We start from the raw sequence: 72,089 nt of genomic DNA on the forward strand, positions 1-72,089 counted from the left end.
AAAAAATTAAGTATTGCCAAAACTTGGTTACATCAATTACAAGATATATTAAGTGTTTCCTTTTAACAAACTAAAGCTTTTATTTTTTTAATGCTACGATGTAATTATGCTCACATAAAATTAGGAAATTTATTTTTAAAATCTATATAATAATCTGGAGTCATTATAAGGAGTGAATCTAATTGTGGAACATGAATTTAAAGTTGAATGAAAAACATTGTCTTATTTCAACCCTATCAGTGGTTTTCTGCAATTATATGTCTGACCTTTTTTTAAATAGACTTAATTTTTTAGAACAGTTTTAGGTTCACAGTAAAATTGAGTGGAGCCTGGCCAGTGTGGCTCAGTGATGCCATGCACCAAGAGGTGCCCAATTTGATTCCCAGTCATGGCATATGCTTGGTGTGCAGGTTCCATCCCCAGTAGAGGGCATGGAGGAGGCAGTGACCTCATCAATGTTTTATCTCTCTCTCCCTCTCCCTTCCTCTCTCTCTAAAAATCAATAAAACATATTTTTACAAAATAAATTTAAAAATAAATAAAATTGAGTAGAAAGTACAGAGAATTCCTGTACATTCCTTGCCCCCACACATGCACAGCCTCCCCATTATCAGCAACCCCTGTCAGAGTGGTGCATTTGTTACAATCAATGAACCTACTCCAGTGGCACATCACAATCACCCAAAGTCCATAGTTTACATTAGGGCTCACTCTTAATGTTGTACAGTCTATGGGTTTTGACAAATGTACAGCAGATCCTCAATTAACATTTCGTTCGATGTTATTTCATTGTAACGTTAATAAGATGCCATAGAAACCTATCTGTTGTTTATACCAATTAGCCTATGGAAAAATTGGTTTCATTATACATCATCTTGTTTAAAGTTGCAGAACCTATCAAGACTTTAAGCAAGGACTTACTGTTTAATGATGTGTATCCATTACAATATAATACAGAATAACTTTATTATCCTAAAAATCCTCTGTGCTCTGCCTATTCATCCTTCCCTCCCCCAAACCCCTTGGCAACCAATGATCTTTTTATTATTTCCACTAGAGGCCCAGTGCACGAATTCGTGCACCAGTGAGGTCCCTCAGCCTGGCCTGCAGGATAAGGCCAAAACCAGCTCTCCGACATCCCCAGAGGGGTCCCGGATTGTGAGAGGGCGCAGGCCAGGCCGTGGGGCCCCACCGGTGCACAGTCGGGGCTGAGGAGGGACACAGGAGATTGGCCAGCCAGGGATGGACCTCAGGAGGGCTCCAGGCATGTCTGGCCCATCTCGATCAGTCCCAATTGGCCAGACCCCAGCAGCAAGCTAACCTACTGGTAGGAGTGTCTGCCCCCTCATGATCAGTACACATCACAGGGAGCAGTTGAGCGGCCTTAGCATATCATTAGCATATTACGCTTTGATTGGTTGAACGGCCGACCGGTTGAGCGGACACTTAGCATATTAGGCTTTTATTATATAGGATAGTTTTACCTTTCCCAGATGTCATATAGTTGGAATCATACAGTATGTAGCCTTTTCAGATTGGCTTCTTTCACTTAGCAATATGCATATAAGTTTCTTCCATATCTTTTCATGACTTAATAGCTGATTTCTTTTTAGTTCTGAGTAACATTTCGTTGGCTGGATGTATCACCATTTATGTATCCATTCTCCCACTGAAGGACATCTTGGTCGGTGTACCATTTTGCATTCCCACCATCAATGAATGAAAATTCCTGTTGGTCCACATCCTCACCAGTACTTGGTGTTGTCAGCATTCTGAATTTCTGGTTATCCTAGTAGCTATGTAGTGGTATCTTGTTTTAATTTGCAATTCCCTGATGGCATATGATGTGAGCATCTTTCCATATGTTTATTTGCCATCTGTATATCTTCACTGGTGAGGTGTCTGTTCAGGTCTTTGGCCCATTTTTTAATTAGGTTGCTTGTTTTTTTATTGTTGAGTTTCAAGAATTCTTTGTATGTTATAGATAATATCCTTTATCAGATAAGTCGTTTGCAAAGATTTTCTCTCAGTCTGTGGCTTGTCTTCTCATTCCCTTGGTGTTAGACTTCTTTTAGAGAAAACATTGAAGATCTGAGTTTGAGGCTCACCCATGTGCAATATGGGTGGGACCCCTCCTCTTTGTGCCACACGGCCCCCGAGTGGAGAGGAAGGGCCTGTGAAAGAGAGAACTAGACCTCACAGGGAAGAACAAACGGGAGAGGCCTGTGGCTGGCAGAGCCTGAGGGAACTTCCTCCCTCAGGGGAACATGTGGACATGGGTGAAGCATGAAGGGGAGAGTGAGGGCCCCTGAAGACATCACAGGGGAAAAGCTAAGTGTGAGGAAGGGGAGGTTAAAGGGTGGGAGAAATTGAGGAAATGCTTGGAGGCAACCTGGTCATGGAACTGGAGTCCGTGTGAGACCAGTGTCCCTGCGGCTGGGGTGACACTGCTGGGACGTCCTGAAGGGAACTTGCCTTTGCCAGGATGGGCAAACCCTGGAGTCTGAGGGCCCATGTGGAGGGAGCACAGCCCCAGTGTTGTCACTAGGGGTCCCACTTGAGCTACTACAAAAGCTTGTCAGGATTCCTCACACTAAGAGGGAGGGCACATGTCATCCCTGGCACTTTTAAGGGTCAGATCCTCATGCAGTAACCACATGCAAATATCAGGCTTTGCTATGTTCACCTATGCTGGGCACCCAGAAACAGCAAGACATCTAAAACCCACAATCCAAGTTCAAACGATTCCTAGGGCCTCCACATAGGGAAGTTGAATTCCAGGGAAAACTTGCAGTGAAATATTCCCTTACTTAACAAAATGAGCTGCTTTAAGGCTATGTCTGTGAAATGGTTGGTGTCTGATTTCCCTTTTCAAAACCCACATCACCAAAAATAATCAAAGAGGTAAACATGACACCAGGCTGGGGCCCAGCTGGTCTCTTCTGGCCTGAGTTGTTGCCAAGTACACACAAATTCATCAACTGTCAAAGCAGAAGTGCGGCCCTCGCCTCCTCCCCAGGAACAGAAGTTGCCACTGTGTCCCTGATCGTAAGATCTCAAACCAGAAGTCTTCGCCAAATTTTCTCAACACGCATCTAGCTAGAAATAAACCCAATCAGGAACCTAAAGTCTAACAGTTCTGGTTTGTGATGACCTTTTCGACTCATTCATTCCTGGAGGTCCTCACAGGATCCTAGACTTGGTTCTGTCTGTTCATTGGGTAGGAGGACAGAGGAGGAGAAGCTAGAAAAAGTGAAGGGCAGAAAGGAAGTCAGATAAATATCAAACAGCATCTGAGTCGCCAATCTGTCAATATCACTGGTAGGAAACTTGCAGATACTCATGTCCCCATGACAACTGGGAAGAGGGGCTCCTCTAGGACACCTGAATGCTGGTGATCACACGTGCTCCAAGAGCACTCAAGAACGCCTGCCCAGATTCCTTTTCTGGGCCTGTTGCTGTCCCTGGAATTCTGTCGTTAATGATTCTTATCTCCTGTTGTCCATATATAGAAAAACTGGAACCAGCCTACATGGATAAAAATAAAAGTCAACTTGAATAAGTTACAGTATAGTATACAGAGTATCCCAAAAATATGTATACGATAAAGTTTACGGTACAAAACCGGCAACAGTCGATTGACTGAGGGCACTCAGACACTGAATGAAATGATTCTTGATGTTTGTGATTCCATTGCTTCGCATTATCAGCAGTGCCTAGGCCAGAACAGTCATCAGTTTGAAAACAGTCACTGACCAAAAAAAAAATTACTCATTTCTGTAGATTCTTTTAAATGTTGAAAATGAACTGTATGTTAATAAACACTGGGTTTATAATCATTCCAAGGGTGTATATATTTTGGGGGACACCTTGTATAGCTATAAAAGAGAGGGGAGAAACTATTTATCAGTGGGTCTCCAAAAGACATTGTTCAAAGAGAAAAATCAAGATGCAGAACCCTGGTATAAGAAGGAGGGGAAGAAGAATATTATTCAGCCATTAACAAAAGGAAAGCCTGCCATTTGGCAACATGGATAGACCTTGAAAGAAATATGCTCAGTGAAATAAGTCACACAGAAAAAGACAAATACTGTGGGATCTCACTTATACTGTACGGAGAATCCAAAACAGACAAACAAACCAAGCTCACAGATACAGAGAACAGAGTGGGAAGTGGGAGTGGGTGAAGTGGGTGAAGGGGGTCAACAGATACAAACTACCAGTTATAAAATAAGTAAGTCATGGGGATGTGATGTACATGGTGACTATGGATCATCACAGCACCTATTGCACATGTGAATTGCTAAGAGAGTAGATCTTAAATGTTCTCATCACAAGAAAAGAAACTGTAAGTATGCGTGTTGTGGGTGTCGACTAGATTTATTGCGGTGATCACTTCACAATATATACAAGTGTCAAATCCTATGGTGTATACCTGATGCTAATATAATGTTATATGTCAATTACATCTCAGTAAAATAAAGGAAGGGAACTTATATACATATATGCTTGAATACGGGAAGGCTGTCTGCAGGAGAACTCACAGGAACCAGTAATACTGGCTGTCTCCACAGAGCGTAACTGAGGGGCAAGTGGGAGGAGGAGGCTCTCACTGTGTGTCCTTCTGTACTTCTTGAACCTTAAGCATAAATGTATGATCTTTTAAAATACATTTAGATTTTACAAGGAAGGAAATGAAGAAAGATCTATATGTAGAGCCATGAAGAGACATGGAGAGATTCATGAGTAAATAAAAATGAATTGCTAACAGGATGTCTAGGGTGAGTCAATCTTAAAAAAAGAATATTCACATTCACATATAGACTTGGAAATACATAGAAAATGACTTGAGGGATTCAGCAGAAAACAGGTGTTCCCTTGGGGAAGGGTGGATAAACAAAGAAGTCTTTTCATTGTATCCCCTTCTGTCCTGTTTGCTGTTACTGTTTTAATAATGATAATAATAATAGTGATCGTAATAATAATAATAATGGGATGGTTAAGGCAAAGGGATGTTACCTAGTCCTGGGCCAGCCCTGGCTCCTGCCATGCCAGCTGCGCCATTATGGGCAAAGTAACTCCACAATGGGAGGCCTGCGCCAACCTCCAGGGCTGCTGTAAAGCTCAAACCTGCAGATCAGGGTGGGCAACACCGGGTCTCCATCTGCAAGAGCCCCTCATTGAAATCCATGTGAAAGAGCCGCAGGAGGGAGCTCACGATGAGGGGACGATTTGGATTTGCTATCTTCACTGTAGTGGTGAAGACGTAAAATTGCATAGAACTAAACAGAGTGCACACGCACGCACATGCGCACACACATGCACACGCACACCATGGGTGCGGATAAAACAGGGGCATCAGAACAAGATTAGTGGGCGACATCAGAGTTCATATCCTGATTGTGATGTCGAACTGTAGTTTTACAAGATGTCACCGTTAGGGAAACTGGGTCAAGGGTTCAGAAGTTCTCTCATTGTTCTCTCTTATAACAAGGACTCCACAATCATCTCAAAAAGACTTCCATTTTTAAATGTGTATGAGCTGAGCCTTGATTAGAAGAGCTGTTGTGAGCATCGAGGACGCAGCAAAGATGGAATAAGGGTGGCAGGCCCCTGGGAGAGGAGAAGGAAGGCTTCAAGGACCCTCTGATTCACCCAGTGTCCTCTGAGCGGGTCACACGGGAACCATCGCAGTGCCTTCCCTGCGGCCGCAAAGAAGCTGGGAGGTGGGGTCCTGGAGGACGGAGGGCAGCAGGAAGCCATGTCTGCCCAGGAGTTCTTTCTCCGCCCCTGTGGAGTGTGGTGGAAATTTCGGGGTCTCCCATCAGGCTGTGCCTTCGGGCAAGTGGTGGCTCCAGCTCTCTGAACCTTGGCCTCCTCGCCTGTCTAAAGGAAATATGCTGGGGGGTTAAAAACACACAGGCCTGCATGTTTGACAGTGTTTGGCATGTGGTGGATGCTCGGGAAATGTGGTTTCCTCCCCCTCGGAGAACCAAATTCATGGAGCAGAGTTCTGTCGTTTTCCGAGGGGCATCCCTCCCACCTTTGCCTGCGGACAAAACCGTGCTCACCTGAGCGTCACCTGCACATGCCTTCGTAAGAGATGATTTCCTTTTTGAAAAATATATTTTTTGTTAATCCTCACCCAAGGATATTTTTTCCATTGAAATTCAGAGAGAGTGGAAGGGAGGGAGGGAGGGAGAGAAAGATCGATGTGAGAGAGACACATCGATTAGTTGCCTCCAATGAGGGCCAGAGATCAAACCTGCCACCCAGGTATGTGCCCTTGACTGGGAATCGAACCTGAGGCCCTTTGGCATGACGGCCAAAACTCTAACCATTGAGCAACACCAGCCAGGGCAAGAGATGATTTCTTCAAAAAGCAACTCTTTCACTCCTAAAGAACTCTTTCCAGCCTATTCAGCACAGGTACCAAGCACTGAGCTGGAAACAACAGCACCCTGACCTCGGCCACCTCCAGGCGATGTGACCATGGGCAAAGCACTGAACCCCTTTGTGCCTCAGTTTCCTCATCTGTAACTTAGGGTCAAGAACCCCAGGATGATTGTGAGGATTAAATTAAATGAGATAATATAGATGAAAAGGGCCTTGCAAACTGCGATTGTTTTTTGCTATTACTACTATCAATCTTCTATGTGTTTAAAGAACGCATCTTCTTCCCACTGTTGTCTGTAGACATGGGCCAATGCCCCTGTGGATGGACAGGAGTCGTCACAGGAACTTATAGAGCCAGGCACGGCTTCGAGTGCTTCATCCTCGCAGGGAGCATTTGCAGAAGTTCCTGCTGTTGTCCCCATTTCAGATGAGGAAAATGAGACACAGCGATTAAGCTGCTGAAATAGCTAAACCCCGCACAGCCCCAATCCGCTGGCGCTGAGGAGCAGCCACCCCTCAGGCAGCGCGTGTGCTCGCCAGTTTAGTGCATCCCCGCCACTCCTGATCGCCACTGACACTGAAGCCGAGATGCTGTCTTCATTTCTAAGGGCCTTTACACTGTTGCTCTTCTTATGGTGGAGACATAGTTCTTTGTACCATGTCTACCAAAAATTGAAAAATAGAAAGTACATCAAGGAGCCATGAGTTTTACTTTGTAGGAAGTGAAGAATACCTATAGGGAGTCAATCTGCAGGCACCAGTCCTGTCCACACATGTGCATTACAAGCTCAGAGCTGCCTAACAGGTTGTGAAGAATGTGCGCTGCTTGTCGCTAGGGGCCTGGTTCGCTCACAGTCCGTGTGAATGGCACCTCCGGTAGTCCACAGCCTGCACAGCCTCACACAGCCCTGTCCCCAGGAAGTTGGCCATTGCAGTCGCAGGTCTCAGGGCCCTCAGCCCCTGCCCTCAAGTCATGCAGTCAGGGTGCTCCATCTGTGTGTCCCACACTTGCCTTCTCTCTGTGGCGTGCCTCTGTCTTTCAAGGGAAAACCTCAAGGCAAGGCTGAGTGTGGGACTGTCACTCTCTGTCAGACCCTGGACTTCCTGAAAGTGCTTTAGATAAAACAATGAAGATGACCATCGGAGATAATGAGGCCTGGGTGTCAGCACTTCCCATAAGCCTCTGAGAAGGGACCTAAGATACCTCTGACCTGTGAAACCCCCACATTCAGCCTCCACAGATGGGAATTCCCTGTTTAAGATTGGGCCTCACACAATAGCTGCCAAGAACCAATAAAAAAACCTCTGGGAAAGACTTATTCCGCTTGCCCCGTTCATCTATTTCTGGAAATCTCGCCTTAGAAAGTCACAAAAAGAAAGAGAGAGGGAGGGAAAGAGAAAAGGAGGGAGGAGAGAAAAAGTAATATTCATAAAAATGTCCACCAGGCAAAATCACATCCAATTAATCATGGTGGATACTTCTGTGGTGAAAGATTGTTCATTTGCATTTTATTTTGAAAATTTTCTACAATGTTATGTAAGTTGGGTAATTCAGACTAAATCAATGCAACCTTAACATGTGATGTGTCTTAAAAACACCAGGCTGCTGACACCCCTTAAGCACGCAGCTGGTGGTCAAGAGCAAGACTCCGGAGCTGGTACCTGGTTTCCCAGGGTGGCTCCTCCGCGCCCCCACTGCGTGTCTCTGCAGACTGTGACTGAACAGGGCCCCTAGAGACAAGCAGCGCACATTCTTGACAACCTGGTAAGTATCCACCATGAATAATTGGGTGTATTTGGCTCAGTTTCCTTCTTTTTAAAATGGGCACTATGAGAGCACCTGGCTCCTAAGTTGCTATTAGCAATGCTAACAGTGGGTTGTGCCATGATTTCTGACTCAGCAGCTCATCCAAATCCCCATCATTCTCCATCTTCCAATCCCAAATGCATCCAAACTCAGCTCTTCTATGAAATGCCTCCAGCTCCAGATGACAGACGGAGGAGGAAAGATGGGGTGCCACCCTCCCTGCACTCCCCATGCCTCCCAGTGGACCCTTTGGCCTCTGTCCCACTCCCGAAGCCCCCTCATCCGCTTTAACTCATTTCCATTTTTAATGCTGACACATTTTAAAGTAAATCGCAGACTTCATGTCATCCCTCTTCTGCTTACTCCAGTAGATGACCTAAAGAAATAAGAACCTTTTTCTATACTCAAAATACATTATAATCACTAACAACATATTTTATTAATGCCATATAGTAATTGGCTCATAGATAAATTCAGAGACATTTTAAAATTCATAATTTTTCCCATCTTTTTTTTTTAACTTTGTCAGACATGATGGGCACTGGAGAGGGACAAAAATGCACAGACACTGTGTGGGTGAGGCTGGAGGCAGTGGCATGTCCTGCCCTCCTGGAAGGATAAACCAGGGGGCAGTGTGGCAGACGTGGGTCTTCTGATCCAGCAAACCCGATCCTGGGAATTAACTGGACGGTGGGTACATCGGAGGGTTCGGTGGGAACATCTGAAATGACCATCCCCGGCACAGTTCATTCAGTCGGGGGGAGGACATGCTCTGGAACCTGTAACAAGACCCAGGAAAGCTAAACGCAGTCCCTGACCCTCGGCTGGGTCTGTGTCTGGAGGGACATCACTGGGTTAATGAGCAGAATAGGATTACAGACAGGTTAGAGAAAAGTACTGTGCTGACACTACTAACTGTGCTGTGTTTAGATATTTAAAAATAATCTTTATTCTTAGGAAATGTATACTGAAGTCTTTGAAGAACCATGATGCATGCAACTTATTCTCAAATGGTTCAAAAATGTATCTTATATTTGCACAATATACTAATACTGTGTGCTTACATATACTTACAGGGGCGGGGAGGAGAGGGGAGAAGAGAAGAAAGGAGAGCAAAGAGAAAATGACCAGTAAAATGTAAATAATAGATGAATTGGGGGTAGATGATATACAGGTGATTTTTATAGGTACTATTTTTATTCTTAATGTTTTATAAGTTTACATTTATCCCAGAATAAAAACTTCAAAAATAAAAGAATGAGGCAGATAAATATAACCAATACTCACCATCCCCACAAAGACGGTAAGAAGCCCTTCTTTTTGGGCGTCTTTGCGGGCAGTGTGGCAGCACCCTGCTATGTTCATGGAAGAACACAGTTGCCTGGATCTGAGCCCACTGATGCACAGACCAGCTAGGGAAGCCCTCAGAAGGAGTGGGGGCGGAACAGCCATCCTCATTAAAAGAACAAGAAAAGAAGAAAAGGGTGTGGGGACTCAGTTAGTTAGTCCCTCGGACTTGCCATAAGGACAGAAGTCCTGGGTTTGCTGGGACCACCCCAATATCAAATACTCCCTCCATCACCCTTACTAGGGCCCCCAGGAGGGACAGGGCTGCCCAGGACATGGGCCTGCTTCCTCATCGGCAGGGCTGGCACCGGGCTTGGCTCAGGGCCTTTACAGCAACCCCCGAGGTGCTCTGGCCCAGCCTGGCCAATGTCACTGGGAGCATCTGGCTGAGCAGACAGCCCAGAATCTTGGACCCTCGTGAGAAGCAAATACTGTGCCAGCCAAGCCCAGGCCTCTCCATCAAGTCTCCGCACCCCACGCCGGGGCTGAGGCTGCCTTGCCCCTGGTCGAGGGAAGCCTACAGAGGAGGTGGGATTGGCCCTTTCCATCCCTGCCCTGCTCGGGTCCACTGAGAAGGCTGCTCCCTGGAAAAGGGGCCAAGACCTTTCAGAGGATTTTAGGAAGCATCAAACAGAGTGGGGACCTCTTGCCCTGCCAGTTTTCACCCCTCCCATCAGTTGGGGCCAGAATAACAAAGAAGCTTCCTCTCATGTGCCTACTCTGGTTGGTTGCTAGTGTTGCCCAGGAACCGTGATGACAGGATTCTGAGATACTGTCCAAGCTGGAAGGAGAGAGTGTATTGATGATCCCTTGGCCATGTCTGCATGATGTGGAATGAGACTCGCAGTGTACAGACCATATATTTGCCACCCAGAGTTATAAGCATGACCTCAAGAAGAGAGAGATGGGGAGAGGTCATTAGCAGAATCACCACTATTACTACCACTACTACTGCTACTCCTCTGATTACAGCTAGAGTTACTGAGCACCTACCATTGGCCAGGCATGTATAGATGCGTCTCATGACAGTCCTAAAGGTGTTGGAGTCTTACTGATCTCTGAATGTCTGTTGAACTGAGGGGTGGGAGCATAACCCCGTTTTACAGTTGAGGCAACTGAGGCTCACAAAGTGCTTGCCAAGGTTCCACTGCTCGTAGGTGGTAGAGTCAGAGGTGCACCCCTAAACCTGGGTGCTTTCCATCCCCCACTCTGCCTCTCTCCCATTCACCCTTCCTATCCCAGGGCCCACCCCTGGCTGCCTTTCCTGAACCCCCCCCCCCACCCTAAATCCCTCATAGACATCGTGTCCACTGCCTACAAAGTCATGGGTGCCACTGGGAGGCACAACAAGGTGGCCAGGGACTCACTGCCCCCACATTCAGTGGACAGGGGCCTCCCTGTATCCGTTACTTGTCCCCAACCCAGGTTCTTCCCACCACACAGCAGTGATAGATAGTTTGTGAAATACCCCGAGCTTGCGGTTGACCAGAATTCTGAAATAATTCCATTGAGACCGGAATTCATGCAATGGTCTGTATCCTGATGTGGTAAAGAAGGCAGCCCGCAGGGGTGGGGGGGGAGTGGTGGTGGTGGTAAGAGGATGTGAAGGCCCAAGAATGGTGAGGCAGCCTCCAGGCCCTGCAGAGCAAGGGCTCCTGCTGCCACCCCTCCCCTGGCCCACGGGCTCCGGAAGGCCCATCTGACAGGAGCGGAACCCTGATAAGCACCACCTGACCAGGAGCCCCGGGCAGAGAGATTAATGCACAAATTGTCAACAACCTCCCAACGCTGCACCCCCACAAGGGGAGCAGGGGCATAAGGAGGCACATTTGGGAAAGGAAGGACAGTGAGGCCTCAACCAGGGATAGGCAAGAGAACGGACGGCCTGCCCCAACCCCTCAGCCTCAGCCTTGCCCCCAAACCCACAGGGCCTGGGGCTGGGAAACCTGAGAGGGAAGAGGCTGACGTGTGAGGCTGAGGGATCATCATGGCGGCCGGGTTTATCGCTGAGCAGGCCCTTGATGTGCAGGGGGATGGAGGAGAGCCTTTGGAGGCCCTCTCAGCCTGGAAGCATCCCACAGCTGGATTGACTCCTGAGTTTCCTGGGGCCTCAGGCCATGGGGACTCCACCAGACCTGGCCGGCCTCCATGACCAATGAGCTGGAAGGGGACTGGGCTTCTCCTTGGCTGGCATCCCCCTCCCAGCACTGCAAAGCATCCCCCTACTACAGCTGGGCAGGGACCCCAGGCCCAGATGTGGCAGGAAGAGGGCAGGCCCAGGTGGCTTTGGAGTCGCCATGTTCAGGGGCCTCCCTCACACCAGTTTCCTCACCTGGAAACCAGAAACCTGAGGGCAATCCAGTGGGATTTCTATAGAGCAAAATGCACTCAGTGGAAGGGCTGCCCTGTACTCCGAGGTTATGAGATTCCCTTTTTAGGGAAAAAGTAAAAAATAAAACCTTTTCTCTGAAGAAATGATGGTACTAACAATCAGACATGGTGTACTGAAGACCCCCTGGTATATTCCGTTTGCTACATGGGTAATTGGGCTTCCATCTTTAAATCTTTAAGTCCATTTGTTTCAGTTGTATTTCCAGTTTTGTTTGGAAAGCTCTGAGCCACAGGTCCCATGTGCCCCAGGCCCCACCTCCCCCAATCAACCCCTGCCCCTGCCCTTCCCTGCAGCAAGCAACCTGGGCCATTTACGTCCTCAGTGCCATGTGGAGCCAGCCTCACCCCCACACATTGTCCACCTGCCCCTGGCTCATGTGTTCCAAGCCAGGGCACCTCAGTCCAAGTCCCATCTATCACCCTCAAACAGCTGCCCCGTGTGTCTGCACCCATTGGCCGGGGCCACTGGCACCCACAGCAGGAGCAGGCACTGCCCCGGGTCGCACCATCTCTGTGCAGCCGAGGTTTCCACCCACAGAACAGTGAGAATCTAGAGTGTAAGCCCAGTGCCATCCTGGGTGGCACAGTCCTAGGAGTCTGCAGGTGACACCTGGTTCTTTCTCAATCATTCCTCCACCCCCACTCGGCACTCAGCTGGTACAGACCACCCCCCACGTCCCCCCACCCCCGTCCCTGATGACTTCCCTACAAGCCCGTCTTCCTCAGTCAGTGGCCAGATGGGGCCACACATGCAGGGCCCGAGGTCCTGTTGGGGGCCTACTCCCGCACACGGACCAGAGCAGCAGAGGCAGTGGGAGCACAGAGCGCTGTCTGAACTGGGCAGAGCACAGGCCCCAAGCGGCCCGATCATCTGAATTTTTTCAAGAGGTGAAGAAAATTCAAAATTTTAGGGAATCTCTCCTGACTTTTAAATGTTGAACATGAATTCAACTTTTCATAACGATAATAACATTCTGCAGGAAGAGAAAATCCATCTGCTGGCCAGCTGGTGCAACCTGCAGTCAGCAGCCAGGCCTCACTGGGTGTAGCGAAGGTGCAAAACCAGCTGGGCAATGTCTTCTGAGCGTCTTTTCTGGGGCCCGCCCAGGGCTGGTGTGGGGCACCCACCTAAGTCAGATCAGTCAGACCAGGCCTCGGGGGGCTAGGCTTGGAGCGGTGCAGAGACAGGTCATGGCAGCACAACAAAGCAGTGTGATCTCCCGTACAGGCGTGGAGGGTTTCCCGGGCTTTCACAGACATTGCTAACAAGTTTTCCTCTGGGAGAGGGAGGTTGGTAACTGGGGGGTGGAAGAAAGGGGAAGGGACTTCTACTCTTCTCTTTATACTCTTCTGATCTGCTTGAATATTTATCATTAGCATGTATTACTTTTACTGTGTTTACAACACATGACACGAATGTAAACCAATGCAGTGACACTGTTATGACATTGTAACTTGAATGCCCAGAAAGCCCAACAAAGTAGTAACTGTCTGCATCTAGGAGAGGGGAGGAGAGTGGCAGTAAGCCTTCTCAGGGGTAAGGCTGAGGGCTGGGTTTTAGAGAATGAGTAGGATTTTTTCTAGGCAGACACGAAGGGAAGCTTCCTCGCAAACCAAGGAAATCAGTGGCTATTGGGGTCACTGGGGAAGGTTTCACGAAGTTTATGGAGGGACATACTTCAACTGGACTTAGAAGGATACAGAGGATTTGACTAGGAAAGGGGGTTAAGGTAGCAGGCACAGCACAAGTGTGGGGTAAATGAGCCTGGCACAAGTCCAGGACCATGGAATCTAGCTGGGATTCCTCAGGGTGGCTCCAGAGCAGGGGCTGCAGCCTGAGAATGTCCCTGGTCCCCACAGGACCTGAGTCAGAGCTACCTCTCAGAGGCCCAGGAGGCCCTCGGTCTATCCTGGCAAGACAAACAACCACTTCAGGCAGCCTGCAGGTTCTGAGCCATGTGGCATGTCGTGCCCCTGACTGGGAGCTGATCGATCGACCACTATATTCAAATACTGCTGGGACCTTTACTCACCCCGGTGGGAGCTTTAGCTGTCTTTCTCTAAACTCCAGTTTCCTTGGGCACCTCCACCTGCGAGATAATTGTGAGGAACCAATGGTATGAGGATGTCAAGTTACACCACGGGGCCTGGCTGGGACCAGGAACACCATAATAATTGCTGACATGGACCTGGTACCCACTTGCTTAAGTGCTCTACCACCAGCACTTTGTTTGGTCTTCACCCCACGTGGCAGTTCCAGTGATAAGCCTTTGTAACAGATAAGGAAACTGAGGCAAGCATGGCTACACACAGCCAGTGAGTGTGGGAGCCGGAATCCCAACCCCAGCTGGCTGGCTCCAGCACCCATACTGTCACCTACCATGCCCTTCATGCAGACACCACACTTCTTCATCCTTTCAGAGTAAAATTTGGCCGCCACCATCAACAGAGATTCTCCATGCCAGAGCGCCAGCCATTGACTGGCAAAAGTGACCACAGCCAGCAGGGAATGCCCAGCCTCTGTGCTCTGGGCACTGCCCAGCCAACCCTTGGAGAAAGGAGTGGATTTCCTGGGCAGGGGTCGCCCTCTGGTGGTGATGGGCACGGAGTCACCACTGACCTCAGGTCTTTGGAACGAGATAGCAAGGTGAGGTGGGCCCAGCTCATACCTGGACCTCTCTCAGCACTCTGGGGCCAGGGCCCAGATGCCCCACATTGTGAAGGGGAAACCAAGGCCCTGAAAACGGAGGAGGAACTTTGTCAGGGCCATAGAACGTGTCCATGGAAGAACTGGAAGGAGCCAGACTCGATGCCCAGTGGCTGGCCTGTGGGATGCGGGGGGACAACAGCATTTATTGAGTGCCTGCATTGTGTTCTACATGCAGGGTCTTCCATGACCCCTACTAAATAAAAAATTATTCATGGTACTTGTTAAAGACCGTAAGAATGCTTTATTCAAGGGGGACCATTACAACAGGGTCCCTTTTTTTAGAGAGAGAGGAAGGCAGAGGGAGAGAAACAGCGATGTGAGAGTGAAATATCAATCTGCTGCCTCCTGCATGATGCCTACCGGAGATCAGGCCCACAACCCAGGTGTGCGCCCTGACCAGAAATCAAACCCGCAACCTTTTGGTGCACAGACTGATGCCCAACCAACTGAGCCACACTGGCCAGTGCCAATAGGGTCTTATTGTGGGGAAGAGTGATGGAGCTCACCCTGAATACAAGAAAGAGGGAATTTATAACCACAGAGCAGGGTGGGGCCTGTGGATGGAAAATGACTAAGAGGAAATATCAGGGATAAGGGGGGATTCTGCTGAATCAACCTAACAGGATTCCTGTTGAAGGTTAGCCAGGTGATCAGCCATCACTTGGTAGAATTCAGTGGTTCTCAACCTTCCTAATGCCGCGACCCTTTAATACAGTTCCTCATGTTGTGGTGACCCCCAACCATAAAATTATTTTCGTTGCTACTTCATAACTGTAATTTTGCTACTGTTATGAATCATAATATAAATATCTGATATGCAGGATGTATTTTCATTGTTGGTGACCCACAGGTTGAGAACTGCTGTGTAGATGGTGGTGGGTAAGGAACCTGATCAGATATAATGTGTGAGAGATTCTGGCTAAATTGAGTTACCAGGATTCTTGCTGAAAGTGGACAATGTAGCGATGCATACAGAAGCCCAAAAGTCAGGGCCTAGTTGAGAAGAGAGTTCAGAGGAGCCAAGTAGAGTCTGTCAAGGAGAGTCTTTGCCCCCCTCTCTGTGACCATCCCGTTCTATGGATGAGGCCCAGGGGCTCAGACACCCTGCTGATTCCAGAGCCATTCCAAAGACCGGCCTCCCAAAGAGCCACCTCTTAACTGCCTTGTGTTCCACTTGGTCCAGTGGAGTGTGGCTTAAAGCAACACTCAGTTTTCCCTCTAAAATGGGACCTGAATTAGATATGTGTTTTGCCAGTTCCACCTTCACATTCTGTGCCATATGCTTCCATAACAACAGACCCTTACCTAGTGTTGACCGGCCCCTGTCACCTCATTTGAGCCTCACACCAACAACGACTCTCTCAGTTAGAAATTAATATTACCCCCATTTTATGGATGGGAATATTGAGGCACAGGGCAGTTGAGTACCTTGGCCATGGTCACACAGCTAGAAAGTAGCAAAGCTAGCCATCCATTGCAGGAAGCTTGCCCAGAGCCAGGGAGGCTGAACTCTCTGCTCTACACCTCCTCCCTTATCAGGTCAGTCTCATGGTCTAACTTAGTTTTAAATGAAACTTTCTCGCTATCATAAGTGGAAAACCAGTTCACTTGCCTGAGTAAAAGGTAACACACACAAAGAATGTAAATCGAGTAACGGGATTCCATTCCCCACAAAGAGTCAAGTGATTGGAGAGCCTGGAGTTCAGGGGAAGCTCTGTTTTTGCAAAGAGATTATGTGTTTAGAGGACTGCTAGACCAGAGTGACCCCACCCTGCACTTTCTCTCAAGAGACCCTCTCTGAGTCAGGAGGCCCTGCACCTCCCTGATCTCCTTTCCAACAGTGGGCAGAGCTGCTCTCTGGGGACACCGATACCTCAGAGCAGGTTGGAGCTTGGTCGAGGGCTCCCAATGTGGACCAGGCTGAGTGCTGCCCCCGGCGCTGTGAGGGCTACGCCACATAACTGTTGTTCTGCAGGTCCTTGCTAGCAGATCTTGCCCCAGACTTGCCTGATGGTTGTATGGCCCCAAAAGAGTCATTTCTCCACTCCAGCTCCCAGTCCTCACTATAAATGAGGACTTCCCAGATATGCTTTAGGGACTAAACAGATACTGGAGGCAAAGTGCACAAAACAGGGTGGACACCATGCGAAGGGACAAATTGGTGATCATCCTGGCAGGGTCTCTGTGGCACGCTAGTCCCCTCACCCCAGCTCCACGGCCAGTCATCCCTGAAGCCTCCTTGGGGATAGAGGGGAGACGGGACCTGAGGGCATGCATTACTGGGGAGTGGATGGTGAAACATGAGGGAAGATGGCGCCTGGTGTCCACCACTGGGGAGTGGGTGCTTGAAAGGCAGAGGACACACAGTGAGATACTCCGGGGTAGAAGTTTATCTGGAGACACTCACGGTGACATGGATGGGCCCCCAAGTGAGCCAAGCGAGACCAGGAAGAACCAGAGTGTGCTGAGAGCAAAGTGGACACACAGGCGTGGAAACACGCCACATGCATTATCAGCATACCACCCTACACAGTGGGCTGTTGAGGATAGGGGTGGGGGTCAGGACGAATGAAGGTACAGCAGGGATAGAGGCAGTATGTACCAATCCACAGAAAAAGACAAAAGTAGAAGATATTCATAGAATGCCCAGCACAGGGTCTAATCTATTACAGATTTAATAACCTGGGCCTCCACTTCTAGCAGTGGACCCTGGGTAAGGTCATCTCTCTGGGTACCCGTATCTGTGTCTGTCAGATGTAGGAAGGACTATTATCTGTGCCCAGCCCACAGGAGGCAACGGTGGGTCCTAAGTTATAGGTGGGCAGTGCCCCTAAATCACAGGATGGCCACACTGGCAATTAATTCAAAAGCCCTTACAGGGCCCTGAAATCCTACACACACACACACAACTAAATCACAGCTGCTATGTATTAAGCACATATACTCTGTGCCAGGATGTTTACTTACATATTTTTTATCCTCATAACACAGGTATCATTTGGCCCATTGTTTGAGTTGGAAAACGGTAAAAAGAACGTAAGTGACTCGCAGAACCAAAACTCAATTCCAGGTAAATCGCATGCCACCCTCATCCAACTGTCCCAGGCTGCTTCCTACCACCACCACCAACACACACACACACACACACACACCACAGCCCAAACTAAAACCCCCCTGGAGCTGTCTCTGCCCCTCCTGTGCCCTGGGTGTGCATAGATACCTCAGCCCAAACTGACCCTCTCTAGCCCAAATTCAAAGGGGTGTCCTCCTCAGGGCTCAATCTTCATCTCTGACAGTCACCCCCTGCCCCATGCTGCTGGAGTCCCTCACCTGAGTCCACTCATCACAGCGCCCATCTCGCATCTGGTCTCCTCCCTGGTTCCCTCCTGGCTCCGAGTGGCACCCCACCCCAGTGGGCTGGCCTCACAATGCAGAAAAACCTGAGCTCTCTAGAAGAGCTCTGGGTACCAGTGGGCAAGAGGGTTGGTCATTTTCATCCAATACTTCCTCACTACATGCACAGACCCACCTTCCCCACTCCAGGCCTTCTGCTGGGCAGCAAATCCAGGTCCTGCCCCTGGGTTCCCGGCCTGGTGGAGGGAAGCGCCAGGCCCCAGGAGGGATGGATCAGAGTGACAGGAGCCGGGGCTGACTCAGAAGAGAAGCCCCATGAGCAAGGCAGGGCACAGGAGCAGGGAGTGGGAAAGCTGTGTGATGAGATAGTGGTGTGAGAGCACCATGTGGAGGGTCTGAGGGTGCACAGAGGTGTTTCTGCAGTGAAGGTGCCCCTGGAGCATGCTGCATGCCCTGCATGCTCCTGGAGGAGAGACTGGGTGAGGAAAGGTGCCCCAGAATGCCAGGCCTACCTGCTGTGCAAGCTCCCTCAGCTGCCAAGTGGGATGATAGTATCTGCTCAAAGAGCGGCTGTTAGCAGTCAGATGCGTAGGTGACCAGAGCGGTGACTGGCACCGAGTAAGTGCTGAGTGTAGGCTGTTATTATGACAGTGTCTGTGGGCTTCCAAGGTCCATGAGGGTGGGAACTTTGTCCACTCCCATATCCCCAGGGCCAAGGGCCAAGGGCAGCACCCAGCACACAGTGGGCACTCAGTGAACATCTGACGTATGTGGGTCAACACAGCAGTGGGTGTAAGAAAGAACCATGGGTGTGGGAGGAGCACGTACACCCAGACCCTGAAATGGCTGCTCGCCTGTGGCTGTGCGCCTGTGGCTGTGCCTTCGCTGTCCTGCATGAGGACACACAGGAAACAGAGACAGAGACCATCCTCCTCTGCTACTTCAGGTCATGCCAGGGCAGGAAGCTCCCGCTGCATATCACGGTGCCGCCAGCGCTCACTGACAGGGCAACAAGAAACCAAGATGGGTCCCACCTCGTAGAGACCAGGCTCAGCTCTCCCATTGAGAGCCCAGCCAGCACTAGGGGAAAGCCAGAATTTAGCAAAAAAAAACAAAAACAAACAAAACAAAAAAACAGAAAAAATCCCTGTGCCTCCTCCCTCTTCAACTGAGGCTGCTCCTGGGCTCTCCCCACATGACTGGCCCCAGCACCCAACGTATCAGTACTAGGAGGACCCTCAGATATCTCATTGTGCAGGAAGACTTTAGGCCTGGAGAGGGAAGGGACTTGCCCATGGTCGCCCAGGGGCTGGCTGCAGAGTTGACCCTCAACCCAATGTATTGAGACCATCTGCCACTAGAAACGTGAGTGATGGACACCTATAAAGGCACTTTGTAAACAGCTACACATTTCCAACAAAAGGATTATGCTGATCATTCTTATAGCTGTTGAGGGACGAGATTCCATTTCTTGAGCCAGCACTGTTGGAAGACTTTACTTGCATCCGTTATTTCAGGCCTCAGATCATATTGTCCCCAATTCCAGGCGAGCAGTGTGAGGCTCAGAGTACAGAAACAAGCCCCAAGTCTCGTGGCACACCCAATCAGAAGCCTGGCATGGGTATGACCACACCTTGATGCAAAGGCAATGGGGGTGTGGGGGGACGACAACAGGGACTGGGGAAGACAGTGAGTGCCAGGGCCAGGCCTGGGGAGGGGAAGCTGGGGCCACCCTGGAGAGAAGGTGTGCCATGAAACCTGACTTGCAGCCACCAGGGCCTGAATGGGGCAGGGCAGGGGAGAGACCAGAAGGGAAAGAGCAGCATTCACTCACCTCTATAGCCAAAACTCTGCTGTGCTGTCCACCTTCCAAGCTGTCTCTTCCCAGGGATGTCTCCCCAGCCCTTCAGACTAAGTCCATTGATGACATCGCCCTATTTTATTTCCTTCATAGTATTCAGCACTCCCTGCAGGAATTTATTTTCTAGTTTCTTGCCTTTCTAAAAGTCACACAAGACTTTGTCCCACTAACTGTAACCCTGGTGCCTTTAGGCACAGTGCCTGAGACATAGTAAAGATATTTCTTAAATGAATCACAGGCACTGATGCGCTGCCTCCTTAACTCTGCTGAGTGAGCTCCCACTCTAGGGAGGCGAGCAGTCCACTGTACTTCAAAGAGCAGTGCCAAATAGTGTAAGGTAGGAACCCCCCAGAGGACAGGGAAGGCCACCCAGGAGGCAAAGCTTGTGGAGTTCTCTGCCAGTTTCCTGCAGGTACTGGTGGGAGGCAGGCTCAATCGCTCAGAGACCACCCTGGAAATCTCTCCCTTCAGCCGTCAATCACCTCACGGGACTCTCTCAATTGGCCCCTCCTCACCTAGATCTGTAACCTCTTACCTCCCTATGACCTCCTCACTTCCCAAGAGAATTTGAATTGGCTCCTATCTTTCTCATCGAATCTTTTTGGATTCCATCTCCTGAATGAAAGGCAAAAAAGGGGGCCAGAATCGAGACTCTTCCCTCCCCATCATCACCCACTGGCAAATCCCATAGACACAGTGAATATTCCTAATTCTGTCTGGTTTTCCTGATACCTATTTTGTGCATTTCTGTGTTCCCTGCATTTAGTTCAGGGCCTGCTATGGTAAATATGGAACCAACCACTGGATGGAAACTGAGAATTTAAAGGGCTTGGTTGGGGGCACCATGGAGGCATGGCCACAGTAGGGGAGAGGCTGCACTCCATTCTGGTTCTTGGCTAGCCCAGTCTGGAGATTCCATCTCCCCTCCCTGTCATTTCCCAAGCCTGTGCAGACAGGTAACCGACCAGTCCCCAGATCCCAGGCCAGAACCCCAGAATCCAGCCCAACTTCAAAATGGCGCCAGGCCTGGTCCGAGGCAGCAAGCCTGTGCCGAGGCCATGGGCCCTGGGGTTCGTCGGGGGGCGTTTCCTGTCTGAGCCTGCCGCCCCCAACTGCTGGCAGCACGGTTTCCGCAGGGCTGCGGCCGGGGCCTGCACTATCAGCTCGGCACCAGATGCCCGGTCAGGATACTTGTGGTGAAACTGTGAGGGTGCATTCAGCCCTTTGGGGTTTTCTCCCGTGTCAGCCTCCAAGACAAATGGAGGAGGAAAAGTGACACCCAGCCCTCCTTCTTCAGCTGTGTTTTCCCCGTTCTAAGCCAGGGCAGGGCTGCAGGCAGCTGCTCCAGGCCAGGGACCTGCTGCACGACCACCTATGGCTGTAGGGGCACTTGAAAGCTGAGGCCATGATGGATGCTGGGGTCAGGCCACTGGGATCAGGCAACTTGGTCAAGGCTGGACAGATGGGTCTGGCCTGGGGGTATGAACATTGTTCTGGAACCCTGGGGGGAGCGGGGCGTCCTCTCCAGGCACACACCGTTTGAGGGCCACAGATAGGATAGACTGGGTCTGAGACCAAATAAGAGGTGAAAGGTATCTAAGACACCTCACTTGGCCTGGGGTGGGGGGTAAGCCTTGGTCAAGGCTTTATACACAGGGCCTCACTTCACCCCTAACCCTAGGAGTTACTGAGGCCATGTTTGCCACAGGGAAATCAAGGGTTAGGGAGGTGCAGGATTACCCGTGGCCAAAGATGCTACACCCAGAGCTAAGGATGAGAGGAGGCTGGGGGGGGGAGTTGGGTGCAGGATGCTTCACTGTAGCCCCCAGCCCAGGGCGCTGGGTGAGTCATGGGCTCTGTGCCATCCAGCTAGCCCACAGCCAGCATAGGGAATCCGGGAGCCCAAGTCCCCATCGCTAGACATCTGTGCTGCAGCCCAGCTCCCGCGCTGACCCCAGACCCAGTTCTAGTCTAGGTGGGGTTGGCAGTTCCCAGACCTGCGCCCGTAGGTGGTGCCACAGCCAGAGCACCTAGCCTGCCTTTAACACGGGTGCAGCATCGTGCATGCGCTGCTTTTCTAGCCCAGCGGCCATCTGCGCCTGCACACTTGGCCTCACTTCAGTGACGTGTCCACGGGGTTGAGACACACGAGGGCACAGTGCAGCTCCCTGCCTAGTCCTGCAAGTGGGCCACCAGCATGAACCCTCGCCAACTTTTCCTTCTTTTCCAGGCTGGTGAAGTAACTGACCAAATGGGCTGAGGTGGTACCTGGCCAGGGTGACCAGGGCCCCAGCCCTAAAGCACATAGCTGCACTGGGTTTCCTTAGAGAAGCAGAGGCGGCGCTGCAGGGCTGCTGGGCCAGTCAGTTGGGCAATTCTGGAGGGACAGGGAGAAGCCTGGCTTGGTCCTACCTAGGGGCACCAGAAACTAGGTGTGAGTGGGCCAGGCCCACGAGGAGAACGCCGTGTAAACACTGGTCAAGTGCAGCCTCCAGTTTCCAGCCCTTGAAGACAGGATACCCCAAGGACTCGGGCTCAGGCCAGAAACTGATTGGAGAAATGGAGATAAAATGAGAGGAAATGGAAACAATTGCTAATTCTTAACAAGCAGTTGCAATATGCCACTTTATACTTATTACCTCATGTGATCCTTAAAGCCATCCTACCAAGTGGCTAATATAGCACTGCTTCACTTTACAAATGAGGGAACTGATGCCCAAAGCCTTGCCTAAGGTCACAGTGGAAGGCAGTGTTCGGATTTCCACGCAGACCCTGACTGCAGGGCCCCACTACTGAAGGAGTGTCCTCTCCCAGACTGTCCCCGTCCTTCCAATGTCCTTTTGACCGCATACCTCACATTGTCCACAATCATTTTCTCTCCTCTATATTCCGCCTCCGATTTTCCACTGAATCCTTCCCACTAGCATTTAATACGAATCTCTTCCATCTTAAAATTTTCAGCTGCACATTCTTCTAATAGCTACCCTGGTCTCATTCCTATCACAACTAGATGTGAAATGCAGTCAGTATTCAAAAGGAGCCCTAGCTGTTTCGGCTCAGTGGATAGAGTGTTGACCTGTGGATTGAAGGATCCCGGGTTCGATTCCGGTCAAGGGCACATGCCCCGGTTGCGGGCTCGATCCCCAGTAGGGGGTGTGCAGGAGGCAGCTGATCAATGATTCTCTCTCATCATTGATGTCTCTCTCTCTCTCTCCCTCTCCCTTCCTCTCTGAAATCAATAAAATATATTTTAAAAAATAAAATAAAAAAGGAGCCTCACCTCAGGCCAATCCCAATCCTACCATTCAACCAAGTTCTAAATCACCAAAGAATGACTTCAATGACCCATTCTAAAACCAACAGACCTCTCCCATTCTTCCTTTTGCTTGGCAACTCGCAGAGCACTCATTGATTGCTCTTCCTTGAAACATCTTTCCACTTGGCTTCCATGACACCACATGGTCCAAGCCTTTCTCTTTCCTCACCAGCCACTTTCTCAACTTGTGTGCAGTGGTGTGCTCCAAGAGGCCACTGTACTTTAAAGTCCTCATGTTCAGTTCTTCTTACTCAGAACCCTTCCTAGGCACCCTCACCCACCCCAACCGCCATCTCACCATTTCCACAGCCATCTTCACGCTGAACGACCCCCACATTTATCATTTCCATGCCATTCTGAGCTGCAGGACTAAATATCCAACTGCCCATAGACATTCCCATTTGGATGTCCTAAGCACACCCACCTTACCATGTCTGAAACAACTCATCTTCCTCAAACCTGGCCTTACAGATCTTCCCATATTAAATGAATGGCACAATCATCCCTCAACCCACCACACCAATATGTAAGCTATTCATTCATTCAGTAAGCCACCTACTATGTGTAATACACTGATCTGAACATCTAGCTGGTAATGTAAGAGTAAGCATACCAGACAAAACCCCTGCACTATCAGAGCTAGACCATTAATCACACATTCTAACTGTGCAGTATGATGTGGAGACAGAACAAGAGGGTACAATAGAATTTGATTGAGTCTGAGAGGTCCTAGAAGGCTCCCATGAGACAGAAGCTTTAAACTGTTACCTGAAGGATGCATAGGAATTAACTAGGTGAAGACGAGGTGTATATACCAGAGAAGAGTGGGAGAAAGCATGGCACTCCTTTAGCACTGCTCATTGCCCACCTACCAGTAAATCTCTCAAATCCATCCACATTGGCACATCACCACCCTTGCCCAAGCCATCACCTTTTGCCTAGATTACTAGAGGCTCTCAGGTTTTCTCCCACATCCTTCAGCCTTCAGTTCATTCTCAGCCCGAAATATAAATCTAAGCACGTTCTCACACACTGGTCTGTCTTCCCTTCATTTGAGGATAAAGCCAAAAGCTTTAACAAACTTATACAGCCTTACCTTGTTCTATACTTTTCCTCTGCAGCCCTTGGTTGTACCCTGTCCACCTGACTCTCTGCATCCAACTTCATGCCAAGCCCCAGGCTGCCCCAGGGCTTTTGCAATGGTATGCTCTCTACCTGGAACACCCTCTGCCGCACCATCCCCTGCCATCTATGTAACTCCTCCAGAGCTCAACTCAAAAGTCACTTCCCTCCCTGGCCGGTTTGGCTCAGTGGATAGAGCGTCGGCCTGTAGACCGAAGGGTCCAGGTTCAATTCTGATCAAGGCATGTACCTCGGTCGTAGGCTCCTCCCCAGCCCGGGCCCTGGTCAGGCGTGTGCAGGAGGCAACCACTCGATGTGTTTCTCTCGCATCGATATTTCCATCTTTCCCTCTCTCTTCCACTCTAAAAATCAATGGAGAAATATCCTCCGGTGAGGATTAAAAAAAAAGTCACTTCCTTCAATGAAACTTTCCCCAGCTCCCTTGCAGATTAAGTGTCCAGTATATAACATCAGAGGACCCTGTCCCCTTTCCTCACAAGGTTTTGTCAGTTTGTAATTATGAACTTGTATTTGACCATTTTACTATCTGTCCTCCATAAGAATCATTCTGCTTTGTTCATCATCATTTCTTTAGTGCCCAGTAGAGCATGTGATGAAGAATAGGTAATCAAAAACTGCAAGAACAGAGCCCTCACTTCCTCCACTCTGTTCTTATGAAGGCCACTTCACCTTTGTGGCCTCAGTGTTCTAATATATAACCAACAAGTGGCCCGGTGCACAGATTCATGCACATTGAAAAAAAATTGATTAAAAGATTCATGCAGTAATTACGTTACTGCAAAAAATTACATGTCAGTGGATAGAGCGTCGGCCTGTGGACTGAAGGGTCCCGGGTTCGATTCCGGTCAAGGGCATGTACCTTGGTTGCGGGCACATCCCCAGTGGGGAGTGTGCAGGAGGCAGCTGATCGATGTTTCTCTCTCATCGATGTTTCTGACTCTTTGTCCCTCTCCCTTCCTCTCTGTAAAAAATCAATAAAATATATATATTTTTTAAAAATTACATGTCGCCGAAACCGGTTTGGCTCAGTGGATAGAGCGTCGGCCTGCGGACTCAAGGGTCCCGGGTTCGATTCTGGTCAAGGGCATGTACCTGGGTTGCGGGCACATCCCCAGTAGGGGATGTGCAGGAGGCAGCTGATCGATGTTTCTCTCGCATCGATGTTTCTAACTCTCTATCTCTCTCCCTTCCTCTCTGTAAAAAATCAATAAAATATATTTAAAAAAAAATTACATGTCAAAATAGTATATATAGTATCTATAATAATAAAAGCGTAATATGCTAATTAGACCAGACATCCTTCCTTCTGGACAAAGCCGCAGCGGGTGGGGGCCACAGCAGAAGTGGCTGCCGTGGCAGTGGGGGCCAAGGCCCTTGCACAAATTTCGTGCATCAGGCCTCTAGTAGTATTATAAAATTAAAACATGCATGCGATTGGTGCCAGCGAGAGCTTTATATGTACCGCGCATGCACAAGTCAACGTTTATTTTTAAATTGCACGTCATATGTACCAGTCGGTCGGTCAGACGTACATACGGTCGGTCACTTTGCCTTTTATATATATAGATACTTACACTTGTATGCACACTTGCTCTAAGGAGTAAGTCCATTATTTAATCAATAAAAAGCACTTGATAAAAGCATTATACTCAAGAAGTAAGTTGTGAGATTGTCAACAGGACAAAACAAATGTTTCACAGTCCCTGTTTTATTTTCTTTTGTTAGCACATGTTTTAAAAATATGCATACACTTGCAAAATACTCAAACATCAGGAATTAGAAGGGCATAAAACAAGGAGCTTACAGGCTTAAAATAATATCCTAGGCTTCAGAATAAAACAAAACCAATCAAATATTGAAAATTTATTTGTTCAAAAACAAAGGTATTTTATTTTTAATGGAATTTAAGTTTTTGATGTGTGTGTGTGTGTGTGTGTGTGGTTTCAGTTGTTTGTTTTTAAATTTTTTTAAAGGAACAGTTTAGGGGAAAAAACTAAGCTTCTTGTTTTGTCTAAGGCAGGGCCTGGCTTCTCTTCCTTGAAGGCCTTTTATAAAATACAGACGCCAGCATTCACTGGCCTCAACATTCATCCCCCCACCCACACACACACACCTGCCGTAAGTGCAGCACCCTGGGCCCACCCAGTAGACAATTGGCAGGGCCTACAGAGCATCCAGGATGTGGTCAATCTTGGTGACCAGCTCCTGTCGCTTTCCTGAGATGAGCTTTTCATTCTCGATATACGTGTCTTTCTTGAGCTTGCCAGCCACCAGCCGCTCAGCTTCCACTGCCGACTTCAGCACCAGCTCCTTGACCTGTGCATCCAGTTTCTGCATTTCGCTCACCTGGCCAAGGCAAGAGCAGGGCAAGGCTTGAGAGTGGTCCTCTCACCCTCAATCAGCAAGGCTCACCACCTCCCATGCCAACAGCTTCCAGAACTCCCAGGCCACAGGGGCTGGCTGTGAAGGGAGACAGGCTTGGCTTCAAATGCCAGCCTCACCCCCCCGCAAACCCTGTTCCTTCAGGCTCTAACCCTTGTGAATAAAACCCTTCACCATCCCTGGGTCTTAGCTGTAGAAGAGGATTGCAAGAAATGAATGGGAAAATATGTAAAATCACTTAAACACGGTGGTGCCAGGCACACAGTAGGTACTCAAGGAACATTCATTCTCTTCCCTTTGATTATCAAAATTAGGTGCAGAAATTCACATAGGCAAAGGACCACTGGCTGGGGTGTAATTTTAGGTCTGAATGACTCCCATGTGATCACCAACTCGATGTCAGACTGAGGACTTTTATACCCACATTCACTCAACATTCAACAAATATTTAGTGAGTCATAGTGCTAGGCATGATTCTAGGTTCTGGAAAAAGCACTAAAGACAGATAAGGCATCTGCCCCACAAGAAGCTGACAGATTATAAATACTTAAGCACATGAATAAACATTTTCAGAAAATGGTAGCTGCTATAAAGAAAACAGCACAGGATAAGGAGAATGCTGGGGCGTGGCACATGGAGAGTGTGGTCCGGAACGCTAAAGGACACCTCCAGGGGGAGGGGAGGTTCCCCTCCTCATTTATAGGCCACAGGAACTCATACAGCACGTCCCAGGCAGGATTCTCAGCCCTTTACATCAAGCATGTTACACTTATTTCACATTCACAACCACTATGGGTAATACTAATAGCATTCCAGTTTACAGGTGAGGCACCTGAGGTACAGAGTGAGATAACATGCCTAGGTTTACAAAGTCTGAATCAGAGCCTGGACTTAACCCCTCTTCTAAGTCTGGTTCTTCTCACGTGGTTCAGACTGGCTTCCAAGGAGGAAGCAGCTGCTGTCAGTACCAGCTGTGAGGACAGACAGGCTATATAATCTAGGAGAGCTTTCTCCACACCCAGCTCAGATCCAAGACACCCAAACTTCCTGTTCCACCACAAGGATTGACACAATGCCACTGGGTGCAGTATCACACCACAAGCCAGCAGTGAGCAAGAGCTGCCTGGTGGCTGACCCAGACAGAGCAGCCATATGATGCTCTAGTCTAGATAGTGGGGTACAGCCCTCGAAGATGGGATATGGCAAGCAACAAGCCAAGCGACTCAGTGCTGACAGACACCTACCTTATCACACAGGTCAGAGCCCTCTGTCTTCAGCCTGGACTGCAGCAGTGCAATCTCACTGGTCAAGGCTTTGTGTTCCGTCTCCAGGCTCTTCTTGCCACTGTTGAGGGTGGACACATCCCGGGACTGCTTATACCTATTGACAGTCTCGTCGAAGTGACGGTAGAGACCTAGTCTCTTATTGACCAGGGTCAAGACCTGCTCTGTGATGCAAGCCACCTTCATCCTGGCTTCCGCAGCCGGATCCTGGAGGAGAGACAGTATAAGACGAAACCAGGCCTGAACCCGCTCCAACCTTCACCTCCAAACATCACCCACTACCAGCTGTGCAAACAAAAAAAGCCATCTTCTTGGAAAGTCAGAGAATCAAACTTGTACTAACACTGAATCTGGGCCAGTTCAGCAACGGGAAAGACTGGGGACATGAAGATGAAACAGATGTTCACTTCAAAGTCCAGCAGGGCAAACAGATGTACTAATGCCAGAGTGCACCATGAAAGACATAAGGTGCTGAGGAAAGATAAATCTCAGCTCAGGTAAGGGCAAGATTCCAGGATGTCCATTATGTCTCTCCTTAAATACTTCAAGGGAGCACTAGCCAGTTTGGCTCAGTGGATAGAGTGTCAGCCCGTGGACTGAAGGGTCCCAGGTTAGATTCTGGCCCAGGACACACGTACCTCGGTTGCAGGCTCAATCCCTGGCCCTCTGGTCAGGTGCGTACAGGAAGCAACCAATCAATGTGTCTCCCTCACATCGATGTTTCTCTCTCTGTCTCTCCCCCTCCCACTCTCTCCAAAAATCAATGGAGCCCTAGCCAGTTTGGCTCTGTGGATAAAGCGTCCACCTGTGGACTGAAGGGTCCCAGGTTTGATTCTGGTCAAGGGCACATGCCCTGGTTGCAAGCATGATCCCCAGTAGGGGGTGTGCAGGAGGCAGCCAATCAATGATTCTCTCTCATCATTGATGTTTCTCTCTCTCTCTCCCCCCGCTTCCTCTCTGAAATCAATAAAAATATATTCAAAAAAAGAGTTAATATCACCAACACTAGGAACTCCTGATGTGACACACTGCAAATGCAGCATCACTTTATAGTGTTCTTGCCAAAAATGCGTAATCTGAATTTAATCAGGAAGAAACATAAGATAAATGTAAACTAAGGACAGTCTACAAACTTCAAAAGGTCTCTAAACTTCAAATATGTCAAGGCCATTAAAGACAAAGAAAGGCTGAGGAACTGCGCCAGATTAAAAGAGACTAGGGGTGCCCTGGCTGGTTTGGCTCAGTGGATAGAGCGTTGGCCTGCGGACTGAAGGGTCCCAGGTTCGATTCCGGTCAAGGGCATGTACCTTGGTTGCAGGCACATCCCCAGTAGGGGGTGTGCAGGAGGTGGCTGATCGATGTTTCTAACTCTCTACCCCTCTCCCTTCCTCTCTATAAAAAATCAATAAAATATATATTTTTTTAAAAAGAGACTAGGGAGCTATGATAACTAAATGAGCTGCATGATCCTGAATTGGATTCTGGAATATGAAAAATAATTGTTATAAAAGTTATCACTGGGATAGTCAGCAGCATTTGGACATGAACTGAATTACATTTCCTGAATTTGATCATTGCATCGTGGTTATGTAAGAGAATACCCTTGTTCTCAGGTTGCATACACGCTTAAGTATTCAACGGTAAAGGAGCACAAATGTCTGCAAACTTCTCAAATGGTTCAGGAAAAATAATGATGTATAGAGGTCAAATGTTAGCTATGTCTAGGTAATGAGTATACCAGTACAAGAGTTATTTTTATCTTTCTTGTAATATTTCTATAAATGTAAAAAAATTTTTTAATCAATAAAACAAAAGCAATTTTTATAGCTTAAAAGATAGGGCTATTTCATAATAAAACCTAGACTCAACCCTTCTGCATGACAAAGTTTGTTAGCAGCTATCCCAACTGCACCACCTTGAGCCTTGGGCAGCCTTACTGGTTTATGGAACCAGCTGGATCAACTTTTTTGCTTACATTTATACTACTGCTACCCACAGGTCCCTGTGAGCCCTCTCTGCTGTCCCACAAACTAGGAACCTCTGGCTGAATGCCCTTCCTACCTTTTTTGCACCTCACCTACTCAGGGTAGCCTTTCGGGCCCTTAAAAGTACACACTGTGTCTGCTGGCCTGATCCCACAGTACTCACTCACCATTAGCAACCTGTGCGTGCTCCATGATCACAGCAACAAAAACAAGGTTATCTTTACAGAAAGGATTAGCAGAAGCCACAGGCAGCAGAGAATCTACTGTGACGACCAATGCTCAGTAAAGCTAGTGAAACACATTATCAAGGAAAGCTAGTGAAACACATTATCAAGGGTGCAATATGACAAACTGACAAGAAGAAAGACACAAGGGTACCTTTGTGATAGACTGTGAAGAACAAGATGTAGAAAGCAGCCACTACCAGCAGGGGCTCCTGCAGCATGAGCACCTTGTTGAATGTGTAGTGCACCTGGGGGGAGAACCAAGAAGATGGGCTGTGTCAGGCCTACATGGACTCAGAAACCTGGGAGCCAAAAGGGGCTTCACCAAGCCAACAATCATCCAGGTTGCCCCACCCCACCTGCCCAGCCCTACCCCCAGAGGATGCTATGTTCAAACCACTCCAGCCCAAGGAGGGAAAGATAGGCAAGACCTGGCCCCCAGCACCCATTCTCTGTGAACGGAGGCGTAGGAGACAGAACCATGGAGTCACGTACCACAATGTCCTGAATGTGCTGTTCTACCAGATTTTTTTTGTAGGCAACAATCACAGGGCGGCCAAATGTGTCCAGGTAGGTGTAGTGCAGCTCATCTGGGGCACGGCTGATTTCATAGGGACTGTCAACTTGGATGTTCCTGGAGGCAGATGGGAATATAATATAGCCTCAGACAAACTGCACTGACCAACTAGGTTTATTTGGGGTTGGAAAATTCCAAGGCTCAATCCAGGGAGCCTTTCAGGGTCACTAAGTTCACACTCCACTCTGCTCCTCTACCAGCACCAGGAACACCTGACCACCTGAGGCAGCTGACCCACTGCCAGAAAGTCCTGAGTATGAGACAATTCTTCTGCTGAGGCAACAACTGTCTATCACCCTGCAACCTGCACTCATAAGGGCTCACCACTACTGGCCCACCCCTTGGAATCACAGAGATCACAGAACTGTGTGCATTCTACCCAACAAGAGCCTCTCAGGGACTTGAAGAGGCTCCTGAAGAGTTACTCCAAATGGTCTGTCTCTTCACAGACTGGAAATTTGTTACAGGGCATAGTTGGACATGTCCTGCTTTTGCCTACACACACTCATTCTCCCTTCTCCTAGTCAACAGCACTCTCGTTTTACTTGGAGGAACTACCCATTCCCCAACTGAATGTCTTCCACAGGAAGAACAATCAAGGTGCCTCTCCTTCTGGTGATCAGAGGAGACAAATAACCCAAGGAGGCCAAGTAGATGTTTCCCTTTAAAATGAATCAAGAGTAAAATGACAAAAAGCCTACAAAAAGGTATTTGTCGCTCACGCCAAGGGCAGGCGCCCCTGTGTGTGTCCATCAGTTTTAGCCAACTGGAGTCCTGGAGATACTCTGGCTCTGGCTTCCTCAGCCTCGTTCCTCAGCCTATGCTGTCATTTTAGGATATCCCTTATTCTTCCAAGTCCATTCCTTTCTGCTTAAATTGACCAAAGACAGCTCCTACAGCTTGTAACCATGGAATGCTAATACACCATCTGAGATCCTCTCCTCTCCCTCCTGTGCCCACCTTTCTGAACCTGGTCTATGGAACCCATTACCCTTCTTCATTCTTTTTTTTTCTTTTTAATATATCTTTATTGATTTCAGAGAGGAAGGGAGAAGGAGAGAAATATCAATGAGAAAGAATCATCAATCGGCTGCATCCTGCACGCCCCCTACTGGGGATCGAGCCTGCAACCCAGGCATGTGCCCTTGAGAATCGAACTTAGGACCCTTCAGTCTGCAGACTGATGCTCTATCCACTGAGCCAAACAAGCCAGGGCTCTTCTTCATTCTATTAACACAGCACAAGGGCTGCCTGACTGTCCTGACTTTGAATTATTTCCTATTGCAGATCATCCCATCAGATTCAGGCCATCACTGTGGCCTGCTAAGGTGACTTTGGAGACTGCTCCTGTCACACAGGAGGAATATTTCATAAATAAATCTTGTTCCCTCATCTGAATCTAATTTTTCCACTTAAACTCCAGTCAAAAGGTCCCTACAGGCTTCTGTCAAAGATATATACTGACAACCGGCCAGCGTGGCTCAGTGGTTGAGCATCGGCCTATGAACCAGGTCACAGTTCGATTCCGGTCAGGGCACATGCCTGGGTTGTGGACTCAATCCCCAGTGTGGGACATGCGGGAGGCAGCCAATCAATGATCCTTGATGTTTCTATCTCTCATCCTTGATGTTTCTATCTCTCTCTCCCTCTCCCTTCCTCTTTGAAATCAATAAAAACATATATATATTTTTTTAAAACTATATACTGAGCACTTACTCTGTGCCTCCTCCACACAGATTTGCTTCGAGTAACCAAGGGCACCACCACAGAAATGGGAACAGAGGAAAGGAACAGTCACACTCACCTGGCTCCTTCGGGCAAGATGATCTTCACAGTCAGAGAATCTATCACTTGCTCATCAAACACGTGGTCCACAAACCTCATTTTCAATGCATACTGGTCACCTGAAGGATCAAGCAAACACATGCAATGATGTGAAAAACTGAGAAAATAGGACAGGAGAAAAGGGGAGTACACTCGCATCTTACACAGAGGAGTAAAGATGCTATCTGAAGTTACTGCACTAGGAGAGTCTGGAAGACAGAGGTGGTGGTAGCAGCATAGATTTTGGGTTTTCCCCAATTTCCACATAAAGACAGAGCAACTAGATAACAAAGTAAAAAACCCATGGACCATATTCACAACAAAACTAGGTAACATGGCATCTCCACAAACCCCAAAATACAAGGGGGTGTAGTCCACAAAACACTAACAGCCACACGACCTACACATTATTAGGGCCTGTAAATGATAAAGCAGAAGGAAGCAACAGGGCAACTGATAGACCTGAGGAAAGAAGAGCCCCTGACAGACAATAGTGTTCACTGGAGAGTATGGCAGGCCAGCTGGAGAAGAGCAACTAAAACTCAAGAGTCCTACACCCTGCACAGTGGTAAGTAAAATGGGCCGCAGAAGATCTGTAAGTCTAGAGCAGTCTAGTCCCTGAGCACTTTGAAAAGCCCACCAGAGCTCCCCTGCCAGGACAGTACCCTACACGGATCAAAAACTGCTGGAATAGAACCAAAATCAAGCATAATGGGGACAACAGAGCTACAGGAAAACAAAGCCAGAGAAAGCTCAGAAAGCAAGCCACCATATTTTTTAATATTACACTAAACAACAGAGAATTGGGTAGTTATAATTATTCCTCCTAAAAGTTCACATTAAAAATGAGCAACAGAAAAGTATCAGACTCCCCCTTTTGTATTGTTATATTTTAAAAACTTATCAACTATAATTAAAAATAATTTTTTAAGTTACAAAAAAAAATCCCTAGAGAAAATGAAAGCATAAGACATGCCCACAAAATCAATCAAATTTGTTCCTACTATTTCAAACAAGCTAAAGGTATTATGAAAATGACACAAGTTATGAAAAAAATATATATAAATAAGACTTATAGAAATTCAGAAAAGTTCCAGAACTCAGGAAAAAATTTAGAAATAAAAGAAAAAAATCATGCCCTAACCAGTTTGGCTCAGCAGATAGAGCATCGGCCTGCGGACTCAAGGGTTCCAGGTTCGATTCCGGTCAAGGGCATGTACCTTGGTTGCGGGCACATCTCCAGTGGGGAGTGTGCAGGAGGCAGCTGATCGATGTTTCTCTCTCATCGATGTTTCTAACTCTCTATCCCTCTCCCTTCCTCTCTGTGAAAAATCAAAAAAATATATTTAAAAAATAAAATAAAAATAAAATGTCTATTAAAAAAAAAAGAAAAAAATCATTTTATAAATGAAGGCTAACCTAGAAGAAATGTGAATGAATAAACAGATAATGCCTTATGATAAAAAGTAAAAAGAAGTTTTATTTTTTTATTTTTTAATGTATTTTTATTGATTTCAGAGAGGAAGGGGGAGAGAGAGAAACATCAATGAGAAAGAATCATTGATTGGCTGCCTCCTGCACGCCCCCTACTGGGGATGAGCCCACAACCTAGGTATGTGTCCTTGACCAGAATCGAACCCAGGACCCTTCAGTCTGCAGGCCGACGCTCTATCCACTGAGCCAAACCAGCTTAGGCAAGAAAAGTTTTAAATGAAGAAAAGATTCAAGAGAAAATGCCAAATACTGAAGACTGGCAAAGATTCAACCCCCACTGAGCCACGCCGGCCTGGCATAATATCTCAGCCTTTTTAAGAATGATAAGAAAATATTCTTTCTCCCCATCTAGAAGGACTGGCAATTGTGAAATAATAATAATAATAATAATAATAATAATAATAATAATAATAACTGCAAGAAATTAAAGAAAAAGATGGTCTCTCGGTTCTCCACTCCCTTACTAAGACTGACCCAAATTATAGAGGTACTCATAGCTTGGGAGGTTGTAACCAACGATGTAATGGGTCTTCCACCCTCCAAAAAGAGGGAAACGAGGCCGGATTTCCATCTCTACAGAGTCGTCTAAAACAAGGAGGTGGCTGGTGGAAACATTGCCAATCTCATCCCGGTAATAAACATCCTGGGCAGCAGCGGGAAGAATGGTCTGCAAGAGAATGAACATACATTTTTCAGAGGAATTAATCCTAAATAGAGAAAATACTTTCTGCACCAAAATCTTCATCCCAGTACTACTCAATTAAAATAGTCCCAAACTGTAAACAATCTAGAGCAGTGATGGCGAACCTATGACACACGTGTTAGAGGTGACACGCGAACTCATTTTTTTGGTTGATTTTTCTTTGTTAAATGGCATTTAAATATATAAAATAAATATCAAAAATATAAGTCTTTGTTTTACTATAGTTGCAAATATCAAAAAATTTCTATATGTGACACGGCACCAGAGTTAAGTTAGGGTTTTTCAAAATGCTGACACGCCGAGCTCAAAAGGTTCGCCATCACTGATCTAGAGGCTAACTTTTCCCCCAAGGCTTCAAAATGTCTCGATATCAAATCTACTTCTAAAAAGGTCAATAGTCAAATTCTTCTATAAGTAGATAATAGAGAATCATAATTACCTAGACAGAACAAAGGTAAAAACAATCTGAAAGTTATTTTACAGAGGGAAACTAAAGATGGAAGACATTACATCAAATAACTAGGAGACAGGCAAGGTTATAGAAGGGTTTTCTCCACATTATATTCTTTATTGTAGCTTCCAAATCTGGAAGCATATTTTGATAATCAGGGGGAGAAAATGTAATATATTTTTCATACAGTGAACCCTTCTGTAATATATAAGTACATGAAAATGCTTATAAGATTTCATTTGTAAGGCAAAAAAGATAAAACTATATATAAAATATGATCAATTGCTTTTTTTATTTATAAGACAAAAAGATAAAACTATATATAAAGTATGATCAATTGCTTTTCTCAAAACAGTGTAAAAAAATATTAAAATGTCAGCAATTTTAATTATGAAGGGTAGTATTGTTTTTCCTTTTTCTATTTAAATCTTCTTTAAAAAAACATGACCTAGTTATATAAATGAGGGCATTTTTTATATGCATATGTGACTAGTAAAATTTTTCTTGTATATGTATATACATTTTTTCTTATATACATATACATATACACATTTTTTTAATTGATTTCAGAGATGAAGGGAGAGGGAGAAAGAGATAGAAACATCAATGATGAGAGAGAATCACTGATTGGCTGCCTCCTGCATGACCCTACTGGGGGTCGAGCCCGCAACCCAGGCATGTGCCCTTGACAGGAATCGAACCCAGGACCCTTCAGTCCATGGGCTGATGCTCTATCCACTGAGTCAAACAGGCTAGGGCAATGAGGGCATTTTTTAAAGATTCTTCCTCTTGATTCTAACCCTGTCACCCAACCACTTAAACCTCAATTAATCTTAAACAACTGCCCATATTTAGCTACTTTCAAAAAGTAAATGAAAGGACAAATATGATAAAGTCATAGTTTCTACCAACGTCCAAGCTTAAAACTCCATACCTTAAAAGAACGGATGGAGGATATACCACTATCGGGTTGCCTCTGGTAATCATAGCGTGAAAAAGGTCCCTTAAGCACAGCCCCTGTGTGCTTCAAGTCCACATTTTCTTCCACAGCAATATTACCCCAGTGAGAGACCTCGATGACTCGGGTCATGCTGGTGATAGTAAGAAAAGGGCTGTTGTTCTCATAATGTACTTTAAAAGTATCCTGTAGAAGAAGGAAACAAGTAGTTCAAAGTTCATATCAAACTGATTAGAAACTACATATAAGCAACAGAATGATTAAATTATAATGTATCTACTGTAACATTTTTAAAAATTTACTATGAATTTTTAATACTATATGGAAATATTCATGATGTTACTAATTAGAAAAATAGGATATACAAAATTCTTTTAAGTTCCAACACAAATATCACTTGTTTAAAAAAAAAAACTTCTACACTCTACTTATAGCAACTACGTGAGAAAAAAGATTCAAAAATGCAATACATAAGAACGCATATAGGAAGCAGAATTAAAGATTATTTGTACTTTTTCCTTATAGTTTTAATTTTTTCCATTTTTCAATTACAGCTGACACTCAATACTACATTAGTTTCAGGTGTACAGTACAGTGGTTAGACATTTACATAACATATGAAGTGACCCCATGATAAATCTACACCATAGTTATTATTGACTAGATTCCCTATGCTGCACTTTATATCCCAGTGACTATTTTGTAACTGCCAATTTATACTTCTGAATCCCTTCCCCTTTTCACCTGGCAACCATTAGTTTGTTCTCTGCATCGGAGTTTGTTTTTCTGTTTGTTCATTCATTTTTTTAGATTCCACGTAAGTCAAATCATATGGTATCTGTTTTTCTGACTTATTCCACTCAGCATAATACCCTCTCAGTCCATCCATGCTGTAACACATGGTCAGGATTCATTGTTTCAAAAGCCAACTACCACTCCACTGCATGTACCGCATTCTCTTTATTCACCTGTCAATAGTCGGACACTGGTTAATTCCGTATTTTGGCTATTGTAAATAATGCTGCAATGCACACAGGATGCAAACATCTTTTCAAATTAGTGTTTTGGATTTCTTTGGATATATACCCAGAAGTGGGATTGCTGGGCCAGATGATAGCTCTGTCTTTAATTTTTTGAGGAACATCCACACTGTTTTCTATACTGGCTACACCAATTTGCAATTAGGCCAAAAAGCATGAGGGTTTTCTTTCTTCATATCTTGACAACTTAGTTTGTTGATTTATTAATGATAGCCATTCTGACAGGCATAAGGTGATACCTCATTGTGGTTTTAATTTACATTTCTCTGATGAGTAGTGATGTTGAGCATACTTTCATGTCTACTGGCCAACTGTATCTTACTTGGAGAAATGTCTCTTCACAGGTCCTCTGACCATTTGTTACAGATTGTTTTTCAGAGGGTTAAGTTGTATGAGTTCCCTATATATTTTAGATATTAACCCCTTATCAAATGTATCATTGGCAAGTATCTTCTCCCATTCAGAAGGTTGTCTTTTCATTTTGATAGTTTCCTTTGCTGTGAAAAAACATTTTAGTTTGATCTAGTCCCATTTGTTTGTTTCTTCATTTGTCTCCCTTGCCCAAGGAGACATATATAAAAAAAAACCAGTACTAAGAGCAATGTCAGAGTTTACTGCCTGTTTTCTTCTATGAGTTTCATAATTGAGTCTTACCTTTAAATCTTTAACCCATTTTGAGTTTATCCTTGTATAAGTGGTCTAGTGTGGTTTCCATTTTTGCATGTATCTGTCCAGTTTTCTCAACACCATTTATTAACCAGTTAACTGCCACGCGTCCAAAACAGAAACCAATAAAGGCCCGCCGCTGTGTCTACAGACACTTATGGCGTACAAAGGGTTAAAGAGACTCTTTACCCCATTGTACTTTTTGCCTCCTTTGTCAGATTAATTGATCATTGATCATATAGGCTTGGATTTATTTCTGGGCTTTCTATTTTGTTCCATTGATCTAGGCATCTGGTTTTATGCCAGTAGGATGATGTTGATTACTAAAGCCTTGTAGTATAGTTTGATATCAGGTAGTGTGGTATCTCCAACTTTGTTTTTTCTCAAGATTATTTCGGCTATTAGGGATCTTTTGTGGTTCATATAAATTTTAGAATTCTTTGTTCTAGTTCTGTGAAAAATACTATTGGTATTTTGATAGGGATTGGACTAAACCTATACATTGCTTTAGGTAGTATGAACATTTTAACCATGTTAAAACAGTTCAACCATGTTTATGCTTCCATTTACTTTTCTCTTCTTCGATTTCTTTCTTTGATGTCTTATAATCTTTTAAGTCCAGGACTTCCAATACTGTTGTATATAGGTGGGGAAAGCAGACATCCATGTCTTATTCCTGATCTTAAGGAAAATGCTTTTAGCTTTTCATCGTTGAGTATGATGTAAGATGTGGGTTTGTCACATATGGCCTTCATTATGTTGACGTATGTTCCCTTTATTCACACTTTGCTGAAAGTTTTTATCATAAATGGATGCCATATTTTGTAAAAATGCTGTTTTGTGTAATACTGATGTGATATGGTTTTCATCATTCATTCTGTTTATGTGGTGTATAATGTTAATTGATTTGTGGATATTGAACCAATCTTGTATCCCAGAAATAAATCCCATTTGATCATGGGCACGATTTTTTATTATACTGCCGAATTGAGTTTGTTAATATTTTGTTTAAGACATTTGCATCTAAGCTCATCAGGGATATTGGCCTATAATTTCTTGTTTTTCTGTAGTCTTTATCTGGTTTTAGAATCAGGGTGATGCTGACCTCATAAAATGAGCTTTGAAGTCTTCCCTCCTCTTGAATTTCTGAAAACAGTTTAAGAACGATACATGATAATTCTTCGAATGTTTGGAAAAATTCACCCGTGAAGCCATGTGAAGCCATCCAGCATAGGACTTTTGTTGGGAGTTTTGTTTGTTGGGAGTTTCTTGATTACTGATTCAATTTTGTTAGTAGTTATCAGTCTATTCAGATTTCCGTTTCTAACTGATTCATTCTTTTGGAAGATTGTATGTTTCTAGGAATGTATCCATTTCTTCCAGGTTATCCAACTTGTTGGCAAACAATTGTTCATAGTGTTTTCTTATAATTCTTTATACTTCTCTTTAATTTCTGATTTTATCTGGGTCCTCTCTCTTTTCTTCTTGATGAGTCTAATTAAAGATTTAGCATTTTAGCCCCGCCAGTGTGGCTCAGCGGTTGAGCATCAACCCAGGAACCAAGAGGTAGCCAGTTTGATTCCCAGTCAGGGCACATGCCTGGGTTGTGGGATCAATCCCCAGTAGGGAGCCTGCAGGAGGCAGCCAATCAATGATCCTCTCTCATCACTGATGTTTCTATCTCTCACCCTCTCTCTTCCTCTCTGAAATCAATTAAAATATATATATATTAAAAAAGAAAATGTAAGAATTTTAATTTTCAAAAAAGTAAACCTATAAAAATTCTTAAAAAGTTAAAAACAGCCGAAACCGGTTTGGCTGAGTATATGTTAAATGACATTTAAAAGAGGGTCCCGGGTTCGATTCCGGTCAAGGGCATGTACCTGGGTTGCGGGCACATCCCCAGTGGGAGATGTGCAGGAGGCAGCTGATCGATGTTTCTCTCCCATCGATGTTTCTAACTATCTATCTCTCTCCCTTCCTCTCTGTAAAAAATCAATAAAATATATTAAAAAAAAAAAAGTTAAAAACAACCCAAAATAAACAGCCCTAACTATATGTTAAATGACTTTTAAAAGAGAAAACAGAAAGAAAACATAGGGTGAAATGATATGATTCCTAAGATTTGCTTTAAATTATTACAGCCAAAAAAAAAAAAGGACAGCTGAAGTGTGCTGATATCTTGATAACCACTGAATCTAAGTGATATCTAAGTGATGGGTCTATTGGGAGTTGTTATACTATTCTCTATACTTTTACATATGTTTGAAATTTTTCATAACAAAATCTTTTTTAAGACTTAATTGCTCCTTCTACTTTTAAGGCCCAACCCAAGGCTCAGCAATGGAGCCAGCTTTACTACCCACAGCAGCTACTCCAGCCACACTAGACAACACACCACATATTTTCCCATTCCTTTCCTTTTCTCTTTTTTTCAATCCTCATCAGAGGATATGTTAAGAGAGAGGAAGGGGGAAGCGGGGGAGAGAGAGAGCAACATCGATCAGCTGCCTCCTGTATCCACCCTGACCAGGGGTTGAACCCACAACCTAGGTATGTGCCCTGACTGGGAATTGAATCCACAACCTTTTGGTGTATGTGACGACGCTCCAACCGACTGAGTCACCCAGCCAGGGTTCCTATCTGTATTCTTATCCTCAGGCCTCTGTCCTTTTTTTCTTTTTAGGATATATTTTTATTGATTTCAGAGAGAACGGGAGAGGGAGAGATAGAAACATCAATGATGAGAGAATCATTGACTGGCTGCCTCCTGCATGCCCCCTACTGGGGATTGATCCTGCTACCCAAGCATGTGCCCTTGACCGATATCAAACCTGGGACCCTTCAGTCTGCAGGCTGACACTCTAACCACTGAGCCAAACCAGCTAGGGCAGGCCTTTGAACTTCTTATTGCCTCTGCCTAGAATGCCTTGTTTCCTTCTCCCCCAACTCCCACTCCAACTCTCCAAATGCTATCTGCTTTAAAAAGTCTTCCTAGGACATACTTTCAATAATAAAGGTTTTTTTAAATAAAAACTAAATAAATAAACAAACAAACAAACAAATAAATGTCTTCCTGAACTCACAGCCTCTATCTGTACTCCCAAGAGAACAATGACCCCATGGGTCATTCCACAGCAGATTAAAAAACTGATCTTGGCCGAACCGGTTTGGCTCAATGGATAGAGCGTCGGCCTGCGGACTGAAGGGTCCCAGGTTCGATTCCGGTCAAGGGCAGGTACCTTGGTTGCGGGCACATCCCCACTGGGCGGCATGCAGGAGGCAGCTGATCGATCTCTCTCATCGATGTTTCTAACTCTCTCTCTCTCTCCCTTCTTCTCTGTAAAAATTCAATAAAATATATTTTTTTTAAAAAACTGATCTTGGATTTCCACCTACCCTACACCACCCAACCCTATCAACTAACTAGCTGTCACTCTAGAAGACGTTCTCTGAAGTAGACAGGCATGGGCAATATTCCACATGAGCCTACCTGACTATAGGCAGGGACATCTCTGAAAGGTCCATAGTCCAGGAGGTCCTCAGATCGTGTGGGGTTTCCCAACTTGGTGTAGCTCTCCACATTTCGAGAGGCAAGCTTCACACGCATAGTTTGTGTCTTTGTGGGATAGGGAGAATAGAAATAATGGTTTCCCTCAAACACCACAAACTGTTTCTCTGATTGAGTGATCTGGGTTGGATATGGCTGAAGCACATGGGTATAGACTGTTTCCAAAATGACTGAAATCTTCATCCCAGGATCGAGAGCAACTGGTAGCTTGACCATGAAGAATCTACCACTGCAGGAAAAATGAGGCAAGAGAAGTAAGGAAATTAAAAACGGCTAGGAACTCAAAGTCACAGCAAAATTTTGTACCCAAGATAAAAGCACGAAATAATCCAGACGGAGAAAGATAAATATCACATGATCTCACTCATATGTGGGATATAATGATCAACATAATTTGATGAACAAGAATAGATCCAGCCCTAACCAGCTTGGCTCAGTGGATAGAGCGTCGGCCTGCACACTGAAAGGTCCCAGGTTCGATTCTGGTCAAGGGCATGTACCTTGGTTGCAGGCACATCCCCAGAGGGGGTATGCAGGAGGCAGCTGATCAATGTTTCTCTCTCATCGACGTTTCTAACTCTCTATCCCTCTCCCCTCTTCTCTGTAAAAAATCAATAAAATATCTTAAAAAAAAAAAAAAAAGAATAGATCCAGAGACAAATGGTAGGGGAGGAGGTGGTTAGAGAGCAATCAAAGGACTTGTATGCATGCATTTAGCATAACCAATGGACACAGACTCTGGGGTGGTGTGGGCTTGCCTGGGGTGGGAATGGCTGGGGGGGGGGGGGATCAATTGGGGAAAAAGGAGACATATGTAGAACTTTAGACAATAAAAAAAGAGAGAGAAAAAATAAAACAAAAAAAAGATAAAAGCAGTTATATTTAAGAGATCACCTTTAACCTATTAATTAAAACCTTTTAAGATAAATATCTGGATGTTCATCTCAAGATTGTTTATAATAGTAAAAGAGTATAAAACAACATAAATGTCCAACAATAGGATAACAGTTTAAAAAATTCTAGTACAGAGCCACACAATGCGATATTGGCAGCCACTAAAGAAGATACTTAGATCTATCTATATTAAACATTTCCATGTACAATGTAAGTAACAAATTAATTTACAAAAGAAACAGTGTGATTCCTTTTAAAAACATACATATATACAAATGTATGTGAAGAAAGTATCTCAATGAATGTTCCACACAATGTTTAATGGTAACCGTCTCAGGATAGGAGAATAAGCTTCATTTTGTTGTTGTTTTTCCAATTTATTTCATAATGAGCTATACTCTCATAACCAGAATGAAATAAAGCTGTTAGCATTTTAAAGAAAAAGAGATGGCCTGGAAACTACTAAAATTCATATAGAGAATTAACTCAAAAAATGAATCTGAGTTTATTATGCCAGGAGACCAATTCCTTACAGACCCAGAAACCATTTGTGGAAAACTGAAGGCTTTTTAACATGCTTCCATGGTATTTAGAGTCCTTAAAGGTCTTCACCAGGCACATCTTTATACTTCATAACACTACTCTGAAGTACCTACTCAAAATATAATAAGTCCTATACCTTCTCCAGAAACAGTCTTAACCAATTCTTGGTTTCAAGTCCCAATTATGCTTCTCGTCCCATTCTCTATCCTGAGATCTAAACTCAAATTTTCAAATGTTCATTACTAGACAACTCCACTGACTACCCTACATGCAATTCAACATATCCAATATCTAATATCATTCATGATCCCAATTTCCTCTCTCTATTAATATTGCTACCATCTAACCAACCCTAAGCTAGAAACCTCAGGCATTTTCTGATGCCTCACACTACCCTATCCAAATTACAGAATATTGGATTTATCCTGCCTTAGAAGGTCTCCCAAATCCATCCCCTCCTGGCTTTCCATTGCCTCCTCCTCAATTCAAACCATTATCTCTTGCCTAGATTATTAATCTCCTAATCTCTATCTCCCTGCCAGCCCATCAACACAATTTGATGGTGTCACTCCCACCTTAATTTTCATGTTAAATACTCCCAACATAATTGAATCTTGCTTTGATAATTCAGAGCCATTCAGTGCTCTAGGGTCATTATTTCGGACATCAAATCTTACTGAAGCCCGGCTGGTGTGGCTCAACAATTGAGCGTTGACTCAGGAAGGGAGAGGTCTCTGGTTTGATTCTCAGTTCAATTCCCAGTCAGTACACATGCCCAGGTTGTGGGCTCGATCCCCAGTGGGGGCCATACAGGAGGCCAATCGATGACTTCCTCTCTCATCAACGTTTCTATCTCTCTAGCCCTCTCCCTTCCTCTCTCTAAAAATCAATAAAAAATATTTTTTTAAAAATCTTATTGAAATGTGCGAACACCAGCTAGTGAAGGTTTCTGATTGATAAAAGGCTGGCCAGGCAACAAAGACCTGAGTATACTGGTGTCTAAGAAGGAGACAGGTTTTTTTTCATATAGCTTTTCTTCTGCAGGACCTAATAGAAGAACATTCTGTGACGAATCTGGTTTTGTTGGGTAAAATAAGGCAGTTACTCATTTGTTGAAACATATTTACTGAAAACCCAGTAAGTGTCAGTTTCTGTGGCAGGAAGCAGTAATAAAGACAAATCCGTGTAATGCATGCACTCAGAATTGGGAATAAATAAAATAGTATGCTGTTAAAGTTTTTAAATATTCCCAACTGACTAAAAAGTCCACAACCCTAAAAATAGTATACAAAGCACTCCTTAAACTGACCTCAGCCCTCCTTACACATTCCTCTGAACTCCAGCCACTCTAAAGGCCCAGTTAACTAAACACAGCATGAAATGTCAAACCTCTGTTATCTTTACCATGTCTCTGCCTGGAATGCTCCTCCTCATTGGTTAGTTCGCTTAGTGATTAAGTCAAAATTTACTGAGCACTTACTTACTATGTACCAGGTTCTGTTCCAAGTATATTTTATGAATTAATTTAGTGAATCTTAACCATGATCATATAACGTAGACATTATTACTTTACTAAGAGAAGTATTCTTCAGTTTTCCAAGGATACAAAGCCAGTAAGTAGTAACAGGATTTGAACCCTGGGAGTAAGGCTGCATAAGACCACACTCATAACTACTAGGCCATCCTGCCTCTCCAAGAGATGTGCTGCAGGCCATGAATCGCAGCCAGTAAGCACAGACAGCGTCCTTAAACAGCCACACAGAGAGAGGAGTCTCTGAAATATTAACAAGGGAGAAGGGATTTATTAGCAACTTATTTAAGGCTAACTCAGATCTGGCATCCACAGGGGTGGTGAAGATGCCCAATTCATGCATTCTGAGACACAATAGAAAAATCAAGGTAATCAACATGTATTATAATTTGGCTCCTTGGATAATGTTTTTGTAGATCAAATCAAAGCAACTCAAGGATTACATGTAATAAAAGGAAACTATGAAGATCACACAGAAAACAGGAAATATTATGTGGGAGAAAAAAAAGATTAAAAAGTAGGATCACATAAAACTAAATAATAAAATATAAAAAGTATTTTTTTTAAAGTAGGATCACACAGTGATTAAAACTATGTAAAATATATCTGCATGTTGAAATGGACCAGAACAAAAATATCTAAGTTGTCATGCCAGGGTTATGGGACTTGTTTAATGTTGCTGTTAAGCTTTATATAGAACTAGGGACCCGGTGCACGAATTCCTGCACCTTGAAAGGAACTGTGGGCCATGAGGCTGCAGTAGGCACAGGGGTGCGCCTCAGCCCATCCTCTGTGCCACCGCCCGGCCCCTCCTGCCACGGCCCCCAGTCTGCCAGCAGCCCTGCTCCCACTGCTCCCACATGCTGACGGCGCCATGCTTGCACCTGCTGAAGGCACGGAGCGATTGGGGCCGGCGCCAGCAGCAGGTGTGAGCACCAGGCAGGACCTCAGCGTGCGGGAGCAAAGAATTTTCAGTAACCACCAGAGGCTCGCCCCAATGACAGCAACCAGTGCCCCACCTTGTTCTGGTGCCCCTGCTCACCTGCTCCACCATCCCGCCTCAGCCAATGCCTGCCATGTTCTGCGCATGCCCCCTGGTGGTCAGTGCACATCATAACGACCAGTTACATATTAGTCTTTTATTATATAGGATAATAAATTTAAATACGATCCCATTTATACCCATATGTAAAATCATGTATGTACAGACATATGCATTAAAAACAGTTATTGTTAGAACAAATTATTAAAAAATTCAAAATAAATGAGAAAAAGTTTTTTTTAATTCTGTCATTTTTTAAAATATATTTTATTGATTTCAGAGAGGAAGGGAGAGGGAGAGAGAGATACAAACATCAATGATGAGAGTCATTGATCGGCTGCTTCCTGCACACTCCCTACTGGGGATCTGTAATAGCAAAGTAACCAGAGTCGGGAAGACAGACCACCAAGCACTTGGAAGATGCAGAAATTCACCTTTATTCCAAAAGCAGCACTGCTGGCGCAGGGAAATCAGTTTCCGAAAGCTGAGCACCTCTATCCTGCTGAACCCAGTCTTATATAGCTCCAGATTCTGTTTCTTGCTTCCAGGTCTTTGTGTGGGTCTTTCTAAAAGCTATTTTGCTGAAAAATAGGTTATAACAGACCTCTAACTGACACCAGCAGCTAACACTGGGAACCTGGCTTCGGTTCAAAGCCTCTGCAAACTAACTGTTCCAGGATGAGGGTCTGCACGGTGCAGAAAGCGAGGACTAGGCTCATCTATAATAATAAAAGAGTAATATGCTAATTAGACCAGACAACCTTCCGGATGAAGTCAGGGCTGCAAGGGAATTCCGGGTCCCGTGTGCCTACCGGCAGCCGGAGGTGGTCCTGGGTGCCAGAGAGAAGCCGCTGCCAGCAGCCAGGGGAAGGCCTACTCTTGCACGAATTTCGTGCACCGGGCCTCTAGTTATAGATAAGCAAGCATCCTGTTACTGCTAGGATAGGGTTAAACTGCCCTTACAGATCAAGCACGCAATCTGGGCATACGCCCTTGACCGGAACTGAACCCGAAACCCTTCAGTCCGCAGGCTGACACTCTATCCACTAAGCCAAACTGGCTAGGGCTCTGTCAAATATTTTTAACTAGAGGCCTGGTGCATGGATTCGTGCACCAGTGGGGTCCTTCAGCCTGGCCTGCACCCTCTCGCAACCCGGGACTCCTCCGGGGATGTCGGACTGTCAAACTGGCAGTCCGACATCCCCCGAGGGGTCCAGTAGTGCGTGAAGCAGCAGGCAGCCAGGGAGGAGCCCAAGTCCAGGCCGGGCACCGCGCCACTCCCGCTTATCCCAGCCCCACTGTGCCTGCCACCGCTTGGTAGTATTGCCACAGAGGCAGGAGAGGCTCGCACTGTTGCAGCTGCACTCACCAGCCATGAGCCCAGTGTCAGGTGCCCACTGGTTAGCTGAGCAGTGCTCCTGCTGTGGGAGCGCACTGACCACCAGGGGCAGCTCCTGAATTGAGCATCTGCCCCCTGGTGGTCAGTGCATGTCACAGACACAAGTCAACCAGTCACTTAGGCTTTTATATATATACTAGAGGCCCGGTGCACAGATTCGTGCACTGGTGGGGTCCCTTGGCCTGGCCTGCGGGGATCGGGCCAAAACCGGCTATCCAACATCCCCCAGGGGTCCTGGATTGTGAGAGGGCACAGGCCAGGCCGAGGGACCCCACCAGTGCACGATCGGGGCTGGGGAGGGACCGCGGAAGGGGTCCAGGCATGTCCAGCTCATCTCGCCCAGTCCCGATAGGCTGGACCCCAGCAAGCTAACCTACCGGTCAAAGCAACTGCCCCCTGGTGGTCAGTGCGCATCACAGCTACTGGTCGAACAGTCCAACAGCCAAATGGTCACTTAGGCTTTTATATAGATAGATAGAAGATAGTCATTTAAGATCCCAAGATTTTTTTCTTGCCCTGGCAGACTGGCCCAGTTAAAGAGTAGTCCCGTACACCAAAAGGTTATGGGTTCAATTCCCAGTTAGGGCACATACCTGGGTTTAGGGTTTGGACACTAGTCAGGGCATGTACAGGAGGCAACCAATGGATGTTTCTTTCTCTCTCTCTAAAATCAATGAGAAAAAAACACCATATCCTGCCCTAACTGGTTTGGCTCAGTGGATAGAGCAGGGGTCCTCAAACTACAGCCCGCGGGCCACATGCGGCCCGCCGAAAACATTTATCCGGCCCGCCAGGTGTTTTTGCCGCCGCTGTGTGCATAGAAATTTGTTCATAGTTTTTTTTTAAACTATAGTCCGGCCCTCCAACGGTCTGAGGGACAGTGAACTGGCCCCCTGTTGAAAAAGTTTGAGGACCCCTGGGATAGAGCATCGGCCTGCGGACTGAAGGGTCTCAGGTTCGATTCCGGTCAGGGGCATGTACCTTGGTTGTGGGCACATTCCCAGCGGGGAGTGTGTAGGAGGCAGCTGATTGATGTTTCTCTCTCACCGATGTTTCTGACACTCTGTCCCTCTCCCTTCCTCTCTGTAAAAAATCAATAAAATACATTTAAAAAATAAACAAACATATCCTCATTCTGGCCAGTGTGTCTCAGTTGGCTGAAGTGTCGTCCTGTGCAATGCAGGGTCACAGGTTCAATTCCTGGTCAGGACACATACCCAGGTTTGAGGGTTCTCCAGTCGGAGCACATACCTCCCAATCTATGTCTCTCACATCAATGTTTCTCTCTTTCTCCCTCTCTCTAAAAATCAATAAAAATTGCCCTAGCCAGTTTGCTCAGTAGATAGAGCGTTGGCCTGCGGACTGAAAGGTCCCAGGTTTGATTCTGGTCAAGGGTACATGCCCGGGTTGTGGGCTCAATCCCCAGTTTGGGGCATGCAGGAGGCAGCCAATCAATTATTCTCTCTCATCATTGATGTTGCTATCTCTCTCTCCCTCTCCCTTCTTCTCTGAAGTCAATAAAAATATATTTTAAAAAATAATAAAAATCAATAAAAATTAAAGTATCCTCCTAGCCGGATGTTCAATAGTTAGAGTGTCAGCCCACAGACTGAAGATTCCTGGGTTCGATTCTGGTCAAGAGCACAAATCTTGGTTGCAGGCTCCTTAATAAAGTGTTTTAATATAAATAACTAATAAGTGCCAGGCCCCAGGCTATGCTGAAGTTAAAGCTGAGAACAAGGCCAACCCCAGCATTTAAAGAGCTCAGTCTACTTCCTGCAAAGAGGCATCACTTTCCATGCCCTGAAGTCTTGAAAGTGAGGGAGCTGTCTGCCCCTGGGAAACAGGGTAGTAGCTAGCCATTGATGAGAGGATGTCTGCTGAGGCAAACAGCTTAGAGTTCTCATCTACTGGATGGGGATCCCTAAGCCACACGGATTAGAGACCTGGGATCGAAAACAACTGCTTTCCTGTTGTAAAATAAACTGCCACTGTTAGGGGAATCCAATTTTAGCAAGTTATCAAAAAAGATATCATACATGGGCCTAAAATATGTTAGTCTGTTGCTTGCTACCACATACTATCTTAATCGAAACAGCTTTTAATACACCAGGCACTTCCTAAGCAATCCTCCTAGCTTATGATTCTAACGCTGACAGGATAAGCCATAACAAGAAGAGGCAAACACAGCTATAGATATTCTGCCTATTCATTAGCTTACCTTTTACCCTTAATTTTGGTTTCTCGTACTTCCAGATGGTTCTCTTCCTCATCTTCTCCCTTCACCTATAAAAAGACAAAAAAGGTAACTCCTTTTTATGTCTTGGCCTCTAAATTTTGAGTCAACAATTAACCAACAGCCTCAGAATGTTCCCATTAAATATTCAAACTACCAGAACTTTTTAAAAGATTCAATTCTGCTTTCAGTAACAATTCAAAGGTGCAGCACATAGTTAAATGAAGTGTTTCTCCACCTTCCCACAAACCTGAGCAAATGCTCCTGACAGACAGTGTGAATAGGAGTCATTTCAGAAGTATAGTCTCCATAAAGTCCGGTTTATAGCTCCAGATCCGGTCAGGAAGTAAGGTGTGCTTAGAAGAAATATGATACCGTAATAACTATTCTCTTAATGGTTGGGTAATCACTTAATGGATTGCTGTTGTCTAATGAAAACAGCAATAAAAAGCAAAGCTCTGGCCCTGGCCACTGTGGCTCAGTTGGTTGGAGCATCCTCTGCACACGGAAAGGTCATGGGTCGGATTCCAGGTCAGACACCTCGGTTCCGGTCCGAGTCAGAGTGCCTGCGGGCGGCAACCAATCGATGTTTCTCACATTGATGTTTCCCCCTCTCTCTCTCTCTCTCTCTCTCTCTCTTTCCCTTCCTTTCTGTCTAAAATCAATAAACATATCCTCGGGTGAGGATTAAAAAACAAATCTTAAAAAAATAAAAAAGCAAAGCTCTGTAGCTGTATATCCCCAAAAGCCTACATTTTCTTTCCTTGGGAGCCTTAAAAGTGTTCCCTGGAATACCTGGAAGTACACGAGCAAACCTGTGCACTGGACGTGCGCATGGGAACCGGAACGGGAAGTAGAGAACTGGACCTTACCTCTCTGTGCAGTTTACACGGGCTTATCTTATTCGCATGATTTTTAAAACCAACCTCAGAATAACATTTTTAAAAGCGTTCCACAGCAACCCTATGAAGTGTGTAATATGAACCACGGTTTCAAACGGTTACCAAGTTAACACGGAGCCTCCCCCTATTACCGTGCTGGTTGATGTAAATGATATCTAGAAAGAGGCACCCACCTACCCCGAGCCTGATGCTGAAACACAGAAATTAAATTCGAGCCCATTCATTCGTCCTCCGGTCGGGCTGCGGCGCTGCCCGTGAGGAATGCAGGGCCAGCGTGGTGCGCAGCGGCGGCGGGACATCCCTTCCCCGAGGCGATCATCTTTGTTTTACGGGCGAGAGGGATCGCTCGGCCCGAGCTCACCGGCGCGGCCCGGGAGCCGCCGAGGAGGCTCGCTCAGCGAGACGCCGGCCGCGCCGCGCAGCCTTACGCTGACGTGTCCGTCGCCAGGGGCTGACGCCCCGACGCCCAGGCCCGCTTTCCCCGAGGCCGAGAGGGGCGCGGGGACCAACGACAAACGCTAGGAGGGGCGAGGGCCGCCCCGCTCACCTGCACGCCGAGGTGCGCCAGCCGGGCCTCGAGCTCCGGCTCCAAGGCCAGCAGGAAGGAGGTGGCGCGGGCCGTGGAGCTGCCGCCCGGGTGCGCCAGGACCATCTCCACCGTCACCTTGGCCAGGTGGCTGCTCAGGTCCACCGTGCGCTTCACGTCCTCGTTGACCAACGGCGGTGCCTCGGGAGAGGCGCGGCCTGGCGCCGGGGCCCAGGCCCCGAGCAGGAGGAGCACGAGCAGCCGGGAGGCAGGGACCTCCATGACGGGGACCGAGTTGAGCCGCAGGCCGCGCGAGCGCCGCCGCCCCGCCCCCGGCCACCGCGCAGCCGCTCATTGGGCCCGGGCTGGCGCCACGAGTTGGCGGCACAGGGGAACGAAGGACCCCGTCTCCAGGGCAACGGGCCGCCCCAGGCGCCTGACTGCGCGGCCCCTCAGCTATTCGATTCTTCCGGGAACGAGCCCCTGCCCATCTGCTCTAGCTCTTGCCATTCTTCCCCTGCCATCACCCTGGCCTTCCTGCTCCTCGAGACAGTAAGATTTAACTCAGACGGAGAAAGTAAAAGCCTAGGCAAAAGTTTAAGCAGAAACAGCGCATCTGCACAGTCTCAGGAGATGAGTCATTACAAAGGGGTGAGTTTACATCGGAGAATCCTGGCAGGCACCCCATTAACCAAGTGATCAAGGTTAACATCGCCAATGATAAGACCTAGTGTTATCTATAGCCACTATGGGGTGCACCCAGAAGGGCATCCCACTTCTGAGGTACTGCCACAGAACTGCTGAAAATGCATGACCTCAGTGCAGCCATAAGAAACACCAGGCAAACCAAAAGCACCGGGACTGATCTAGTGAAACCCATTTCAGACTTCTGTCCTTGAGAACTGTAGCCATGATCAATTCGAGTTGTTCTAAGCCACTAAGTTTGTGGTAATTTGTTACAACAATAAGCAAGTAGTAGCCAGGCTCTCTGAGGGCAGGGAGGATTGTTCATCCCACAGTCCCAGCGTGTAGTGCCTAGGTGGTCAGTAAACAACTATTGAATGAATAAATAAGCTTTTCATGATAAACATCATTACCCCATTCTATGGATGAGTAAATTCAGGTACCCAAGCCAGTAAATGTCAGGCTGTTTGGAAACCTGGACTGACTCCAAAATGGAACTCTTTTCACCAACCCAGGCTATTGAATAAAAGCCCAGGTTTTCACAGATTAAAAGAAGCATTACAGATCCCAATCTATTCTTATTTGCCAAACATAAAATACAGGGCCAGAGAGGGTAAGTTACCCAAAGTCATACAGCTCCTTACAAGCAGAACAGGGACTAGAACCTGATCTCCCAGTCAACTAGGACAGAATAGATAATGTTAAACCCTTTAACACTATCATTATTAAAATACAATACAGGGCCCTGGCCGGGGAGCTCCATTGGTTGGAGTGTTTTCCCAAAAGGTTGTGTGTTCAATTCCCAGTCAGGGCACATACCTAAGTTGCGAGTTTGATCCCCAGTCAGGGTGCATATGGGAGGCAACTGTCTCACATATCTCTCTCTCTCTCTCTCTCTCTCTCTCTCTCTCTTTCTTTCCCTCCCCTCTCCCCCTCTCTCTAAAGTCAATAAACATATCCTCAGATGAGGATTAAAAAATAAAAACAATACAGGGAAGCTGTTTTGGCAGTAGTCAGTTGCAAATCTAGAGAGATGCACCAAGTCCCAAGGAATAAACCAATTTGATTTTTTTCCACCAAGTGGCAATTATACTGCAAAGATATCCCTGAATTATCCTGAAAATGTCAGAACTTCAATTTCCCCTGAATAATTCCTGCCTCATTCACAGTCTCCCATTATCTACCTCACTCTTATCTCTCTCTCTCTCTCTCTCTCTCTCTCTCTCTCTCTCTCTCAAGACTGGGGCCCTGATCACCCTTGCCCCAGTTCATGAGGCATTGGTTCCAATCCAGGAGAGGCAAGACAAGAGGAATTTAGGTTATTTCCCCCACATCTCATCTATTGACTGTTCAACTCTTAGAGGGAGGGTGTCATTCAGAGAGAAGTTTTCTATTGTCCCCTTCTCGGGTTCTAGAGTCCTGGCTCAGAGATTTTGCCTGGATGGAGAAGCAGGTAGGAAAACAGATAGCTCCTCATCTCTTTCCAAAGGAAATAACTTTATTTGCATCAGAGTATGGAGAAGTACAAACCTAAGAGCACCCCCAAAAACAATGGAGGTTGTGATGAAAGGCAAAAGTGTAGGCCAGCCGTTTTCAGGAGAGGACAGGGAATAAGACAGCTGGGAGGAACTCTCGTAGGACTGGAACAAATGCCAATAATGGCTTCAAAAACTATTCCTTCAAAGGAGCCATATTGGATTGGGTTAGTTTTTTGTAGAGCAATTTATTCCCTAGGGCATTGTTGAAAATAATTGAGCAATCATATGCAATTAGTGGAGTTTAACAACTTGGTATAGTCAGGGAAAAAGATGAAGAGAGCCCTTAGCCAAATCACTGTCATCCCGAAGTAATTGGGTAAGCCCAGAGCTGCACCTCCTTGCAACATCTGAGGCTTTAACATTGTGAGAGAGAAAATAGACTTCACTGAAAGAATTCAGCCAGTGGACTTCCGGTCAAGATGGCGGCATAGGTAAACACATTACTCAAATCCTCCCACAAACACATCAAAAATACAGCTAAGGCCGAAACCGGTTTGGCTCAGTGGATAGAGTGTCGGCCTGCGGACTGAAGGGTCCTGGGTTCGATTCCAGTCAAGGGCATGTACCTGGGTTGCGGGCACATCCCCAGTGGGAGATGTGCAGGAGGCAGCTGATCGATGTTTCTCTCATCGATGTTTCTAACTCTCTATCTCTCTCCCTTCCTCTCTGTAAAAAAATCAATAAAATATATTTTAAAAAAATACAACTAAGCCCAGCCTGTACAGTTCAGTGGTTGAGCGTCAACCAATGAATCAAGTTGCTGGTTCAATTCCAGTCAGGGCACATGCCCAGGTTGCAAACTTGATTCCCAGTAGGGGGCATGCAGGAGGCAGCTAATCAATGATTCTCTCTCATCATTGTTTCTGTCTCTCTCTCCCTCTCCCTTCCTCCCTGAAATCAATAAAAATAATAAAAACATATTTTTTAAAAATACTACTAATATTGCCCCAATCAGAACATCAAAAAGAAAAAAAATCCAAAAATATAAAGTTAGTGTAAGGTGCATCAGGGACAACTTCAAGAGTACCAACATTTGCATGGGGGGAAGGGTGTGGGTGCCGGAAGTTGAAGAGAAAGAGCAAGAAATTAAAAACTATTTGAAAAAAAAATAATGGCAGAAAACTTCCCCTACCCGGGGAAGGAAGTCAGCATACATGTCCAGGAAGCACAGAATTCCCCCCACCAAAAAAAATGAGGCCCACATTAAGACACATCATAATTAAAAAGCAAAAGCTTAAAGAAAGAATCTTAAAAGCAGCAAGAAAAAACAGTTACCTATAAGGGAACTCCCATAAGATTGTTAGCTGATTTCTCAAAAGAAACTTTGTATGCCAGGGAGAGTGGCAAGAAATATTCAAAGTGGTGTAAAGCAAGGACCTAAAACCAAGATTACCCAGAAAAGCTATCATGTAGAATAGGAGGACAGATAAAGAGCTTCCCAAACAAGAAAAAACAAAGGAGTTCATCACCACCAAACTAGTATTACATGAAATGTTAAAGGGTTTTCTTTAAGAAAAAGAAGGGAGGAAAAGAGAAAAAATATGAACAATAAAATGGCAGTAAATACATATCTATCAACAACTGAATCTAAAAATCAAAATAAATGAACAAGCAGAACAGAAACAGATTTATAAATACATAGAACATTTTGATGGTTGCCAGATGGGAGGGTGGGAAGGATGAAAAAGGTGAAGAGATTTAGAAGAACAAATCAGTAGTTACATAATAGTCATGGGGATATGAAGAACAGCATGGGGAATATAGTCAATAATATTCTAATATTCTAACATGGTGCCAGGTGGGTATGTCTAATCACTGGGGTGTAGATCTGAAATTAATCTAATATTGTATGTCAACTGTAATTGAAAAATAAAAAATAATTAAAAATGAAAGCAAAAATCTGGGGGGGGGGCGGAATTATTCATCCAGTCAATAAAAAATTAACAAGCAAATAAGCCATGAAAGTGGGTTGGGGAGGGAAATCAAGTACCCAGATTTCCTACAATATATTTTCTAAAATGTTCAGTTTCCAACAAAAATTATGAGGCATGTAAAGAAACAAAGTGTGAATGATAAACCAGAAGGGGAAAAAAGCAGCCAATCAAACTTCCTGTGAGAGTGACCAAATGTTGGATTTATCAAAAAAAGTCTACAAATAGCCACTGTTAACATTTTCACAGAATTAAAGGAAAGCAAGAATAAAGAGTAAAAGAATATATGATGACAATTTCACATCAAATAGAGAATATCAATAAAGAGAGAAAATTTAAAAGAACCAAATGGAAATTCTGAAGTTAAAAAGTACAATATTACTGTACTCTTACTGTACCAAAAGTACTGAAATTACAAATTCACTAGAGGGACTCAAAAGTGGATCTGAACTGGCAGAATAAAGAATAAGCAAACTTGTGATAGATCAGTAGAGATGCAAGCCAAAGAATAGAGAGGTGAAAGAGTAAAAATAAATGAAAAAAGCCTCAAAGAAATGTAGGATGGACACACCAGAAGGAGAGGGAAATAGACAGAAATATATCTATAATATACAGAGGCAGAGCTGCCTCAAACTGATTGTCAAACTGCAGTGGGAAGGCCAGGGAGGGTTGGGGGACAGGAGGGAGGGGAGTAAGAGATCAACCGAAGGACTTGTATGCATGCATATAAGCATAACTAATGGACATAAGACACTGGGGGGTAAGGGAGGGCAGGGGATTGTCAAGGGCGGGGGGTGGGGGAAGGACACATATGTAATACCCTTTGTAATACTTATTATAATATTTTTTTAAAGAATAAAAAAAAAGAAATATATCTATAATAATAAAAGCATAATATGCTAATTAGACCGGACAGCCGAAGGACCTTCCAGACGAAGCTGGGGCTGTGAGTGGGAGGCAGCTACTGTGGCTGTGAGGGCCGAGCCCCTTGCATGAATTTCATGCATCGGGCCTCTAGTATATATTCCAAGAAATAATGGCTGAACACTTCTCAAAGTTATTAAAAAACAATAACCATCCTGTCCAGGTGGCTCAGTTGGTCAGAGCATCATCCCAATGCACCAAGGTGTGGGCACTTATAAGAATCAATCAATGACCTTTCCCTGTGAGGGTCCCCAGATTGAGAAAAGTGTGGCCTTCTCTCCATGCCATTGCATGTGCTCGTCCACTGGTATCAGTTACTCTAAAAAGGGGGAATCATCTGGCAAAAATGTCGTTTTGCCTGCTGTGTTCAAGGCTCTTATTAGACCAGATATTGTGAACTTTTCTCACACTAACTTGCACAAAAACAATAGACAGCCCAATGCTGTCGGTTAATTGGCAGGTCATCAAACCAGTGTTGAGCCTTGGGGTACTGGCAGAGCTATAGCTCAAATTCCCAGAATTCAAGATGGTGAAATTCATCGTTCTGGCCTGGGTGCTTTCAGAAATATGTGTCATGGTGGCTGCTTGTTTGCACCAACCAAAACTGGCACCATTGGCACCACAGAGTGAACACAACACAGAAGTGATATGCCATCTGTTCTGCCCTAGCTGCCTTAGCCTTACCAGCACTGGTCATGTCAAAAGGTCATCATGTAGCCCAGCCTGTGTGGTTCAGTGATTGAACATCGACCCAAGAACTAAGAAGTCACTGGTTCAATTTACAGTCAGAGCAGATGCCCAGATTGCAGGCTCGACCCCTAGTAAGAGCAATGGAGGAAGCAGCCAATCTATGATGTTTCTCTCTCATCGATGTTTCTAGCTCTCTATCCCTCTCCCTTCCTCTCTCTTAAAAAAAAAAGTCAATAAAAACATTTTTTTAAAGTCATCTTATTGAGGAAGTTCCTGAACTTCCTTTGGTGGTTGAAGATAAAATTGAAGGTTACAAGAAAACCAAGAAGGCTATTTTGCTTCTGAAGAAATGAAGCCTTGGAATGATATCAAAAAGGTCTACGCCTCTCAGCAAATAAGAGCTGCCAAGAGCAAAATGAGAAACCATCTTTGGATCCAGCACAGGGGACCTTGCATCATCTATAAGGAGGACACTGGTATCATCGAAGCCTTCAGAAACATCCCTGGAATTACTCTTCTTAATGTAAGCAAACTGAACTTTTTGAAACTTGCTCCTGGTGGGCTTTTGGGTAGTTTCTGCATTTGGACTGAAAGTGCTTTCCATAAGTTAGATGAAGGGTATGGCACTTAGCGTAAAGCTGCCTCCCTCAGAGTACAACCTTCCCATGCTCAAGATGCTTAATATAGACCCCAGCAGAATCTGGAAAAGCCCAGTGATCCAGAGAGCCCTCTGAGTCCCACGCAAGAAGATTCATCGCAGAGTCCTGAAGAAGAATCCACTGAAAGACCTGAGAATCACGTTGAAGCTAAACCTGTACGCAAAGAATACGCGCCAGAAACACCATTCTTCAACAGGCCAAGAGCCACAAGCTCTGGGTGGATAGAGCAGCAGCAGATTAAAAGCCAAGTCAGATGAGAAGGGGGTTCCAGGCAAGAAGCCTGTGGTAAGGAAGAAAGGAAAGAAGGCTATTGGCATTAAGAAGCAGAAGAAGACTTTGGTGGGTAAAAAAGGCTGTAGCTACCAAGAAACCAGCAGCTGAGAAGCCCACAGAAAAGAAACCCACTACAGAAGAAAAGAAGCCTACAGCATAAACTTAAATGTGTTTATTCCATAAAAATCAAATCACTTTGGACAACTAATTTTGAATGAAAACTGATCAAAGGCAAAAAAAGAATCAACCAATGAGCCCTGGCTGGGTGGCTCAGTTGGTTGGAGTGTCGTCCCATGCACCAAAAGGTTGCAGGTTTGATTCCCGATTGGGGCATGTACAGGGGGCAACTGATCAATGTTTTTCTCTCACATCAATGTCCCCCCCCCCCCGCCATCCTTTCCTCTCTCTCAAAAAATCAATAGAAACATATCCTTGGGTGAGGATTAAAATTAAAAAATTAATCAACCAATGAATATATGAGTAGTACAACAAATCAAGGTTTCTCTCTCTCTCTCTCTCTCTCTCTCTCACTCAAATCAATAAATAAAAATTAAAAAATATATATCCTTCACATCCAGGGAGCTCAACAAAATCCAAATAGGGTAAATGTAAAGAGGTCCACAAACAGATACATTATATAAAATTGCTGAAAGTTAAAGAAAAACATCTTGAAAGCATTGAGAGAAAATGACTCATTACATACAAGGGAATTCTAATAAGATTAGCAAACTTCTTAACAGAAACAATGGAGGACACAGAACAGTGGGATAATATGTCCAAAATGGTCAAATAAAAACACTATCAACCATTTTTGAGAAATTAGGTGAATGAAAATGAAGAAATATCAGTATTCATGGGATGCAGCTATAGCAGTGCTTAGATGGAAATTTATAACTGTAAATATCTATATTAAGAAGAAAGATCTCAAATCAATAAATATAAGACACTAGTAAAAGAGCAAATTAAACCAAGAGCAAACAGAAGGAAGAAAATATAAATGATTAGAGCATAAATTAATGACATAGTAACACATAGTGAAAATCAATTAAACCAAAAGCTGGTTCTTTGAGATCAACAAAACTGACAAATAGACTAAACAAGAAAAAAAGAGAGAAGATGCAAACTCCTAGAATTAGAAATGAAAGAGAATACATTACTACTAACCTTACAGAAATAATTAAGGATTGTGAGAGAATACTGAGGCCATTTGTATGCTACCAAAATATACAACCTAGATGAAATGGATAAATTCCTAGGAAAATAAAACTACCAAAACTGACTCAAGAAGAAATAAATATTCTGAATAGACCTATAATAAGTGAAGATACTGAATTATTAATTTAAAAAACTACCCACAATGAAAAGACTAGGAGTAGATGGCTTCACTGGTATATTCCACTAAACATTAAAGAAGAATTAGTACCAATTTTTCACAAACTCTTATCATAAAGAGAAGAGGGGCACTTCCCAACTCATTATATGAGTCCAGTAGTATCCTGATACCAAACCCAGAGAAAGCCCTCACAAGAGAGAAAAAGACTGTTTGGCCACAGTGGCTCAGTGGTTGAGCATTGACCCAAGAACCAGGAGGCCGAGGTTTGGTTCCTGGTTGGCGCGCATGCCCAGGTTCTGGACTCAACCCTGAACCTGGGCATGAAGCAGGTGGCCAGTTGATGATTCTCTCTCATCACTCTCTCTCTCACTCACTCTCTCTTCCTCTTTCTCTAAAATCAATAAAAACATTTTACAAAAGAGAGAAAACTACAGACCAATATATTTTATGAATATCTATGTATTGGAGGGTAAAGGGAGTCCTAATATATGGTGAGAGGGGAAGATTTAACTTTGGGTGGTGGGCACACAGTGCAATATATAGATCTTGTAACATAGAAATCCACACCTGAAACCTATATGCTCATGTTGACCTATGTCACCCCAATAAATTTAATAAAAAAATGTATGTAGATGTTCCCAACAACATATTAGCGAACAGAATCCAGCAACATTTAAACATAATTATACAGAATGGTCAAGTGGGCTTTTTCCCAAGAATATGAGATTGGTTTAATATCCAAAATCAACTAATGTAACATAGTATAATAATAATAGAATAAAAATAAAAGTGAAATTAAGGCTTTCCCAGATAAACAAAAATTGAGAGAATGTGTTACTAGCAGACCTGCACTATAAGAAATGCAAAAGGGAATCTTTCAGGCTAAAATGAAATGACTACACAGTAACTCAATCATAAATCTACATATATAAAACCCTAAGCGACCGGCCGACCGTTTGACTGGTCACTATGATGCACACTGACCACCAGGGGGCAGACACTCAACACAGGAGCTGCCCCCTGGTGGTCAGTGTGCTCCCACAGCGGGAGCACCACTCAGCTGACCATTGGGCGCCAGACGCTGGGCTCAGGGCTGGGGAGCGCAGCTGCAGTGGTGACGAGCCTTTCCCGCCTCTACTGAAGCGCTACTGAGCAGCAGCGGAGGCAGGCGCCAAGGGGCCAGGATGAGTGGATGCGGTGCCCAGCCAGGGCTGCCTGCTGCTTTGAGCACTACTACATGCCTCAAGGGGTCCCGGATTGTGAGAGGATTCAGGCCAGGCTGAGGGACCCCACCAGTGCACAAATCCATGCACTGGGCCTCTAGTGAAAAAATAAAAAGCACAAATAGATGTAACTACTTAGATAAATCCAAAAGACAACAAAAATGTACTTTTGTTTGTAGCTCTTTTTCCCCCCTTCTATCTGATTTAAAAGACAACTGCATAACCCTGGCAGATGTGACTTAGTTGGTTGAGAATCGTCCAATGAATAGGAATGGGGGTGGTGTGGGGAGGAGGGGCAAAGGAGAGGCAACAGATCAATGTTTCTCTTATACATCAATGTTTCTCCCTCTCTCTCAAGTCAGTAAAAAAAAAAAAAAAGACAACTGCATAAAGCATTAAGCATTAATTATACATATTATATGGATAAAATACAAAGGCATAATGTTCCCATTTATTTTGGTTTGTGTTGTCTAATGCCATTCATAACTTTAAGGATGACATTGTAGAATTTAAATGTTAGTCACAGAAAAAATACATTTCCTTATTTCATTTCTCTCACAAGGCAATAATATTTGCCCATTTGCACACCCAGGTTAACAAACTTTGTGTATTTCCCAAGGGCAGAAACAGAATCTCCCCTAGAAACTGGATTTCTCACCCAGGATTGTGACAATGATGAAAACTGTGTGACTCATACTTGCCCTTAACGAAGTTTTAAACACATCACTGTTGAAGTGCTACTAACCAGTGTGGAAACTGGTAACAGATATGAAGGTATTTTTGCACTTTAATGAAAATGTCTTTTGAAGACCTGGAATGCATTCAATTTCCAGAAACAGGAAACTTTTCTGATGAAATAGAAGGTGGCCTGATTGAAGCAGGTAATGGTATCTGGATTCCTCAAATCACTGTTTGCAACTTCTTACTTAAGAAATTGGTGCTATGGGTCTTGGATGTGTGAATACAAAAGATATTTTAGTCCCTCTCCTTCTTATGAAGGAAGACCCTAACAAATAGCAACCTTCCAGGGGAGGCCAAGCTGCCAGACTCCTGAGACAGTGCGTGAACTGCCTTCCAGGGACTGCCCGACCTCAGGCATGTTCCTGGCTGCGAGAGCTGACAGCCAGGAGGTACCAGAACACCATCACCATGGCAACCCATCACCATGGCAACCCATCACCAGCCACAGGTTAGGTACAAGGCTTGCAGTGTAGCTTCTTTGGAGACGAAATTAATATAATTAACAACCGGGCACTGTAATCTGAAATCTCAATCCTCGCGACAATCTCCCAGATTTTACAGAAATTAGGGAGGGGTACTTCTAATCCCATCTCTGCCAGGGTTTAGCAGAGTGGGCGAGGAGGGTTGGCGTGTCTTCTCACCTGTAAATGATAATAATACGTGCCTCACCGCGTGGAGGAGACGTTTAACAGGCCCTTAAACATTGGTTTCTTTCCCAGCTGCCCGCCCGCACGACCGGCCTCGCCTTTCCCCTTCGCTCAGTGCGCAGGCTCACGTCCCACCCTGGCCTGGCCCCAGCGAAGGCTTCCCTGCCGGGACCGCCCACGTCGACCCAGAAGAGAACCCTCCAGGTCCCAGCTGACGTCGCTGCTCCGGCCCGGCCGCCAGGGGGCGACAGAGTCGCGCGCGTGGGCTCGCGCCGCCCTTCTTACGTCAGCAGGCCCGTCCCGGAAACGACGGCGCTGCCGTACAAGATGGCCGTTCCCTTTGTGGTGGTAAGGGGCGCGGAGACGCTGTCCCGTTTATGGGAAACGCGGTGACCTGAGCTCAGTTATTGCAGCGCGGGCTTCTCGTAAGAGATGGCTGCCGCCGAGTTAACCGGTGTCTTTCTTGACCGAGTCGGTGGCAAGAAGCACAAGATGGCGGGCGCGGCCGCGGACGGGAAAATGGCAGCGCGAGGGCTGCTGGGGCGCCTGCCCCTTGGCCGGCCCGCCCCCCGGGGGGAGGCTGGGCCTTCGCGCTGTAGGTTCCAGCGGGAAGGTGGCGTCCGCCGCCGGGCGCTTTCGCCAGCCGCGTCCCGGCGCTGCTCGGGGTGAATGGCACCCCATTGTACCTAGTGGAGGGGTTTCCTCCCAGCGACTTAGAGACGCAACATGGGGCTTTCGTGCCTTCCGACTGACTCATGTCCACAGACACACTTCCCTATCGTTACATACGAAACCAGAGAACCAGGTAAAATCACTGAGAGTCCACCTTTTTAGAGGAATAACGGGCCGTGGCTGGAAAGAGCAAAGCAGCGGGTTTTTTGGGTTTTTTTGTTGGGTTTTTTTTTTTTTTTGGTGTTTTTTTTTTTTAATACAGAGAGGAAGGGAGAGGGACAGAGAGAAACATCCATGAGAGAGAAACATCGATCACCTGCCTCCTGCACACCCCCTTCTGGGGATATGCCCGCAACCAAGGTGCATGCCCTTGACCGGAATGGAACCCGGGACCCTTGAGTCCGCAGGCCGACGCTCTATCCACTGAGCCAAACCGGTCAGGGCAAAGCAGCGGTTTTTATACTAATGGGTAACCAACTGCAAGATGTAAGGGAAAGAAAGCAAAGCGCAGAAAAATGTCACCCATATGCCGTTACCCGCGTTGTTTTTGTTAAAGACTCATGAAAGTACAGATACACGTGAGCTTGTAGGCATAGACTAGATCCAGGAAGAAGGAACCGGTGACAGCGATTGCCCAATCTAACCAAGAAATGGAAATAAAGACGGGAACAAGCCGAACCCCTGTGCTCAGTGGTTGAGCATCCACCTAGTGGTTGAGCGTCACATGCCCAGGTTGCAGGCTCTCTCCCTCTCCCGTCCTCTCTCTCTAAAGAACGATTTCTGTCCTCCATTCAATGGCCTTGGTATCCTTGTTGAAAATCAATTGACCATAACTTCTCAATTATATTCCCTTAATCTGTATGTCTAACCTTTTAAAAAATACAATTTGGTATTGATTTCAGAGAGGAAGGGGGTGGGAGAGAGAGAGAGAAACAAAAATCATGAGAAAGAGCCCTAGCTGGTTTGGCTCAGTGGCAGAGCCCTGCCAAGGGCACATGCCCGGGTTGCAGCTCAATCCCCCCCCACAGTAGGGGGCGTGCAGGAGGCAGCCAATCAATGCTTCTGTCATCATTGATGTTTCTATCTCTCTATTGCTCTCCCTTCCTCTCTGAAATCAATAAAAATATTTTAAAAATAAATAAAATGATGAGAAAGAATTATCTATCTGCTGCCACCTGCACGCCCCACACTGGGGATCAAACTCCTAGTTCATAGGTCCATGCTCAACCACTAAGCCACACCAGCTGGGCAATAAAAATATATTTTAAAAACAAAAAAAGATGGGGAAAAGGGATGGGAGGAAAAATATGTTTTGCAAATATTAGTTACATGAATAAAGATGCAAAGTTCTTTTATAAGGTTATATCAAAGCAAGAACAGCACATTGTTGAATGAATAAATGCATGTATGCATGCCTTTCTGCTTCAAGCATGCATATTCCCAGTGGCTTCTTCTGCTGCTGGTATATCTTCCGGTGTTTTTAGGGTTAGTATAGAAAACAATGGTAGCATTGAGTGAGAATTCAAACCAAGCTCTGTCTTTAAATCACCCAGAAATGTGTTTCCAATGCTTAAAAAATACAGTAGCAGTTTCAGAATTGGTATTATCTTGGGAATTACATATTTGAATGGGAAATGAGTATCAATCCTCCATCCCAAAACAACTGACCATTACTGAGTCTTTACTTGTGTGCCATGCCCTGACAAGTGGACACTCTTACACATACCACTCTGGGTGTGTTTTTTGGGTGTTTTTTTAAAAATATATGTTTTATTGATTTTTTACAGAGAGGAAGGGAGAGGGATAAAAAGTTAGAAACATTGATCAGCTGCCTCCTGCACACTCCCAACTGGGTATGTGCCCGCAACCAACGTACATGCCCTTGACCGGAATCGAACCTGGGACCCTTGAGTCTGTAGGCCGACGCTCTATCCACTGAGCCAAACCGGTTAGGGCCCACTCTGGGTTTTTGGATGAATTGCATATGATAATGTAATTAGAGTTTAGCCAAGTTCCTAACCTGTACTAAATGCTCAATAAATAATAGCAATTATTATTTTGGGTCAACCCTGAGTTGCTTGATACAGTACATTTTTGCCTCTGAGACTTTGGTGGGGGTGGCTTTAAAAAATACACTATTTGCGGGAGAGGTCAATGGGGAAAAAGGAGACTTATGTAATACTTCAAACAATAAAGAATTTAAATTTAAAAAAATACACTAGTTGCTGTGAAATGTTATTATTCTTTTTATCATCTTAGAGGCCATATGGTAAAATGGAAGACATTTAGCTTTTTTTTTTTAATATTTTATTGATTTTTTACAGAGAGGAAAGGAGAGGGATAGTTAGAAACATCGATGAGAGAGAAACATCAATCAGCTGCCTCCTGCACACCTCCCACTGGAGATGTGCCTGAAACCAAGGTACATGCCCTTGACCAGAATCGAACCCGGGACCCTTCAGTCCGCAGGCCAACGCTCCATCCACTGAGCCAAACCGGCCAGGGTGACATTTAGCTTTTTAAAAAATTTTTAAATTTTATTGAATTTATTGGGGTGACATTGATTAATAAAATTATATAGGTTTCAGATGTACAATTCTATAATACATCATATGTATATTGTGTGTTCACCACCCCAAGTCTAAATCTCCTCCCATCACCATTTATCTCCCCTTTTCTCTCTTCTACCTTTCCCCACCCTCCTCCCTTCTGGTAATCACCATACTGTTGTCTGTGTCTATGAGTTGCTCTTTTTTGCTTAATCCTTTCATCTTTTTCACCCAGCTCCTCAAGCCCCCTCCCCTCTGACACTTCTGACAGCTGCCAGTCTGCTCTCTGTATCTGAATCTGTTTCTATTTTATTTTGTTCTTTAGATGCCACCTATCAGTGAAATCATATGGTACTTGTCTTTCCCTGACTAGCTTATTTCATTCAGCATAATACTTTCCAGGTCCATCCATGCAGTTGCAAAGAGTAAGATTCCCTTTTTTATGACTGAGTAGTATTCTATTGTGTAAATGTACCACAGCTTTTTTTTATCCACACATCTATTGATGGACACTTGGGCTGCTTCCAAATCTTGGCTATTGTAAATAATGCTGCAATGAACATAGAAGGTGGTTTGGTTTCAGTTTTTTTGCACGTATCTGCCCAATTTTTCCAACATTTATTGAATAGACTGTCTTCACCCCATTGTAAGTTTTTGTCTCCCGTGTCAAATATTAACTGACCCTAAAGGCATGGGTTTATTTCTGGCTCTTAACTCTGTTCCATTGATCTATATATCTATTTTTATTCCAGTACTATGCTATTTTGGTTACTATGGCCTTGTAATATAGTATGATATCAAGTCTTTCTCAAGATTGCTATGACTATTCAGGGTCTTTTGTAGTTCCAAATAAATATTTGGAAGACTTGTTCTAGTTCTGTGAAATATGCCATTGGTATCTTGATAGAAATTGCATTTAAATTATATAGATTGCTTTGAGTAGTATGGACATTTTTTTTAAATATTTTTTTATTGTTGATAGTATTACAGATATCTCCCATTCCCTCCCTCCCCTTTACATCTCTCTCCCAGCCTCTACCCACCCACCCCCAGGTGAGTAGTAAGGGCATTTTAATGATGTTAATTCTTCCTATCCATGAACACAGTACAGTATATGCTTCCACTTCTCTGTATCTTCTTCAATTTCTGTCTTCAGAGTCTTATAATATTCTGAGCACAGGTAGGAATTTAGCTTTTTATTGTGTATTCTTGAGTAAGTTACATAATCTTTCAAGACTTCAGTCTCCTTATGAGTAAGATGCGATTCACAAAACCTCTTTCAGGGGTCACCGTGAAAATAGTAATTAGAAATAATGTATGCAAAGTACTTTATGCAGGGCATACAGTAGGCATTCAATAAGTGATTTCTAATTCAGTAATATTTCAACCTCAGAATTAAGGAACTAATACTGCACGCAGAGGCAGGAAAACTTATCTGGTCAAGGGACAGGAGCAGGCGGCCACAGGGTGACAGTTAACACAGGAAGCCTACAAGGAGAAGTTAGAGGGATGGTAGGTCCACTGGCTTCACGGCCTCAGGTTTCCTGTCTCCATTGGGAAAATGGCGAGGCCTCCACACCAGGCGGATATGGTCTGCAGGCCGTTTGCAGAGATACTCCCTTGCCAACAGCCACTTGCACTGTTTCAGCGCACAGTTACCTCTGTAGCACCTTTCAGAGATATCAGCCAATGTTTCTGAGGCTCATTCCTCATACTTTAGTATTTAATATTAAGTGCCTACTGCATATGTTTAATTTTCTTTTTTTTTCTAGTTTTTAATGGTGTTAGAAAACACATAACATAAAATTTTCCACCTTAATTTTGTAAGTGTACAGTTCAGTGGCATTGAGCACACTCACATTATTGTGTAACCATGTCTTTCATATTACAAAAGGATGATATGAAAGGATGAAACTCTACCCATTAAACAATACCTCTTCATTCTGCCCTCCCCCCAGCCCCTGGCAACCACTTTTCTACTTTCTGTCTCTGAATTTAACTGCTCTAGAGATTTCATATAAGTTTGATGGTGTTTTATGTTACTTAGCATAATATCCTCAAGGTTCATCCCTGTTGTAGCATGTCATGATTTTCTTCCTTTTAGATGCTGCTGGATATTTTATTGTATGGGTAGACCACATTTTATTTATCTAATCATCTATCAATGAACACTTGGGTTGCTTCTACCTTTTGGCTATTGTAAATATTTAAAAATTATATCTACATCCTTGAATTACCATGGTTATTTTTAAAAATGGAAGACCTTTAACATACTGTTAAGAATTTAAACAAAGAGAATTTTTAAAAGAAAACAAAGAATTTGAACACAAGGAAAATCAAAGGCTGCCCAAGAAAGGAAATGTAACCATAGTACACTGGTTGCACAGGTAATATTTATATAGTACTAAACATATGAGCAATATTTATTGAATTTTCAATGTTTAGAGTCCACATATAGGATCAGTAAGGAAGACAATTATGGTTACAGAACAAAACATAAATATTACCAATTTTAGTGGTGTAAAATTAAAATTACAGTTAACAGAAGTACAGAGATGGGAGAATGAGGTGAAGAAAAGAATAGGTGCCAGAATAGCCATATCTTACAAAATTGGAACTCAGATCCTGTCTAGAGTTGATAAAACAAGAAATACAAGCATAAAACCTGAGGTTACAATGACTGAAAACAGTGAAAAAACTAGGAAAGTGTGGGGTAAGAGCAGGGTATAAGTGAATTAAATCCTTCATATCTATATATATGAAAGGCTAATATGCTGTGTCCATCCAACTGGTAGCTATGACGCGCACTGACCACTGGAGGGCAGTGGTCAGACGCTCAACGCAGGAGCTGCCAAGCTGCAGTGCCTTGGCAGCAGCGGTTCTTGGGTGACACACTCCCAAAACCAGAGAGGAGAGAGCCTGATTCCTCTCTGGGCTGTGCAATTCCTTCCACCTTTGGCCACCATGGGTTATGTTGTTACTGGGGCACTGTCAGTCCCAAATCTGGTTTACTGCACACTTGCGTTTGCAGTCCACACCCTGTACGACAGCAACTTTACAGAGTGCCGTCTCACACTCTGGGACCCCTCGGGGGATGTCCAAGAGTCAGTTTTGGCCTGATCCCCGCAGGCCAGGCCAAGGGACCCTACCTGCCGGAGGGAACCTGCAGACGCCCTTGGAGCCACAGCGCCACCCCAGGTGTAGCGGGCCAGGGGAGGTTGGCTCCAGGGCATGTCTGGCCCATCTCTCCCAGTCCTGCCCCGCTGGCCACCTTCTAATTAATTTTCTTTCAGTGTGCACAAATCCGTGCACCGGGTCACTAGTATCCATATAAGTATCATTCATATGTGCAGAAATAGCAGGATAAGCATATTATTTAGAGCTATAGGAGTAACTGCCATAAAAACAAACAGTTAAAGAGTGATATCTCTGAGAAGCAACCCTAGGGTCAGGAAGTGATGATGCATTAGCTTTTATTAAAACACTTCAGTACTATTTTTAAAATTGATTTGAGAGAAAAATATTGATTTTTTGTTCCACTTATTTATGCATTCATTGGTTGATTCTTATATGTGTCCTGACCAGCTTTGTCACTGACCACTAAGAGCCATGTGACCCTGACAGAGCATTTCAGTTTTCTGACTCTCACTTTCCATTGTAAAAGTGAGGACCAAATAAATAAATAAATAAATAAAAAGTAACTCCTACAATTGTCACAAAGACTAGATGTGATCCTGCGATGGACTTTCCAAATCTTAGGAACTGGCATGCCACCTACATGGTTTTGGCCAAATCTTCATGCCAGTTCTCCTATTTACCTAATAATTTCCCCTAATTGCTTTTGCTTTTCAAATGTGGCCGTGACCTGAAGAAATGCTGCCTACAAAATTGGGTTTATTTTACATATTGTTTTCCTATTCAAAATAATGAGAAAATGACTGAAATTAAACGTGGTTCATGTGTGTGCCACTGTGGGATAGATAACTCATGCAGAGTGATCATTGCCTCCTCTCTGCATCAGCACTGTCACCAACACCCCTCCATTACTCTACCCTCACAGTTTTTCATTTAACATCCATGACTTTGTTAGTAGGGAAATGAAAGAAGCCCCAGATCTCTTTGATGATAGGTATTTAAAACCATTCAGTAAGTTGTTGCAGACATTCAACTTGCCTGAGTCATGGTCAGGATTGTACAACTCCTACCTTTGGGTATGGAAGGGAGGACCAGATATGTCAGAAGCAGGATGCCTGCAGAGAAGGCTGTGTTTATGTTTGCCCTAACTTGCCCTCAAAAGTAGCCTATTGTCTTCCACCTGCAGCAGGCCCAGCCAGGGGAGCTTTCTGTGGGAGGTGTCCACATTGCCTTCTGGGCATGGCAGCAACAGGCTCCTCAGAACGTGAGCCAGAGCCTGAATTATAGCCACATTTTAGGTGGAATGCAGCTGGATAATCCGTTCTGACTGCATAGCCTTTTTATTAATTAGGGTTCAGTTATGTGCCCTTGACTGGGAATCGAGCCTGTGACCCTTCAGTGAGTGGGCCGACACTCTAACCCAGCCATGGGCAAACTACGGCCCGTTTGAAATGAATAAAACTAAAAAAAAAAAAAAAAAGACCGTACTCTTTTATGTAATGATGTTTACTTTGAATTTATATTAGTTGACACAAACACTCCATCCATGCTTTTGTTCCGGCCCTCCGGTCCAGTTTAAGAACCCATTGTGGCCCTCCAGTCAAAAAGTTTGCCCACCCCTGCTCTAACCACTGATCAACACTAGCCATTTTAATCAGAAGGCAATTAGATGCTTACAAAATCATTGGAAGGCCTAGAGGAATGGTTCTGGGTGAGCTGCCCACAATGCATCCAGAACATGCAGCAGAACTGGGAAGGTGCCGGAAGGGGGGAATCAGGAGGCTGCCACCAGAACTGTGATCCAAATATAAGGAAACCTCTGCCAATACTGCAACTCCCTCTTCATCTCTTTTAGCTTTCACAGAACTGAATTGCTGCTACAACCTAATGTCTCCCTGGCTATGCTAGCCAGCAGTTATAACTAGGGAGCAAAAAGATGGCCCCCACCTCATCCCTAGCTGCATCAGTGAATTTTATCTCATGGAGCTAACTCTTGTCCAGAATTCTATCTTCAAGGAAGGCAAAGAAATGTAGTTTTCAGCTTTCCAGCCTCTGCAGCATGTGAAGGTATACTAGGAGGTTGAAATGGATGAGACCCAGTTAACCATAACCACCAAAGTTGGACCTATGAAGCATGTTCCTCCTAAGACCTGGGCCCAGCTGATTTCTCAAGCCTCACCTCCAGCCACTCATCCAACCCATCCATCCTGTGTTCAATAAATTACTGGGGTACTTCCAACACTCAATGTCTTTGCTCAAGATGTTCCCTTTGTCTTGGGAGGGTCTTTCTTGCTTTTTCTAACAGGTGAATTTGGATTGCCTTTTTTAAAAATTGATATTTAGAGAGAGAGGAAGGGAGAGAGAGATGAAGAGAAACATCAATTTGCTGTTTCATGTATTTATGCATTCATTGGTGGTTTCTTGTTTGGGCCCCTACTGGGGATTGAACTTGCAACTTTGACGTATCAAAACGATGCTCTAACCAACTGATCCAGGGCTATGGATTGACTCTTCTTAGAAGGCTTCTCTTACCCCCTGGGGAAAGTCTTATTCTAGCCTTTTTTTTTTTTTTATTCTAGCCTTGTATAGCTGTTTGTGCATATGATTTATTTACATGTTTGTTTCCCACATTAGACCAAGAGGGCAGAGAGTAGGTCTCATCTGTCTTTGTTTACATAACTGTTGGAGCATTGTCCCATACACCAAAAAGGTGATGGGCTAAATTCCTGGTCAGGACACATGCCTGGGTTGCAGGTTTGATTCTCAGTTGAGGCATGTACCGGAGGCAACAAATCAATGTTTCTCTCTTTCTCTCTTTCTCTCTGTCTCTCTCTCTCTCTCTCTCTCTCTCTCTCTCTCTCCCTCCCTCCCTCCCTCCCTCCCTCCCTCCCTATCTCTATCTCTCTCTCTCCCTTCCTCTCTCTAAAAATCAATAAACATGTCAAGTGAGGATTAAAAAAAGAAGATTGAAATAGGGTACAGTTCAAAGGTTTAAGTTTACTAACCTAATTAATGCATTTAACATAAAAATAATGATGCGGTATTATTGGTATATTTTCAAAATAAATGCAGCCCTGACTGGTTTGGCTCAGTGGATAGAGCGTCAGCCTGCAGACTGAAGGGTCCCGGGTTTGATTCTGGTCAAGGGTACATGGCCTGCATTGTGGGCTTGATCCCCAGTGGGGGATGTGCAGGAGGCAGCCGATCAATGATTCTCATCACTGATGTTTCTATCTCTCTTTCCTCCCTTCCTCTCTGAAATCAATGAAAATATTTTAAAAATAAAATAAAAATAAAATCACCTGACTATTTAGTTAGGCACTGACATTTTTTCCCTTATGTTGTCATAGGTCGATGCTTAACTACTGAGCAATACTGGCTGGGCAGAAGGTGGGTTTTTTTTTTTTTTAATATATTTTATTGATTTTTTTTTTTTTTTTTTATATTTTATTGATTTTTTTTTTTTTTACGAGAGGGATAGAGAGTTAGAAACATCGATGAGTGAGAAACATCGATCAGCTGCCTCCTGCACACCCCCGACTGGGGATGTGCCTGCAACCGAGGTACATGCCTTTGACCGGAATCGAACCCGGGACCCTTCAGTCCGTAGGCCGATGCTCTATCCACTGAGCCAAACCGGTCCAGGCAGAAGGTGGGATTTTTTAAACTCCAGCTTCAGAGCCTTGATGAACTCTTCATTTGTGGTATAGTTTTTTAAAAAAACCTATTTCTTTTAAATTATACATTTTGGATTGGTTTGGGGATTGTAGGGTTATTTATTTATTTATTTATTTTTAGTGGGGGAGCAGAGGACAGGGGCTAATTGATATGTTCTTACGGATAAGTTTTACTTTTTTCCAGCAAAATTCAGGTATTTGAATAATTGTAAATTTTTTTTTTTGCTTTTAAATTTTGTTAGTGCCATTCATCATAGGATTTTTATACTTTATTTTTTTAAAATATATTTTATTGATTTTTTACAGAGAGGAAGGGAGAGAGATAGAGAGTTAGAAACATCAATGAGAGAGAAACATCGATCAGCTGCCTCCTGCACATCTCCTAATGGGGATGTGCCCGCAACCCAGGTACATGCCCCTGACCAGAACCGAACCTGGGACCTTTCAGTCCGCAGGCCGATGCTCTATCCACTCAGCCAAACCGGTTTTGGCGGATTTTTATACTTTAAAATGTTAACAGAGCATCACAAATGAGTTGTCATCTCAAACAAAACTATTAGTTTACACACCCAGCCGGTGTGCTCACTAATTGAGCGTCGACCTATGAACTAGGTCACGGTTCCATTCCTGGTCAGAGCACATGCCTGGGTTGCAGGTAGGGGGCGTGCATGAGGCAGTTGATCAATGATTCTCAGCTGATTGACGTTTCTATCTTTCTATCTCTCTGTCCCTCTACCTTCCTCTCTCTGAAATCAATACAAACAGTGGTATTTTTTAAAACCTACTAGCTTATAAAATGTTCCTCTGAAAGATCTTTGGTTAGGGTCTTTCTGCAAAAGGCCCGGGGGTTAATTCTT

At 45.0% G+C, this 72,089-nt stretch overlaps 1 protein-coding gene and 1 pseudogene across 1 annotated transcript; one reads left to right on the forward strand and one right to left on the reverse strand.

Annotated features, from left to right (window-relative positions):
- Positions 1–26,015: 26,015 nt before the first annotated feature.
- On the reverse strand, positions 26,016–50,878 carry RPN1 (ribophorin I). The gene is made up of 10 exons (XM_006091312.3): positions 50,578–50,878; positions 49,114–49,178; positions 41,406–41,712; positions 36,183–36,392; positions 34,569–34,761; positions 32,581–32,680; positions 30,695–30,833; positions 30,346–30,447; positions 27,952–28,230; positions 26,016–26,671 (listed from the first exon to the last, which is right to left on the reverse strand). The coding sequence occupies exons 1-10, from the start codon at positions 50,836–50,838 to the stop codon at positions 26,489–26,491; spliced, it is 1,839 nt and encodes a 612-aa protein (XP_006091374.1). The 5' UTR covers positions 50,839–50,878; the 3' UTR covers positions 26,016–26,488.
- Positions 50,879–51,304: 426 nt separating this feature from the next.
- LOC102437711 lies at positions 51,305–57,415 on the forward strand (annotated as a pseudogene).
- Positions 57,416–72,089: the final 14,674 nt, after the last annotated feature.

This window comes from Myotis lucifugus, unplaced genomic scaffold (genome assembly GCF_000147115.1).
Source record: "Myotis lucifugus unplaced genomic scaffold, Myoluc2.0 scaffold_90, whole genome shotgun sequence".
Classification (NCBI taxonomy): domain Eukaryota; kingdom Metazoa; phylum Chordata; class Mammalia; order Chiroptera; family Vespertilionidae; genus Myotis; species Myotis lucifugus.

Coding starts and splice junctions, on each gene's coding strand:
- RPN1 (XM_006091312.3), bottom strand. CDS start 50,838: ATGGAGGTCCCTGCCTCCCGGCTGCTCGTGCTCCTCCTGCTCGGGGCC. Junction 49,179..50,577: donor TGGCGCACCTCGGCGTGCAG/GTGAGCGGGGCG, acceptor GTCTTTTTATAG/GTGAAGGGAGAAGATGAGGA. Junction 41,713..49,113: donor ACCAAAATTAAGGGTAAAAG/GTAAGCTAATGA, acceptor TTTTTCCTGCAG/TGGTAGATTCTTCATGGTCA.